The 72089-nt window shown below is 43.8% G+C and overlaps 1 protein-coding gene across 1 annotated transcript; it reads right to left on the bottom strand.

Annotated features, from left to right (window-relative positions):
- Nucleotides 1–341: 341 nt before the first annotated feature.
- LOC115077509 (vomeronasal type-2 receptor 26-like) lies at nt 342–57928 on the bottom strand. Its single transcript, XM_029579800.1, has 5 exons — nt 57647–57928; nt 38474–39277; nt 28656–28883; nt 27213–27339; nt 342–1237 (listed from the first exon to the last, which is right to left on the bottom strand). Exons 1-5 carry the CDS (start codon nt 57926–57928, stop codon nt 342–344), a joined length of 2337 nt encoding a protein of 778 aa, XP_029435660.1.
- Nucleotides 57929–72089: the final 14161 nt, after the last annotated feature.

The raw sequence follows: 72089 nt of genomic DNA on the forward strand, positions 1-72089 counted from the left end.
TCAATTGTTTAACACGGAGTGCCTCAGCTGCTTAGTCTAAAGGTAAGTGCACACCTTGCTAATGAATATATTTTAAGACTTTCACTTTAAGAGAAAGTTTACAAAAATATCCTTTAAAAATAGTATTAGAGGCTGATGGTTATATATTAAAGGGATGCTTTCACTAGTGCTAAGAGTTTCAAATTTATATGGAACAGCGTTTTATCAAACACTGAAGTCTCCATATTATGAAGGTCTTTTTAATTTAAGGGTGCACTTTTGCTGCTTTTCTGCTGGTTTTTTTGTTTTATATTTTTATAACAGAATTCACATTTCCATAATTTGCAGAAGTATTAGTAATTTCAGATGCTTGTCAGGTATTTCCTATGATTCCTATCAGGCCTCACTATAATAATGTAGCACTTGGGTATAAAGATACAGCACAACAGTCCAGCACTGGAAGCCAGGATAGCAAATATCTCCACCACCACCATGTACTTGCCCCTGGTGCTCAGGTAGGTAGGGATGAAGGACACCCAAACACTGCAGAACACCAGCATGCTGAAGGTGATGTACTTGGCCTCATTGAAGCCTTCAGGTAGATTTCTTCCTAGAAAAGCTACTATGAAGCTGATACCAGCCAAAAGTCCCAGATAACCCAAGACACAGTAAAATGCAATTATTGACCCTTCATTGCATTCAATTAGTATTGTTCCAAATTCTGATTGCATATTAAAGTATGGGAATGGGGGAGCAGTGGCCAACCAGACAAGGCACACAACAACTTGAAGAAGGAAACAGGAAAGGACAATAGAGTTTGAGACCCTGGAACCCAACCATTTCTGGAGCTTGCTTCCTGGTCTGGTAGCTTGGAAGGCTATGACCACGATGATTGTTTTTGCCAATATGGAGGACAGACAAATGGAAAAGATAATCCCAAAGGCAGTCTGTCTGAGTATGCAGGTCACCTGATCAGGACGGCCAATGAATAACAAGGAGCAGAGGAAGCAGAACATCAGGGAGAAAAGCAGAATATAACTGAGGTCCCGATTGTTGGCTCTCACTATAGCAGTGTCCCGATAATTAATGAAGGTTGCCAGAATGGCAGTAGTGATAAGGAAGAAGAAAACACTGATGCAAGCCAAAGCTATCCCCAAAGGTTCATCATAGGTCAAATACTGAATTGCTTTTGGGATACAGGAAGTTCTCTTCCTATTGGGCCATTGATCCTCTGGGCATCTGGAACAGCTGTCCATATCTGTTAAGGAAAAATATATGTCCTTAAGTTTGAACACTCAATGCACTTCTCAAAAATGTAAGAATATTACAATGTTTGAATTGCAATACAGATTAAACAATGAAAAAAATGTGGAACCAATATCCAAAAAGATCTATCCACCTAATTCTGAATTTAGATGTCTAAATCCCCAAGATGACAATTTCTCCTCACAGAGTGGATTTATATAAATGTATAATTTGATTGTTATAATCTGTCCCTTTCGCTCTGACTGTGCTACCACATCACACAGGAACTCATATGCCACCACCCATTTAGACTACTGCAACTTAAAATCAACACACATTAAATATTCCATCTCCCATGAGGTAAAAGATCTCAGCATTACACTAGACAGTGAATTAAATTTTAAAAAATTTATAAACACGACTATTAAAGATTGTTATTATAAACACATATTAAAAAAACTAAGACCCCCTCCTCCGCTCATCTGATTTTAGAACCGTTCTCCAAGCCCAAATCTTTTCAAAAATTGACTACTGTAATGCCGTCCCTCAATTATTACAGAATGCTACTGCCAGAGTTCTGACCAACACCTGAATAAGTGATCACATAGCACCCATTTTGAAGGATTGCATTGGCTTCCAATATCACACAGAATTCTCTACAAAAGTCTAACATTAATTCACAAAACATTATACAATGACAATGTAGAATGGCTTAGTGCAGCCCTCTACTTTTATACCCTCCAAAGAATCACACGCTCAGCCAGCAATGGTACCCTGCCAATACCATCTCCAAAGTTAGCTCATCTCACTTCAGTAAGAGAGCGTGCCTTAAAAGTTAGCAGGCCCCCATCTATGGAACTCTTTACCTCAAGAATTAAGACAAGAGCCAAACCCCAGTAGCATAAAAAAAAATTAAAAACGTGGCTGTTCCAGCAAGCCTATTCTTAATTGCCTGCTTCATACTATCATTTGCTATTTATGGTTTCATTCTTTTCAGAAAGCAGAGTTCCTTTTTACACAGTCTATATTTTAATTTTATTTTAATTTTATTTATCTGATTTAACTTTCACTTTTATAATAAGTTTTATTGTATATTACCCTTTTGTAAAGAGTAACTTATCTTCCTCTTCTTTACTCTCTCATTCCTCTACCATTGTGACATGAGTACCCATAAGCCCATTAGAGTAATTTTCAAAATAGATTCTCCGCCATTGACTCCTGCTATATCCATGTACCCCAATCTGACCCAGTCACTCATCAGTATATCTCAGTTTAACCCAGTTATCCCCAGTATGGCCTAGTATCTCCCAGGGACACTCTCTCCCTCTCCATTATGTCCCATGGACACCCCCTCCCATTCCTTCAGTGTTGCGTCCGTCGGTTACAGACGGCTGCGATAGCTCTGCCTCATCTCTCTTTTGCTTTTTTCTCCTCCTTCGGAAGGAGGAGAAAAAATGCCGAACCCCTCGGCATTTCCGAGCTAGCATGGGCGTCCCCATCAGCAATGCTTCTTCCTGAGGCCTTCTAGGGTGCACACTGCCCATGTTCTTAAACACATCATGGCGGGAACCTCGGGGGTGGCCCCACCGCATGAGGTCAGTACCTCTGGATATGTAAACTTCTGCTCCGTTCCAATACAATGAGTTAGCAAGGACTTCGGTTTTGCTACTCTGACCGCTTCTAAGCTACTCACTTGAATTCCTTGTTACCCTCCTGGGTACCTCACTACCACTGAAGCTCTGGGTACCCGCTCCTCGGGGGCCCCTCGCTTCTACTCGCCCTTTGGGGTTATTCTGCCTAACGTTCAGGACACCTGCTCCTCGGGGGTCCTGTATGCTTTATTCCAGGCACCCTCAATGCTCCTAGGTACTTGCTCCTCAAGGGCTTATCCTGCTTTGGGTATTCTGCACTTTGGACCACAGGTCCTTCTCTTCACTCGACTACCAAAGGAAGTTATCATTGCTGCCATCCTGTGAGTACTACTACGCTCCAAAGCTCTTCTCGCTGCACCCATCAGGCTCACGGTCTATTCTGCACTTCAGAATATCACCAGACCTTCACTACATCTGGGTGAGATCATCTACATTCTACTGAAACTATTCTGAGCCTTACTGTGATATCATTGGACTACAGCTCTGTTCATTCCTTGGACAAGTATCATCTTCCTCACAGCTGTATAATACAGCTTCTTTTCCTCTGTGTCCACTTGCTATTAGGGATGTGCATTCGGATTGACCGCATATGGAAAACGCAACTCAAATTTTTTTTTTTACTTAAAAAAAAGATGGGGCGTATACGAGCAGATTTCCGACATAAATGAACATAGATATGTCGGATACGGCGAATCACCATGCGCGCGCTTTCTCGCCGCCATTACCTGCGACTCGAGCTCGGAGCCCCGGATTACCTGAAAATGGCGGCGCCCCTGCGGTAACCATGCCAACCTGTCTGACCCTGTCCTGTGAGTTTCAGTGACTCACAGGAAAGGGTGGGACAGGTCGGCATGGATACCGGAACGCAGCGAATCTGCGTTCACCTTTTCAGAGAAGCACTGAATGCAGCGAATCGCGCTGTCATTCCGTGCTTCTCTGAGGATTTCCTGACGAGCCAGCAGCACTATAAAAGCAGCAGCAGCACGAGGACTGACGGACATTTTCAGCGATTCAGTGGGGAGGTGGGATCGGGATCGTGCAGGGTGGGCTTAGGCAGGCTGAGGCAGAGAAGATAGCAGAACCCGATTTGATAGACAACACAGAACAGAACCAGATTTGATAGACAACACAGAACAGATTCTTTGTTAGGGAAAAAAAAAAAAGAACATTCTTATTGAGTGAGTCTGTACATTTTATCCTGGGCAGTGCCAGGCAGGGCTGGCAGTACTCTGCCTCATATTTGCTATTTTTAAACAGACTTAAAATCATTCTCCTTGAGTGGTTCAGTGCTGGCTGGGCAGCAGTTCCAGGGCTGGGAGTACTCTGCCTCATATCTACTTTAGTTCTATGTGCACTGCAGTGCACACAGACAGACACATTCCGTGCATTGCCAGGCAGACAGTGAGGCAGTGGGCATTGTAAACAGAGTGAACATTGCCCTTCAGCAAGTCTGTTACATTTGCTATTTTTAAACAGACTTAAAAGCATTCTCCTTGAGTGGTTCAGTGCTGGGTGGGCACTGGGCAGCAGTTCCAAGGCTGGGAATACCCTGCCTCATATATACTTTAGTTCTATGTGCACTGCAGTGCACACAGACAGACACATTCCGTGCATTGCCAGGCAGACAGTGAGGCAGTGGGCATTGTAAACAGAGTGAACATTGCCCTTCAGCGAGTCTGTTACATTTGCTATTTTTAAACAGACTTAAAAGCATTCTCCTTGAGTGGTTCAGTGCTGGGTGGGCACTGGGCAGCAGTTCCAGGGCTGGGAATACCCTGCCTCATATATACTTTAGTTCTATGTGCACTGCAGTGCACACAGACAGACACATTCCGTGCATTGCCAGGCAGGCAGTGAGGCAGTGGGCATTGTAAACAGAGTGAACATTGCCCTTCAGCGAGTCTGTTACATTTGCTATTTTTAAACAGACTTAACCGCATTGTCCTTGAGTGGTTCAGTGCTGGGTGGGCAGCAGTTCCAGGGCTGGGAGTACCCTGCCTCATATCTACTGAAAAGGAAGCTTGTTCTCTGTGCACTCACTGCACACACACAGACAGACACATTCCGTGCATTGCCAGGCAGGCAGTGAGGCAGTGGGCATTGTAAACAGAGTGAAGATTGGCCTTCAGCGAGTCTGTTCAATCTGCTATTTTTAAACAGACTTAACCGCATTGTCCTTGAGTGGTTCAGTGCTGGGTGGGCAGCAGTTCCAGGGCTGGGAGTACCCTGCCTCATATCTACTGAAAAGGAAGCTTGTTCTCTGTGCACTCACTGCACACACACAGACAGACACATTCCGTGCATTGCCAGGCAGGCAGTGAGGCAGTGGGCATTGTAAACAGAGTGAACATTGCCCTTCAGCGAGTCTGTTACATTTGCTATTTTTAAACAGACTTAACCGCATTGTCCTTGAGTGGTTCAGTGCTGGGTGGGCAGCAGTTCCAGGGCTGGGAGTACCCTGCCTCATATCTACTGAAAAGGAAGCTTGTTCTCTGTGCACTCACTGCACACACACAGACAGACACATTCCGTGCATTGCCAGGCAGGCAGTGAGGCAGTGGGCATTGTAAACAGAGTGAAGATTGGCCTTCAGCGAGTCTGTTCAATCTGCTATTTTTAAACAGACTTAACCGCATTGTCCTTGACTTGGTCCGTTCATTTTGTTATTTTAAACAGACTGAGCATTCTTCTTGAGTGGGTCTGTTAATTTAGTTATTTTAAACTGACCGAACATTATTATTGTGGGACAGTGCGCAGTGTTACCACTAGTACTCATTGACATTAAATCCATAATGTCAGGGAAAGGGAGATGCAAGCGACTTAGTGGGAATGGCAGCGGAGGCACCGCAAAAGACACCAGCGCAACACCACCAGTACAGGTAAAAAGGCAACTGTCGCAATCAAATGTCTTTGTAGGGGATGGCAGTTCCATGGCAAAAAAAAAGAAATCAGACCATGAAACTTTGCAATCGCCAGCACCTGTTTCTGGCACTGTAGTTTTGGAGGAGAGTGAAGAGGAGGCAGAGTCTAGCCAGACAAAAGTTACACACCCAAGAGCAGCCAGGGGACAGAAGTGTCCTGCAAAACTTTGCGGTGACAAGGTAGCGCTGGCACTGTTAGCTTCTGATTCAGAAGAAGAATCTTCTTGGATGGGATTCTCATCAGAAACGGAAGATGTTATACCTGAGCAATCTTCGGTAGAATTGTCAGTTAGTCCTGTTTTAGCCTCCACCTCCAGAAATCTGCGGCAGGGGAGACATTCCACTGATATCGAGGAGGAGGAAGAGCTGTCAGAAGGGAGACAGAGGGTGACTGTTGCCCCCGCTGGCATTGCTTCGCCGGGTGCAGTGGGTGCACCACCCACACCCAGTAGTACCTCAACTCCAGTGCCACCATCCACCCCCAGGGCGGGAAAGAGAGGAGGATCACAAAAGAAATCTGCGATCTGGGCACATTTTAAAGTGACAGAAGACCCGCGTTATGCTCGGTGTAATTACTGTGCCAGGGATATTAGCAGAGGCAAGCAACTGGGACATCTGTCAAATTTTGGCATGGAGTATCATGTTAAGAGGCAACACCCAACAAGATTACTGCCATCTGGGGATGGTAGCATTTTCCGTCAGGGGACCCCTTCCCCTTCCAACCAGGGTGCAGTGGTAGGAAAGCAGCAGAGTCAGCCCACGCCCTCATACCCTTCTAGCAGTCAGGCGGCAGGCCAGAAACCCACTGACATGTGGGAGAAGCGACAATGCACCATGGAGGAAATGGGGTGGAGTGCGGTAACGCTATCCCGGGGTAGGAGGCAGGCAGCCGCAAAAGTAGTAACCAGGAGCATTGGGGAAATGATTGCCCTTGATGACCAGCCCCTGCAGTTAGTTGAGAATGTGGGTTTCAAACGTTTCTTGAAGGTCGTACTTCCAAATTACAAAGTCCCCTTCAGAACCACATTTAGTAGAAAGGTCATCCCCAGCCTGTACAAGCACTGTGTCAGTCGCGTGCAAGCACTGCTAGGTAAGGCAGACGGAAGAGTGCATTTCACCTGCGATATCTGGACCGCCATGAATGCTGCACACTCTTACCTCTCTCTGACAGCACACTGGTGGGACATGGCAGAGGCAGGGGCAGCCAGCAGCTCTATTACTGAACAAGCATCAGGGTGGAGGTGGGCTTTACTGAACACCCACCTGACGGACCATGCCCATACCGCTGCCAATATTCTAGCATGCATCAGAAAGATGCTGGCGAGCTGGAAAGTAACCAGCGAGACAGTAAAACGCGGGCAGGCTTTTTTGTCACAGACAACGGTGCAAACATGGTTAAGGCAATAAGCGATGGGCGGTTTAAGAACATCCGATGTTTTGCACACACTCTGCATCTGGTAGTGAAGTCAGGTTTGGGCTTGGAGTCCAAGGACAAGGAGACTGAATACCTGCGTAGGTTAATACAGAAGTGCAGGAACATAGCAGCACACTTCCACAGAAGTGTCAGGGCGGGGCAGGTTCTCCGAGAAAATCAGACTGCTTTGGATATGCCCGAGAAGCGTCTCATTCAAGACGTTCCCACCCGGTGGAATTCCACCTTTATGATGCTGGAGAGGTTATTGGAGCTGCAGACACCCCTTCATGAACTTTCTGGTACAATAGACATAGGTGTACAGAATCCCCTAGGGCATCACGATTGGTTAGTCATGAGTCAGCTGGTAAAAATCCTGCAGCCCTTCAAGGACGTCACGGAGGAGCTGAGTTCCAGAAGTTCCACCTTGGCTGACATCATCCCTATAGTGAAATTCCTGGATGACCATTTGGAAGGCATTAAACGGCAAGAGGGAATGACTGCTGAGGTGCTGCAGTGTGTGGACGTTTTGCAGCAGCAGGTGAAAGACAGATTAAGGCCTTTAACAGAGGACAGCACATACATGCTCGCCTCTGTCTGTGATCCCCGTGTGAAAGGTAAAATCGCCCTACAGACCAATTGTCTGTCATTTGTGAAGGAGCTGTTGTTAGCACAGGTCCGTGAACAGGAGCACCATAGGCGGAGACAGATTAGGCTTGAAGCACAGGTGGAAACAGCAGGCACGTCACAGAGTTGTGCTGCTGCTATCCCTGGCAGGAGAAGGACTGTGTCAGTGACAGATACTATTACTAGTGCCTCCACCTCAACGTCAGAACGCCCAAGGCATGTTGGCCATAAAGATACATCAGTAGTGCAACAGGCGAGAGAGAAAGTAACTGGATTGAGTGACTCTCAGCCCTCCCAAGCACAGGAGGAGACAGCAGCAGAGCTGTCAGTGAAACGGTATCTCTCAGAGCCGATAGAGAATACGCAGACAGATCCGCTGGCATATTGGGCACACAAGTCCACTGTCTGGCCACACCTAGCCAAAGTGGCTGAAGGATATCTGTCATGTCCACCAACAAGTGTGCCCAGTGAACGTGTTTTTTCAATGACAGGGGATATCATGAGCCCTCACCGCTCAAGGCTTTCACCGGTCTTGATGGAAATGCTAGTGTTTTTGAAAGTAAACCTGCCAGTGCTTGGCTTTCCCGATTTTTCCTTGTGAATGGCAAGATGAATAAAAGCTATTGAAAGGAGCCTTGCAGCAGTTCCAATTGCCTCCTATGCTCAAGATAATGTAAGCAGTAAGCACTGCAGCACATGTTCTTGACATGAATCGCTGTGTCTGACCGGCATCTACTGTGCAGCCCTAGTGTTCCCACAAGTGTTTTAACTCCGTTGCTGTTCCTGCCTGTACCTCCAGGCCTTGTGTCCCTAGCTGGGCAGTTCCATTTTGTTATTTTAAACAGACTGAGCATTGTCCTTCAGAGTGGGTCTGTTGATATTGCTATTTTAAACAGACTGAGCATTGACCTTCAGAGTGGGTCCGTTAATTTTCTTATTTTAAACAGACTGAGCTTTCTTCTTCAAGGCCGAAGTGGAGAAGGGTTCCATGTGAACAGCAGTTCAACATGGGTCAGCCGGTCCTAACAGATAGGCGAGCGCCGTTCGGAAGGGACGGGCGATGGCCTCCGTCGTCCTCGGCCGATCGAAAGGGAGTCGGGTTCAGATCCACGAACCCGGAGTGGTGGAGAATCGGCGCTGGGCTCTTCCCTCTTCACTCGCCGTTACTGAGGGAATCCTGGTCAGTTTCTTTTCCTATGCGACTTGTGTCCCTAGCTGGGATTGACCTCTGTCCTCCAATGATGTGCCTGTTCCTCCAGGCCTTGTGTTCCCACAAGTGTTTTAACTCCGTTGCTGTTCCTGCCTGTACCTCCAGCCATTGTGTTTCTACTGGTGTTTTAACTCCATTGCTGTGCCTGCCTGTCCCTCCAGGCCTTGTGTCCCTAGCCGGGATTGACCTCTGTCCACCAATGATGTGCCTGTTCCTCCAGGCCTTGTGTCCCTAGCTGGGCAGTTCCATTTTGTTATTTTAAACAGACTGAGCATTGACCTTCAGAGTGGGTCCGTTAATTGTGTTCTTTTAAACAGACTGAGCATAGTCCTTGAGTGGGTCCGTTAATTTTGTTCTTTTAAACAGACTGAGCATTGACCTTCAGAGTGGGTCCGTTAATTTTCTTATTTTAAACAGACTGAGCATATTCCTTGAGTGGGTCCGTTAATTTTGTTCTTTTAAACAGACTGAGCATTCTTCTTCAAGGCCGAAGTGGAGAAGGGTTCCATGTGAACAGCAGTTCAACATGGGTCAGCCGGTCCTAACAGATAGGCGAGCGCCGTTCGGAAGGGACGGGCGATGGCCTCCGTCGTCCTCGGCCGATCGAAAGGGAGTCGGGTTCAGATCCCCGAACCCGGAGTGGCGGAGATTCGGCGCTGGGCTCTTCCCTCTTCACTCGCCGTTACTGAGGGAATCCTGGTTAGTTTCTTTTCCTACGCTGCTTGTGTCCCTAGCTGGGATTGACATCTGTCCTCAAATGATGTGCCTGTTCATCCAGACCTTGTGTTCCCACGCGTATTCTTATTTCTGAGAGATTTTCCGATTCCTTTGTCATCAGCTAAAGTGCATAAGATGCGTTGATGAATAGTTTTGAAGATGACACATATGGCTTTATAGATGATACGGAAGTGGACGGGTAGCCAATGTAACTCTTTCAGAATGGGAGATATGTGGTCTCTCTTTCTTGCGCCTGTTAGTAATCGGGCTGCTGAATTTTGAACCATCTGTAGTGGTTTGGAATAGGATGAGGGCAGACCTAGCAATAGGGAACTGCAGTAGTCTAATTTCGCAAAAATGACTGCTTGGATGATCGTTCTGAAGTCTTGAGCATGGAAAAGAGGTCTTATCCTCTTCCGAACCTGGAGTTTATAGAAGCAGTCTTTGGTTGTTTTGTTGATATGTGCCTTGAAGTTTAGCCGGTTGTCTATTATCACTCCTAAGTCTGTAACTTGTGTGGTAGGTAGGTTGGTGGGAAGAGTAGTGTTGGAGATATTGTTTTCAGGAGAGATGAGTAGGATTTCTGTCTTGGATGAGTTTAAGATGAGGTGTAGGTTGTTTACTACTTGTTTGATTTTCTGGTGGCATGTTTCCCAGTAGTCAAGAGTTTTAGAGTATGTGTCTTTGATATGGATGATGATTTCAATATCATCTGCGTAAAGGAAGTACTTTAGATTGAGGTCGGTAAGAAGTTGGCAGAGAGGAAGAAGATAGATATTAAATAGGGTCGGAGATAATCAAGAACCTTGAGGGACTCCTATGACAGAGTCAAATCTTGAGGATTCCTTGTTTTGGAGTTTAACTTTGTAACCTCTGTTATCGAGAAACGTTTTGAACCAGGATCGGACGGTGCCGCTGATTCCTATGGACGAAAGCTGGTTTAGGAGGATGGCGTGGTTGACCGTGTCGAACGCTGCGGAAAGGTCTAACAAGATCAATAGGAAAGAGTTTCCTTTGTCGAGGCCCATTAAGATATAATATTATATCTTACAGTTGTGGTTTGGATCATATTCTTTAGGTCAAGACGGTTGTCTATAATTACTCCCAGGTCTCTCACATGGTTGTGGGTGAGAAGGTGTTTGTGATGGATCTGAGATGGGAGGTTTTCTTGCTTGTAGGAAATGAAGAGGAGTTTAGTTTTAGAGGCATTGAGGACCAGGTTTAGACTGTTGAGGAGATTAGTGGTGGCTTCGGCTTGTAAGCTGTTGTTCCAAAGTGCGATGGCTTTCTTAATAGATTCTGTTATGGGAATAAGAATCTGAACATCGTCTGCATAGATGTAGTGAATGAGGTTAAGACTACTTAACAGTTGGCAAAGGGGAAGGAGGAAACGGCGGGGGGTAACGGCAAAGCTGCTGCCAGGGGGGGCTATAACACGCGCCGCCGGAGCGGCGGGCCACCTGCCCCCCCTGGGCCTTCCCAGCCGACACGGAGCCGGTTGCGGCGCTCCGCCGCGGAGGAAATGCGCCCTGCGGCCGTCCGGGAGGCGTTCCCCGCCCCCCCCCGCGAAAGGGGTGGGGGATGCGCCGAAAGCCCCCCCGGTCCCACCGAACCCGCCGCCGGGTTGAATCCTCCAGGCGGACTGCACGCACCCCACCCGTTTACCTCTTAACGGTTTCCCGCCCTTTTGAACTCGCTCTTGAAAGTTGTTTTCAACTTTCCCTTACGTACTTATTGATTTTATATATTTACTTTATTTTTTTATTCCTGGACGGGGCCGGGGCCGCGGACTGCACGCACCTCACCCGTTTAACTCTTAACGGTTTCCCGCCCTTTTGAACTCGCTCTTGAAAGTTGTTTTCAACTTTCCCTTACGTACTTATTGATTTTACTGCTTTACTTTATTTTTTTTATTCCTGGACGGGGCCGGGGCCGTCTGGGAGGCGTTCCCCGCCCCCCCGCGAAGGGGTGGGGGATGCGCCGAAACCACCCCCGGTCCCACCGAACCCGCCGCCGGGTTCAATCCTCCAGGCGGACTGCACGCACCTCACCCGTTTAACTCTTAACGGTTTCCCGCCCTTTTGAACTCGCTCTTGAAAGTTGTTTTCAACTTTCCCTTACGTACTTATTGATTTTATATATTTACTTTATTTTTTTATTCCTGGACGGGGCCGGGGCCGTCCGGGAGGCGTTCCCCGCCCCCCCCGCGAAAGGGGTGGGGGATGCGCCTAAACCACCCCCGGTCCCACCGAACCCGCCGGGTTCAATCCTCCAGGTGGACTGCACGCACCTCACCCGTTTAACTCTTAACGGTTTCCCGCCCTTTTGAACTCGCTCTTGAAAGTTGTTTTCAACTTTCCCTTACGTACTTATTGATTTTATTGATTTACTTTATTTATTTATACCGGCATTGCATCCGCTGTAGGCTTCCCTGGTCGGTCTTGTGCATTTGAATAAACGGAGAGGAATTTGTAGGTCGATAATGGTGTGTTGGTGAATGATTTTTTATATCAAGGTGATGGATTTGTAAATGACTCTGAACTGAATTGGTAACCAGTGGAGGTCTTTTAGGACTGGGGAAATGTGGCCTCCTTTCCTAGTGTTTGTTAGTAGACGGGCTGCTGCGTTTTCAACCATTTGGAGTGGTTTCGTGTATGAGGAAGGGAGTCCAAGTAATGTAGAGTTGCAGTAGTAGAAAATGAGGGCTTGGAGGATGGTTCTGAAGTGTTTGGCGTGGAAGAGTGGTCTTATCCTTTTTTAAACTTGCAGTTTATAGAAGCAGTCTTTGGTGGTTTTATTGGGGGGCCACTACCGGCCTAACACCGTCCGCCGGCTGATCCTCCATCAGAAGGACTTGGGCCCCCGAGCGGCGCTGGGGAGCCGGTCTTCCGTATGCCACATTTCCCGCGCCCGCCGGACAGGCGGGGATTTGGCGCTGGGCTCTTCCCTCTTCACTCGCCGTTACTGAGGGAATCCTGGTTAGTTTCTTTTCCTCCACAGCTTGTGTCCCTAGGTGGACCCTGCGGGTCGGTACGGCAAGAGCGGTATTCAAACAGCAAGCAATGGGGTATGAAAATACAGACCCCTGTGTACTTACTTGGTATAGGTTTTGCTAGGAGTAAGAATTTGTTGAGGATAATGTCAGTTTCTTAATAAGATCTCATGCTTTGACTGTTGAGGAGATTAGTGATGGCTTGTAAGCTGTTGTTCCAAAGTGCGATGGCTTTGTTAATAGATTCTGTTATGGGAATAAGAATCTGAACATCGTCTGCATAGATGTAGTGAATGAGGTTGACTACTAAACAGTTGGCAAAGGGGAAGGAGGAGGAAACGGCGGGGGGGAAACGGCGAAGCTGCTGCCGGGGGGGGGGGTGGGGGGGGCAATAACACGCGCCGGAAATGGTATTTAACCTTAGATGGAGTTTACCACCCACTTTGGCCTGCATTCCCAAACAAACAGACTACGAGAAAACCCGGTCCCGGAGCGCCGGGGGCCGCTACCGGCCCTAACACCGTCCGCGGGCTGAGGCTTGATGAGAAGGACTTGGGGCCCCGAGCGGCGCCAGAGAGGCGATCTTCCGTACGCCACATTTCCCGCGCCCGCCGGACGAGCAAGGATTCGGCGCTGGGCTCTTCCCTCTTCACTCGCCGTTACGGAGGGAATCCTGGTTAGTTTCTTTTCCTCCGCGGCTTGTGTCCATAGGTGGGATTGACCTCTGTCCTAGAATGATGTGCCTCTTCATCCAGGCCTAGTGTTCCTACTGGTGTTTTAAGTCCATTGCTGTGCCTGCCTGTTCATCCAGACCTTGTGTTCCCACACGTATTATTATTTCTGAGAGATCTTCCAATTCCTTTGTCATTTTCTGAAGTGCATAAGTAGGGTAGCTAAATGAGGAGAATATTGGAGGGGCGAAGTTCCATATTGAAAGCTGAGTAGCTTTACTTATCTAGTGAAAGTTTGAAGGATCAGGGAAGGCTTGTAAGAATAGCCAAGTTTGTTAATAGATTCTGTTATGGGAATAAGAATCTGAACATCGTCTGCATAGATGTAGTGAATGAGGTTAAGACAAGTTAACAGTTGCCAAAGGGGAAGGAGGAAACGCCGGGAGGGGGGGCTATAACACGCGCCGCTGGAGCAGCGGGCCACCTGCCCCCCCTGGGCCTTCCCAGCCGAACCGTAGCCGGTCGCGGCACACCGCCGCAGAGGAAATGCGCCCCGCGGGGGCCGGGGCCGTCCGGGAGGCGTTCCCCGCCCCTCCCCCACCCCCCGCGAAAGGGGTGGGGGTGGGGGATCCGCCGAAACCCCGGTCCGACCGAACCCGCCGGGTTGAATCCTGCGGGCGTGCTGCACGGACCCCACCCATTTACCTCTTTACAATTTCACGCCCTCTTGAACTCCCTCTTCAAAGTTGTTTTCAACTTTCCCTTGCGGTACTTACTTATTTATTTTATTTATTTAAGGTTTTTTTATACCGGCATTCATGAAATCGTTCACATGATGTCGCTTTACAGAAAACAGGGGTGCAAAGAAAACAACCTATAACATAAATACACGTGGTGAAGAGATGCAGTTACAATTAACTGGGGCTATGAACTGGGAGTGTAAGAAATAAAGAGGGATAGAGGAGGTTAATTATATACATGTGTAGAATATAAAAATATACAAGAGTACATTACAAATATGGCGTCCAATATATACAGCTTCTGAGCTGAGAATTTATTGATGGTGTGTGTTAGGTGCAGTTCGGGAAGGCTTGCCTGAAAAGCCATGTCTTGAGTCTTTTCCGAAAGGTTAGGAGGCAAGGTTCATTTCTGAGATCTGGGGGGATGGAGTTCCATAACGGTGGACCTGCTGTGGAAAGGGCTCAATCTCTAAAGGTGCTGTGATAAGTGGTTTTGGAGGGTGGAACAAGGAGGCATCCTCTGTAGGCTTCCCTGGTCGGTCTTGTGCATTTGTATAAACGGAGAGGAATTTGTAGGTCGATTATGGTGTGTTGGTGAAAGATTTTGTATATCAAGGTGATGGATTTGTAAATGACTCTGAACTGAATTGGTAACCAGTGGAGGTCTTTTAGGACTGGGGAAATGTGGTCTCTTTTCCTAGTGTTTGTTAGTAGGCGGGCTGCTGCGTTTTGAACCATTTGGAGTGGTTTTGTGTATGAGGAAGGGAGTCCAAGAAATGTAGAGTTGCAGTAGTCTAATTTGGAGAAAATGAGGGCTTGGAGGATCCTGGTTAGTGTCTTTTCCTCCGCGGCTTGTGTCCCTAGCTGTGATTGAACTCTGTCCTCGAATGATGTGCCTCTTCATCCAGGCCTTGTGTCCCTAGCTGGGATCGACCTCTGTGCTCGACTGCTGCGCCTCTTCATCCCGGCCTTGTGTTCCCACAGGTGTTTTAACTCAGTTACTGTACCCATTCTTCCGGGCCTTGTGTTCCCACAGGTGTTTTAACTCAGTGGCGGTGCCTGTTCATCCAGGCCTTGTGTTCCCACAGGTGTTTTAACTCAGTGGCTGTGCCTGTTCATCCAGGCCTTGTGTTCCCACAAGTGTTTTAACCTGGTTGCTGTGCCTGTTCATGCAGGCCTTGTGTCCCTAGCTGGAATTGACCTCTGTCCTCGAATGATGTACCTGTTCATCCAGGCCTTGTGTTCCCACACGTATTCTTATTTGTGAGAGATCCTAGGCTCCAATTCGTTTGTCATCAGCTGAAGTGCGTAAGTACAGTCTGAATTCACTAGACGCCAATGGAATTCACTAGACGCCAACGATATTCACTGGACGCCAATGTAAACACCGGGTACACACAACTCTAGGGGTGGACCCGTTCCAGGGAGTCCTTCCCTGAACAAGCATGAGGGTGGAGGTGGGCTTTACTGCACACCCACCTGACGGACCATGCCCATACCGCTGCCAATATTCTAGCATGCATCAGAAAGATGCTGGCGAGCTACCAGTGTTTTAACCTAGTTCCTGTGCCTGTTCATGCAGGCCTTGTGTCCCTAGCTGGGATTGACCTCTGTCCTCGAATGAAGTGCCTGTTCATCCAGGCCTTGTGTTCCTACTGCTGTTTTAACTCCATTGCTGTGCCTGCCTGTTCATCCAGACCTTGTATTCCCACACGTATTCTTATTTCTGAGAGATCCTCCAATTCCTTTGTCATCTGCTGAAGTGCGTAAGTACCGTCTGAATTCACTAGACGCCAACGGAATTCACTAGACGCCAACGATATTCACTGGACGCCAATGTAAACACCGGGTACACACAACTCTAGGGGTGGACCCTTTCCAGGGAGTACTTCCCTGCACAAAGGAAAGGGAACTCTCTCCTGGGCCAATTGATAAGAAAACCACAATTCTGCAGCCAAAAATAGGCTGGAAATCCTTCCCCCATTGACTTTAATGGGCGACATATGTACATATACCCAACTCATTAGATTTTTTTTATGTCCATATTGGCCGCAAGTGGGACCCACTTTCGGACATAAGAAATATGAACATAAAATTTTGCTCTGCACATCCCTACTTGCTATTGAGTCTAGCCTATCGTGGTTCCCCACGGGACCCCTCCCTGTGGGATGAGTCATCGCCACTTCGACCAAGGGTCCACATCATGCAACAAACCCAATAGATTGCTAACTCCATGGACTCGGCTCAGCTTGCAGACTTGCAGTCCATTCCTGGCCTAGCCCAGCAGATCACCGAGCAACAAAAGTCTCTGGAGAGTCTGGCTGCCGCTTTCAATCAGTTACATGCACAACTGAACACTTTGGCAACTCCAGTGAAGGAATTACTGTCTCCGGTGGTGACTGTCAAAACTATCGTACCATTATCTACGCCTACCTGCTTCATGGGAGAAGCACGGATATGTAGAGGGTTTGTCAACCAATAAAGAATGCATTTTTCACTGCAGCCTACCCTCTTTCCCACAGAAGAATCCAAGACCACCTATATCCTATCTCTACTTGAAGGGAGAGCCTTGGCTTGGACTTCATCGTTACGGGAACCTGAAGATCCTATCCTGAGTGACCTATCAGGATTTCTGAAACTTTTCAAGTTTGTCTTCGATGACCCGGCTCGCCACACCATCGCTGGATCCACTCTGCTTCATCTCCAGCAAGGTAATAAGCTGCTAACAGACTATGTGATTGAATTCAAGACTTTAGCATCCAAACTACACTGGGACCTTGGATGTTTGGATGATATCTTTATGGAAGGTCTCGACTCTCGTTTAAAGGACAAACTGGTGGCTCGCGATCTGCCTGACACCTTTGAGTCTCTCATGGAACTGGCTGGGAGAATTGACCACCATCTTCGAGACCAGACTCAAGAGGTTAAGAGTCCTCAAAAGCCCGTCCCAGGAGCTAACCATTCTAAACCTGTGCCAATTGCCTCGGGACTACCATCTGCTCCCATAGAAGAAGACGAGCCTATGCAATTAGGACGAAGTCATTTAACTTCTAAAGAGAGAAGATTCCGCAAACGCATGGGGATATGCATGTACTGTGCATGCTGTCCAAACTTGTCCCATCTGTCCAGGAAACTTTCAGGACTAGGATTCACAGGAGGACTCCTCCTAGCCCTCACTGGTCCAACTCCTCCATTGTCTCTACCAGTCTCACTTATCTGCGAAAGCCTTGAGTTTCAGACTCTAGCACTCATAGTCTCTGGGGCCAGAGGAAATTTCATCTTAAAATGCTTTGTGATTCCTACCACACCAATAGCTAAGCCATTGCTATGATCTTCATTCCATGGAGAGCCACTTTCTGGAGAGGTTTCACTGATTACTCAGGCCATTGGTCTACACACCGGAGCTTTGCACTCTCAAACCATCTCCTTCCTAGTATTGGAAAAGGCCATACATCTGGTGGTGCTCGGACTACCCTCGCTACAGGATCATGTGCCACAGTTTAACTGGGCAACGCTGGAATTATCCCAGTGGGGACCTGGCCGTCAGGGCCGGTGTCTTGCGGAAGTTTCTCTATTGATATGCATGCCCACTACACCATCATTACCAGGCCTACCTCCACAATACACCTCCTTCCAAGGTATTCTCTAAACAAGCAGCAAATGTACTTCCATCCCACAGGGTTTTTGACTGTGCTATAAACCTGAAACCCAATTCAGAGCCTCCAAAAGGAAGAGTCTACTTTCTTTCCACAGCAGAGAATAAGGCCATGTCTGCCTATATACAAGAGAACCTTCAAAAAGGATGTATCAGACCCTCCAAATCCCCGGCAGGTGCAGGATTCTTTCCTGTGGGAAAAAAAGATGGCACTTTACGTCCCTACATCGACTTTAGGAGTCCGAATGAGAATACTGTCAAGGACCTGTATTCTTTCCCTTAATTTCTGAGCTATTCGACAGGCTCCAGGGAGCCAATATATTTTCTAAACTGGATCTCAAAGGGGCTTACAACTTGGTGTGCATTTGTGAGGGCGACAAATGGAAAACAGCCTTTAACATCTGTGATGGACATTTCGAATACTTCGTCATGCCCTTTGGACTAAGTAACACACCGTCCGTTTTCCAAAAAATGATGAATGACATCTTATGGGACTTACTATATCAATGTATAGTAGTGTACCTTGATGACATTCTGATCTTATCCCAAGATCTACAAACACATCAAAAGGACGTCAAGAAGGTTTTAAGACGCCTGCAGGAGTACCACTTATACGCGAAATTAAGGAAGAGTGAATTCCACAAAGAGTCTGTACCCTTCCTGGGATTCATTGTTTCAAAGAACGGATTCCAGATGGACCCCAAGAAATTAGAAAGCATCCAAGATTGGCCCCAACCTACAGGCCTGAGGGCACTGCGTCACTTCTTGAGCTTCACGGACTACTACCGTTCCTTTATCAAGAACTATTCATCATTGATGGTCACTCTCACTGCAATGACCAGAAAGGGGGCCAATCCTTCTAAATGGTCTCCTGAAGCAATTTCAGCCTTCCTGACCCTCAAAGAGAATTTTCAAAAGAAGCCATGCCTTTGCCACCCAGATCCGCATCGCCCATTCATCGTCAAGATCGATGCATCAGACGTCGATGTGGGAGTGGTTTTGAGCCAGTACAGAGAATCCAATGTGCTCCATCCCTGCTCCTTCTTCTCAAGGCGGTTCTCGCCTGCTGAAAGAAATTACGGAATCGGAGACAAAGAGTTACTCACAATTAAGCTGGCCTTTGAGGAGTGGCATCTTGGCTGGAAGGTACACAACATCAGATAGTAGTGTACATCGATCACAAGAAAATGGAGTACATCAGACATGCACAATGGCTCAATCACCGTCAAGCAAGATGGCACTGTTCTTTAACAGTTTTGATTTCCTTTTGAAATACCGTCCTGGAGAAAAGAACACCTGGGCTGATGCCCTGTCACTATCCTTCTCTCCTGAGGATGTGACTGATGAACCCCGTCACATTATTGATCCAGAGAAGGTGGTTCTTGCAGCCACTCATGTGGTACCCACTGGGAAGATGGTTGTGGCTAGAAGTCAAAGGAAGAAACTGAAGTAGGCACATGATTCCTGCTTGGCCGGCCATCCTGGACTGAGTCGTACATTGGCCATGTTGTAATGGTATTACTGTTGGCCAACCATGAAGAAGGATGTACAAGCTTATGTGGGTTCCTGCGCTGTTTATGCCAAGCAAAAGCCAACAGTCGGATGTCCTTGGGGTCTGTTACAACCCCTGCCAGCGCCAGATGAACCCTGGACACATATAGCAACCAATTTCATGGTTGATTTACCTCTCTGCAATGGGAACAATACCATCTGAGTCACCGTCGATCGCTTCTCCAGTATGGCACATTTAGTAGCCTTACCAGGATTACCCTCTTCTGTGGAGTTAGTGAGACTCTTCATCAAACACATCTTCTATATTCATGGAATGCCTAAGCATATACTTTCTGACAGAGGAGTACAATTCGCTGCTATGTTCTGGAGAGGCCTATGTCAAAAGTTTGTTTATTTATCTATTTATTTATTTATTTATTTATTTGCAGTTTTTATATACCGACTTTTGTTTAGTAACTTCACATCGGTTTACATAGAACATAAACTTGCAACTGAGCTACAAAACTAGAAGTAGGCAATGGAGCTTTACAGATAAAAATTAACTTAGGGGAGATAAATTAACTATAGTGAGGCTGGAAGGGGGTAAATAGGATATGAAATTAACTGTGCATATACATAGGATAAATAGGATCAAATATTTACAATTATATACAAAGATACAAGTTAGATTGAGATATTAATGAGCTTATAAGAATAATGCAATATAGTGGAAAGATATGTAATAATTGTCAGGTATTTGAGAGAACAAGTGGAAAATAAACATTCAAAAAAAATGTGAGGCAGGGAGGGGAATAAAATGTTATAAGGGAATTGTTGTGGTAAGAAGGGAGTAATTGTGTAGAAGTGAGAGTGCGTGAGTGACAGGTGTGCAAATGAAGTATATGCTTGCAGGAATAGCCATGTTTTGAGTTTTTGTTTGAATTTTACTGGGCAGATTTCCTGACATAGTTCTGGTGTCTTGCTGTTGCTCCGGCTGCGGGAATGGCACGTTTCTTAGTTGCCTCAAGAGTGAAAGTTTTATGAGAGGGGGTATGTAGGGTGGCAGCATGTTGTGTTCTGGCGGGTCTGGAGGGTTCGTGGAAGTATAAGTCATTATTGAGCCATGCCATATTGTCAGTATGAAGGGTTTTGTGAATTAAGGATAAAGTTTTAAACATGATTCTCTGTGCAATGGGGAAGCCAATGTAGGTCTCTGAGTATGGGAGTAATGTGTTCCGATCTTCTTGTGCTGGTGAGTATGCGTGCTGCTGAATTTTGAAGCATTTGCAGCGGCAGTATGGTAGCTTTAGGTAGGCCCAGGAGGAGGGCATTACAGTAATCTATTTTTGAAAATATGAGTGATTGAAGTATGGTGCGGAAATCATGTTGATATAGTAAGGGTCTGAGTTGTTTTAGGGTGTGTAGTTTGAAATAGCCATCTTTAATAGTATTGTTGATATGCTGCTTAAAGTTAAGGTGGTTGACTAAAGTGACATCAAGGTTTCTAACATTATTTGTAATGGTACGAGGTATGAGTAGTGGTTGAATGGTAGTGAGCATGGTTTTGCAGTTTTGGGGGGTAATGATCATGAGCTCTGTTTTGTCAGGGTTAATGGCTAGTTTGATATTAGTAAGGAGTTTACTAATAGCAGTAAGGGCATTGTCCCATGTTTTGAGTGCGTCATTGATGGAATCTTTGAAGGGGATGATGATTTGTACATCATCAGCATATATGAAGTACAGGAGGCCGAGTTCAGTTAGAAGGTGGAAGAGTGGGATAATGTAAATGTTAAAGAGGGTAGAGGAGAGGGCAGATCCTTGCGGGACTCCATGATTTATGTCATATGGCAGAGATTCGTGGTTTTCAAAGTTAACTTTATATTGTCGCCTATGTAGGGAGGCTTTAAACCATTGGAGGGGGGTATCAGTAATGCCAGTTTCCTGGAGCCATGTGATGAGAATGTTGTGGTTAATAGTGTCAAAGGCTGCAGAGATGTCAAGCATGGCTAGAAGGTGGGACTGCCCTTTGTCAAATCCAGTTAATATGGTGTTGGTGAGAGAGATAAGTAGTGTTTCAGTGCTCATAAATTTATGAAATCCGAATTGTGAGAGTGAAAGAAGTTTATATTTTTCAAGGTGATCCGTGAGTTGTGTATTAATTCTTTTCAAGAATTTTAGCTAGGAAGGGAAGGTTGGAAATGGGTCGGTAGTTGGTTAGTTCGGAGGCATCAGCTTTAGGTCTTTTTAGTATAGGTTTAATGATAGCTTGTTTAAGTGTAGTAGGGATTTCTCCAGAGGTTAATGAGCAGTTGATGATTTTCGCAATTCGAGGAGCTATAATTTCTAGGATAGAAAGCAGGTGCTTGGTGGGAATGGTGTCACTAGGGTGTGTGGCAGGTTTCAATTTTTTAGTGGTATTTTGAATCTCAAAAGAGGAGGTAGGTTCAAAGGAATTGAAGGTTGCTAGTGGGCCTAGAGGGTTGGTTCCGGTGGGGGGATTGTTGCTAGGAAATCAAGCCATGATTTTAGCTATCTTCTCATGGAAGAATGTGGCCAATTTCTCACTATTGATATGGACATCTTATGTTGGTTTTAGTCATTTGTGCTACGTATGTGAAGAGAGCATTTGCATTAAATTGTAGGTCGTGTATTTTTTTTGCATGATAGTTTTTTTTTGCATTGAGGGTTTGGTCACGATAAATGCGTAGGGTGGCTCTATAAGAATTTTGTTTTATGGGGGAGGGGTTGTTCCGCCAGTCCTTCTCTAATTTTCTGATGATACGTTTTAAAAGTTTGACATCTTCTTGGACTTGACCTACACTTACCACCCTCAGTCTAATGGACAGACTGAAAGAATGAACAGAACATTTAAACAGTGTCTACGGTCCTACGTTAACTCAAGACAGAGTGACTGGTCGTAACTAATACCTTGGGCAGAATTCGCTATCAACTTGCATCCTGCTACATCTATGGGATCATTTCAACTCATCTATGGATGACAACCACTTCCTCCTCTGCCAATTCCTTTATCGGTGGCTTCTCCTGCAGCAGAGTTATCTCAGCTTTGGAAGCAAACAAAGGATCTGCTCCTTAAAGCATGACAGAAAGCATAAAGGATCTATGATGCTCACCATCGAGAAGCATCTCAGTTTCAGCCTGGAGACAAGGTCTGGCTGACTACCAAGTTCCTCCATCTTAAACTGCCATCAGCACGTTTTGCACCTCACTATGTAGTGTTGCGTCCATCTCCTTCTCCTTCGGAAGGATGGCTGCCTCTGCTGCTGTTTGCCAAACCCCTCGGCATCTCCGAGCCAGCATGTGTGTCCCTGTCAACCATGCTTCTTCCTGAGATCTCCTAGGGAATACGCTGCCCACGTTCTTAAACACATCATGGCAGGAACCTTGTGGGCGGCCCCACCACATGACATCAGTACCTCCGAATATTTAAACCTCCGCTCTGCTCCAATACAACGAGTTAGCAAGGACTTCGGTTTTGCTACTGTGACCGCTTCTAAGCTGCTTGCTTGGATTCCTTGTTACCCTCCTGGGTATCTCTCTACCACTGAAGCTCTGGGTACCCGCTCCACGGGGGCCCCTCGCTTCTACTCGCCCTTTGGGGTTATTCTGCCTAACCTTCAGGACACCTGCTCCTCAGGGTTCCTGTCTGCTTTATTCCAGGACCCTCGATGCTCCTAGGTACTCGCTCCTCGAGGGCCTATCCTGCTTTGGATATTCTGCACCTTAGACCATGGATCCTTCTCTTCACTCGACTACCAAAGGAAGTTATCATTGCTGCTACCCTGTGAGTACTACTACGCTCCAAGGCTCTTCTCGCTGCACCCTTCAGGTTCACGGCCTATTCTGCTCTGCAGAATATCACCAGACCTTCACTATATCTGGGTGAGATCATCTACATTCTAATGAGACTATTGTGGAGCCTTACTGTGATATCGGATTACAGTGCTGTCCGTTCCTCAGACAAGTATCATCTTCCTCACAGCAGTATAATAAAGCTTCCTTTCCTCTGTGTCTGCTTGCTATTGAGTCTAGCCTATCATTGTGGTTCCCCATGGGGCCCCTCCCCATGGGAGGAGTCATCACCACTTCGACCAAGGGTCGACATCATGCCACGAACCCAACAGGTTTCTAATTTCATGGACTCAACTCAGCTTGCAGACTTGCAGGATGTTCCTGGCCTAGCCCAGCGGATCACTGAGCAACAAAAGTCTCTGGAGAGTCTGGCTGCCACTTTCAGTCAGTTACATGGACAACTGAACACTTTGGCAACTCCAGTGAAGGAATTACTGTCTCCAGTGGTGACTGTCAAAACTCTCCTTACCGTTATCTCACCTACTCGCTTCATGGGAGAAGCACAGATATGTAGAGGGTTTGTCAACCAATGCAGTATGCATTTTTCACTGCAGCCTACCCTCTTTCCCACAGAAGCATCCAAGACCACATATATCCTATCTCTACTTGAAGGGAGAGCCTTGGCTTGGGCTTCACTGTTATAGGAACATGAAGATCCTATCCTGAATGACCTATCAGGATTTCTGAAACCTTTCAAATCTGTCTTCGACGCCTCGGCTCACCACACCATCACTGGATTTGCTCTGCTTCATCTCCAGCAAGGTAATAAGCCGCTAACAGACTATGTGAATGAATTCAAGACTTTAGCATCCGAACTACACTGGGACCTTGGATGTTTGCATGCTATCTTTATGGAAGGTCTCGACTCTCGTTTAAAGGATGAACTGGTGGCTCACAATCTGCCTGACACCCTTGAGTCTCTCATGGAACTGGCTGGGAGAATTGACTGCCATCTTTGAGACCGGACTCAAGAAGCTAAGAGTCCTCGAAAGCCTGTCCCGGGAGCTAACCATTCTAAACCTGTGCCAATTGCCTCGAGTCTATCATCTGCTCCCATAGAAGAAGACGAGCCTAAGCAATTAGGATGAAGTCATTTAACTTCTAATGAGAGAAGATTCCGCAAACGCATGGGGTTATGCAAGTGCTGTGCATGCCGTCTAAACTTGTCCCATCTGTCCAGGAAACCTTTAGGCCTAGGATCTGCAGGAAGACTCCTCCTAGACCTCATCACTCCAACTCCTCCATTGTCTCTACCAGTCTCACTTATCTGCGGAAAGCCTTGAGTTTCACACTCTAGCCCTCATAGATTCTGGGGCCGGAGGAAATTTCAAATCTTAAAAAGCTTAGTGGAACATCTACAGATTCCTACCACACCAATAGCTAAGCCATTGCTATTATCTTCAATCCATGTAGAGCCACTTCCTGGAGAGGCCACGCCTTAAAGGGCCAGTGATAGAGTGGTTCTCCTTTGATGTCATCGTGGGAGTCTCCTCTTCTTTCCTATAAAGATGGCCTGTCTTTACTTCTTCTTTGCCTTTGCAAGGAGCTAGTCCTCCCTAGTACTCCTCAAACCCCAGCTTCTCCTAGGCATTCTGTTCTCCATGGGATCCCGTGTCTTTGTCCTCGTCTCTGCTGACATTTATTCTGTTCCTGATGTGTCTTGATTTACAGTAATCCACTGTCTCCAGATGTCTCTGAGGCTCTGTTGTCCCATCCCTGCGTGGTCCGCGATCAGCCCGACATTGTTGTGTATGGCCCGCAGTGGTCCAAGTGGTCCGTGACCACCCTGGCTGGAGAGTGTAGGGCACTTGGTGGGATAGTTCCATCCGTCGTCGCCGAGGATTCTTCACGCCCTTCCTTAGACCATGACCATGTTCCTAATGTTCCGATGTCCTCAGTGTCCTGACTTCCACCGTGTCTGCTGTCCAGATGTTTGCCGGTCCAGTTGTCCGCCTGTCCAGATGCCTCTTCTCATCAGCAGCACAAGCTTCCGGGACCTTCATTTTATATTCAAGCCTCAGGTTCCAGCTCCGAGTTCCTCCTTGCTCTGAGTTCCCACTCTGAGCTTCCTTTCTCAGAGCAGTCTGCTCCAAGTTCCTTTCTCTAAGTCTTGAATCCTGAGGTTCAGACCTGAATCCATATCCTGAACCGGGTCTCTGGAGTCCCTGCATCTGCTTCAGTCTTCGTCTGAAATCTCTTCTGAATCTTCACTTGAAGTCTGCTTCATCATTCAGCACGGTCTGCTACCAGCCAGGAGTGGCTGTGTAGGGTGCGCGGTGAGGCGGTACACCTTCAGTACTCACCACAGTCGATGTCAGTTTGGAGTACACCTTCAGTACTCACCACAGTCGATGTCAGTTTGGAGTCTGCTTCACCTCCAATGTGGCCCATGACCTGCCTTGATTGGCCATGTAGGGCATGTGGCATGGCAGCATTCCTTCAGTCTTCTTCATCCTGAAACCCATCTGAAACATCATCTGAGTCTTCGTCTGAGTCTTCATCTGAATCCATGTTTGAGTCTTTGTCTAAGTCCATGTGTTCTGCCCTCAGCCTCTGTCTGTCCTGTCACATCTTCTGTTCCCTATGGCAGGTTCAAAAGTACTGTTGAGTGGCCAGAGGGCTACTCCAGAGACCAACATTGTGTTGTTGAGTCTCTCTGATGCATCAGAGGCCAGGGACACTGTCTCCAGCCTGTCTGCCCATGCTTGGGTACTCCTCGCCTGCCTCGGCACTTCCCAGAGCCCTTATAACATAATAGTAACATACTACATGATGCTACATAAAGTACCAACTGGTCAATCCAGTATGCACAGCAAATTTCTCTGCTCAGTTTACCCCATGCCAAAATGTTATACAAAAGTTACTACAGGTTACCAGATTTCTTGATTTCCATCATTTAGCTACAAGGGTTCCTCTGTGTCTATTCAATGTCCTTTTGATGTCCATCACCATTCTTTTATATCCCACCTCTTCAAGCAGGGAAATCCATGGGTCCAGCACTGTTTACATTAAGAAATATTTCCTGGCATTGCTCCCGAGTCTCCCCCCCTCACCCCCCGCATGAAGGTTCATATCAAAATCACTAGTTCTTCAGCTTCATTACCATTGGAGAAGCTGAAATTCATGTGCAGCTTTAATACTTTTCAAGTATTTAATAGCCTCTCTCATATCTTCCCTGCTTCTGCTCTCCTCCAGGGTAAATCTATTTAGGTCATTCAGTCTCATCTCATATATCATTCTGTACAGATGCCATACCATTTTAGTTGATTTTATCTGGATGACTTTCATCCTGTTTCTATCACTTTTGAGATACAGTCTTCAGAAATCAGCATGATACTCCATTTGAGGCCTTACCAATGAACCACATATGGGCTGTTCACCTCCTTTTTCTTGCTACTTAAGCCTCTCTCTATGCAGCCCAGCATCCCTCTGTCCTCAGTCACTGCCTTGTCACATTGTTTCACCACATTCAGGTCATAGGAGCCTATCAACCCAAGGTCTTATTCTATGTTCATGGTCATGAGTCCTTCAGCTGCCATCAATCACAGCTCATTTGATTGTTACAGCCCAAATGCTGACTCTGCATTTCATGGCATTTAGTCTTTTTTCTGTCAAAATTTAAAACATTCTTTGTGGTTTCTCAGATCACTTCTCATCCTCTCCTTTCTCAGGAGATCTTAGTTGCAGATCTTAGTTGACAGTGTCTTATATATTAATTTATAATATCATTGTATAGTACACTATGCATTCAGTTTAATCATAACTATAATTTATTTATTTATTTTATTTATTTTATTTTATATAAATAAATAAATAAATAAGTACACTATGCATTCAGTTTAATCATAACTATAATAACTGTTTTCATTTTTATATTAAAAAAATGAAAGCCTAACAGGGGAATAATTGAGAACACTATATGGGAATTTGATCTTCTTCATAAGCTTTGAAGACCTTTGAGTTTTCTAACAGTGGTCAAAATTAATAATTTGCAGCCATGAACCCTCCACATTTTATATCAAATCACCTACCAGTTTGGTTGGAGGCCTCTCCATCTGGACAGGGAATACAATCATAGCAGCAGATGGGTTTTTCTTTACTGGTTAATTTCCTGAATCCTGGAGGGCAACTCTGACTGCATTTGGACTGTGGAGGTGTCTAAGTTTTGAGAAAAGCATCTGTTAGGTTGGGCTGTAATTGTTTCTAGTTTCTCTTCACATATGTGAAAATTCAAACCATTTATTTTGATGAATTCCTTTCCAGTGTACTCAGCAGATTATGACTGTGAGGTATGAGCCCTGTCTGATAAAATATAAAATGTGAAACTCCTTTCCATCTGGCGTCGGAGGTTTTAGTTTAGCTGGGAATTAATCCTTTCCTGTATACAAAAACTTCATAGATGAACTTTGAAATCAAGAATTGTAATCAAAAGCATATAGCATTATTTCTGCTCCCTCCATTAGCTGGTAAGAGAATACAGTTATTTGTGATCATTTCTATTAGAATAACAGAAAAAATATGGGACTTTATGGATAGTGTGGAAGTTATTGGCATCCTTGAGAGTCTCTTTATGTGAAAGCCCATCTGTCTAATGTAATTTCTCCTTGTTCCTCCCTAAATTCTCTAGGTATAAATTGTCATTCTCTTATAGATTAAAATGAGATTTACAAAGTCTGTCCCTCTTTATCTTAGGATAAGTCAGTATTTTTGGCACCTAATCACATAGCAGCCCTTCTGAGCATTCATAATATTATGAATTAGTAATTAGCATTTGGGAGAAACAAAATAGGAAATGAGACACATTTTCCTATTTCAGTTTGGATCTTTTTCAAAATGGAACAAGAGAAATTCCAACAAAATTTCCTCAGAATCTCATTTTGTTTTGAAAACGTATTTAAAAAAAACTGTTGATGATTGGGCCTAGGCTTTAAGGTGGGGCCTCGCATAAGGCCTAGGCCAAGGTTGTGGCATTCTACTGTGGGCAAAGCCTATTCAAGGTCACACCATTGGGACTAGCTGGCCCCCAGTGCATAGGCCCAGGCTGAAGCCTCAGCCTTGCAGATGCTTAGGTCATGGCAGGTAGCCATGACCTCAGCCTGGGCTCCATGCAAGGCCACAGCTTGGGCCAGGGCTAGGCTTCATCTGCAGGTCCTTCTCGGATGGGTCAGTGAGGGCCATGGAAATTCCTGGCCCTGGTATTTTTCCAGTTAAAAGGGATGAGTTGGGTGCTCCAGAGGCCCTGGGAGGTCCCTTTTCATACTTCTTTTTCCAGTTTTTTTTTAGAGGTTTCAATGTTTATTTCTTTTATTTTTTTTTAAATAGATCAATGAAGTAAACATTACATGAAACAAAATTTGTGAGGAAATCCCTCCAAAAAAATGAAACAAAACTTTCCCATCTTTCCATACTTGTTATAAATGATATTTCCATGATTCAGTGCCTTCTTTCATGCTATAATGTGCCTTAACTCTAACCTGGGTAAATGCGCTTTCCCATACGATCGCCTTCTCATTGATGATGAAATCCTGTCCCGAGGGAGCATTTGGGTTATAACCTCCAACAACTTCAATATTCTGTATCTTATTGGCTAGAAAGACTGGATTTATAATATAATATCCCCCGGAGAAGTCACCATTCTCATCAAAAGATAGATCTTCACCTAAAACATTCTTAAAGTGGAGGTTCCTCAGATAGTGATTGAGCTAAGGAACAAAGGGTAACTTTTCAGGGGTGTCCCAAAATGCAATGTGGCTCAAATATTTTCAGGCATACACAATATATAAAAACAAACACATTTTCCCTTATTTGAGCTAAATTAGATAAAGTTGTATATAATATATTATATCAATCATTTACAAACTGAAATCAAATGCATATCCTTGACTGAATATCCACACATGTATTTATTTTAGGACTCCATTCTAATTTATTTCTCTATTACTGATAGGGATGTGAATTGTTTTTTGACGATTTAAAATATCGTCCGATATATTTTAAATCGTCAAAAATCGTTACAGCTGCGATACAATAACAATTCCCCCGATTTATCGTCAACAAATCGTAAATCGGGGGAAGGGGGAGGGGAAGGGGGAGGAGGGGAAAACCGGCACACTAAAACAACCCTAAAACCCACCCCGACCCTTTAAAATAAATCCCCCACCCTCCCGAACCCCCCCAAAATGCCTTAAATTACCTGGGGTCCAGAGGGAGGGTCCTGGTGTGATCTTTTACTCTCAGGCCTCCAGTGCGTTGTAGAAATGGCACTGGCGCTACCTTTGCCTTGTCATATGACAGGTCAAAGGTAGCGCTGGCGCCATTTTGTTTTTTGTCCCCCGACGTCAGGAGCGTAGGAGATCGCTCCCGGACCCCCGCTGGACCCCCAGGGACTTTTGGCCAGCTTGGGGGGGCCTCCTGACCCCCACAAGACTTGCCAAAAGTCCAGCGGGGGTCCGGGAACGACTTCCTGCACGCGAATCGTTTTTCTGTACAAAATGGCGCTCCTGATGTCGGGGGACAAAAAAACAAAATGGCGCCGGCGCCATTTCTACAACGCACCGGAGGTCCGAGAGTAAAAGATCACACCGGGACCCTTCCTCTGGACCCCAGGTAATATAAGGCATTTTGGGGGGGTTCGGGAGGGTGGGGGATTTATTTTAAAGGGTCGGGTGGGTTTTAGGGATGTTTTAGTGTGCCGGTTTTCGATTTACACGATTTACACGATATTTAAAAAAACCAAACTGCGACGATCCGATTCCCTCCCCTTCCCAGCCGAAATCGATCGTTAAGAGGATCGATCACACGATTCACATCTCTAATTACTGATGTACGCAGTAAAACAAATAAGTGAACCTCTGTTTCATTTTTTTTTCTTTTTTAAAAAATGTTAGAACATATGAACCTAAGTTTTCCATATTGGGTCAGACCAAAGGTCCATCAAGCCCAGTATCCTGTTTCAAAGTGGCCAATCTAGGTTACAAATACCTGGCAGGATCCCCAAAAGTCAATAGATGCCATGTCACTTATCCCACGGATAAGCAGTGGATTCCTCCCAATTTCACCTTAATAATGCTTTATGGACATTTTATCCAGGAACTTGCCTAAATCTTTTTTAAAGCAAACTACAATAACAGCTTTCACCACTTCCTCCGGCAACAAATTCTAGAGTTTAATTATGTGATGAATAAGAAATATTTTCTCCTATTTGTCTTAAGTATTTCACCTAGTAACTTCATTGAGTGTCCCCTAGTTTTGCACTTTTTGAAAGAGTAAACAAACAATTTGCATTACCCGTTGCACTCCACTCATTATATTATAGACCTCTATCATATCTCCCCTCAGCCTTCTCTTCTCCAGTCTGAAGCATCCTAACCTCTTTAGCCTTTCCTAATAGAAGAACCCTTTATTATTTTGGTTAACTTCTTCCCTACCTTTCTTAGTTCTGCCATGTGTTTTTTAAGATGCGGTAACTATTTTTTGCCCAAATTGTCATTGACTGTAGGATAATCAAACTAATTTCAGAAATACTGCTCACTGTTTCCATGGCTATTTGAAAATTGAGATTGCATGAATAAATCTTTAAAATGCCACTGAAATAAAACCATTGCTCCTTGTCCCCTGGTTTTTGTAAGCAAATTTTGCCATAAAAGGGGCAACTTTAAAATATCTGCAAGGTCGGGGGGGGGGGGGTACTTTTTATCCTCAGACATTGTACCAATTGTCAAAGAAGGAAACTACATGGACACTTTCTCTTAGAAAATAGCATCTGACCTAACAATAGTCAGCACAGAGTCCCAAGCCCCACTATAACTCTTTCCATTGCTGCCCATGGACTTTAAGCCACATGTATTGTGGACAATTTACAAAAGACGCCTTCCAGTCAAGAAAGCACTCTTTAGCCTGTAAAAATGGATTTGAACATAGTAACATACAGCCCGATACTGTAAAACCGCGGGAGAGCGGACGAACGCCCGCTCTCCCGGTGCACGCACCGGCCCTTCGCCGGTGCGAGCTATCCAGTATGCTCCAGCATGCAAATTAGGCGACGCGGTGCAAACGAGGGAAAGGAGGCGCTAGGGACACTAACGCGTCCCTAGCGCCTCCTTTTGGCCTGGAGCGGCGGCTGTCAGCGGGTTTGACAGCCGACGCTCAATTTTGCCGGCGTCGGTTCTCGAGCCCGCTGACAGCCACGGGCTCGGAAACCGGACGCCGGCAAAATTGAGCATCCGGTTTACGGCCCGACAGCCGCGGGCCGAATTCAAATTTTTTTTTTTTTTTTTTTTTACTTTTGGGGACCTCCGACTTAATATCGCCATGATATTAAGTCGGAGGGTGCACAGAAAAGCAGTTTTTACTGCTTTTCTGTGCACTCTCCTGGCGCCGGAAGAAATTAGCGCCGACCTTTGGGTCGGCGCTAATTTCTTAGAGTAAAATGTGCGGCTTGGCTGCACATTTTACTTACTGGATCCCGCGCGCATACCTAATAGGGCCATCAACATGCATTTGCATGTTGAGGGCGCTATTAGGTGCCGCGGGTGGGCTGCGTGTTTTCCTCCCCTTACTGAATAAGGGGTAAGGGAAAACACGCGTCCAGAGCAGGCTGACAGTGCGCTCCGACGGAGCACACTTTACTGTATCGACCTGATAGTAAATAACAAAATAGACCAAAAAGGCCCATCCAGTCTGCCATCAATGATTTTCTGTGCAGCTACCAAAAGCGATCATCGCACAGATCTGCCGCAGCAGCAGCAGCACAGGTTCTGCCCCCTCGCCCCCCCCCCCCCCCCCCACACACACACACACAAGGGACGGAGAGACCGTGGAAGGCATGGGAGCCAGGTCTCTCTGCGGCGCTGGATGGTGCTTCCTTCTCTCTCTGCTGCGGCTATCAGACGAGTGATCGATCAGTCATTCTGGGCCCTCCCCCCTTCTGAGGCAATGTTGGACTTCGGGAGGCAAAGGGAAGGCCTCCACAAAACTACTGCAACTGATCTATATGCTGCAGCAGAGACAGACTGCATCACAGCATGGCTCACTCTGCTTCTCCTGTCCCTGCCTGTGGGCACTGCCAGGGGTTTTCCCAGCAGTCTTGGTCCTTCTCCCCTTGCATTCCCCGCATTCTTGCTCCCTCTAATATTCCACTCCCCAGCAGTCTTGCTCATGAGCCTCCTCTCCCCTCTCAGACCTCCCAGCCAGACTCATACGCAGTGCAATAATGCAAAAACAGAATCATTATCATTCCTCATAAAACAAAATAAAGAAATATAAATCAATCATAATACTAAACCATATGAATAAAAACAGTATTTCAAAACAGATTACAGAGCATCTAATAAATAAAAATAGAATTTAAAAAATTAAAATATTTACAAAAAATGAATATAAAAAGATAAAGAAATTCCCTTCTCTATACCTGGGAACTTTTGATTTTCAGTCACCCTGAGATTGTCATGGAATAATGACAAGAAGAAGGGGGAGAGGGGAGAAGGGAGAAGGAAATACACAAACTTTTTCCTTTCTCTATCATACACACACACAAAAATAGAACTCTTCTACCTTCTCTTCTTCCTCCCCTCTTCCACTTCCTCACTCTTCCTCTCCTTCAGTCTCACTCACCTGTCCCTTTTCCCTTCCCTCAGTCACTCAGCCCTGTCTCCATCACTGGTCCCCTTTCCCTTTCAGTCACTCACTACCCCACCCCTTCCCTCTTAGTCACTCACCTCATGCATTCCTCTAATCCCTTGTCTTCCCTTTCAGTCACTTACCCTCCTCCACCTCTGCCGCTGGGCAGGGTGAGGTCCCCCGGCAGCCATGGCAGGACTGCTGCTATCAGTTATGCAGCCCTGAGTGATCAATAACTGTGCTGCCCCTTCCTTATTTCTTTAAAAAAAAAAAACCCCCACACAGAATGTTGTTTTCCCAGGAACCAAAACACAGCAGAAACTGTCATTCTCACACTCTATGGCTTGCTCCCTCTGACAATCTAAACTTTTAAAATTGACTCCACCTCCTGAACATCTATGACAAAACTGGGCAGGAGTCAGCCACTAACTGGTATGTAAAAACGGTGCCGGCTGGCCTGCACTGCTCTTGTAAAGCACCTAGTAAAGCAATAGGGTATTAGGCCTATTGCGACATGCTGGGTCTGGGTTTGGTTCTCAGAAAGTCTTGAGTAAACTAAATGACAATAATGATATAGTAAACTTCCCATACTAAAACAGTACTAACTGCCAGCACTCAATCCTATCTATGAAAAGGAAACACTGCAAATATTACACCAGGCCTTAAAACAAAAATAAATGTCCTGTGGGAAAAGTAATGAAACCAGGCTGCTAAAAATCCTTCCATAGAAAATACATGCTAGCAGAATACCCCACCTCAGCTAAACATGCAGAGCACAGATTCAGCCTCCCTGAATACAGAATAAGGAGATCATGAAGTATAAATAGAATCACAGGGACAGAAACTGGACTGGAAAGTGTAACAAGTCAGATTCTGTATGCAATGCAGCAACGGGGAAACAAACATCACCAGTCCTCATAAATCATCAAACAATAAAATCATGGAATATTAATCAAGCCTATTAGTAGAACCACACTAATAAAAATAACATTTCCAACAAGCTAAGGAACAGAATAGCATTCAATAATTAAGCTATCATACAAAATTTAAAACAATTTCCAAACAGCAATAAAATACTTCAAAATGGCAGACACAATAATTAAAACGACAAGGAAGAAAAATTCACCATTCTTCATGCTTGAAAATGTCATTTCTAGTCATCCAGAGCATCTAGTGGATTAGAGGGCACACAAACTTTCTTTACACACAAAGGCAGGCTCACGTTCACACATACACACACTTCAGACAGGTTCCCATTGACACACACACCCATACCAGACAGGTTCCTATTCACACGCACACACACACACTGAAGCAGATTCCCATTCATACACACACACAGAGCCCAGAAAGGTTCCTATTCACACACAAACCCCGCAGGCACATCTGCTTTTTGCTGGAGGAAGTCAGCAGCAAATGATAGGGCCTAGACTGTTCCTTAATGCCGTTGTAGTAAGCCTCTCTCAGCGGCACGTTTCTGGCGAGGGGGGCCAAAAAATATTTCTGAAATTCTTGGAGAAGCATATCCCATGCCAGCGTATAAAAGAGGTGGCCAATTTCAGAGCCTTTCCCATAAGTAGTATTACCCAACAGAATTTATTTACAATGACAGAAAAGAATGCTGGGTAATGGTGAAAATGTAAGTCTCATTGGCTCATAAGCCGGCAGTGGTGCCCCATATTCCCCTCAAATCATTTCTTTGTATCAGATTTTCTAAATGTTGGTAGTTTTAGTTATGCAATGTTTCCAAATGCTGGCTGATTGGCAGCAATTCTTGGTATTGCATGTGAAAGTCTGTTGATTATGTAGCTGATTTATCTACTGCAATTTTTGATATTATGTTTGGAGGGTTTGATATTTATGGTTATACTCTGAATATCTATTCACCACAAACCATATATCAAACTAGACTGGAGACAATATCATAGGCTAGTGCTTACAATGGAATTTCGATCCGCTGTCTCTTGCCCTCAATGGGCCGCAGGCAGTAATCAGCCTGTGAGCTCAAACGATTTTTAATCATCTATTGTCTCCTGTCTACCCACCCCTCACTCCAAAAAACATATTTTATTTAATCAAATAGTATATCAACCATTAAAGTGCAAAATTATCAAAGCAGCTGAACATATATATTTCTCAGAATCTATTACTTTTTACCGGCTTAGTAACCCATAGATATTTAACAAAAATATTGCGGCACAAAAGTGGTCACTCAAATATCAAAAAATATACTTCCATTGTTCACCCCGACATGGTCCATGTTTCGACTCACAAGGAGTCTTTTTCAAGGGGAATGAAGATGACAGATCACTATGTCACCGGTGTATTATTTTCATTCAGTTCCGGAACGCCAGAATCATAAAGCTCAAGTTCACAACATGGCGATTCACGCCTTTGTATATTTTTTGATATTTGAGTGACCACTTTTGTGCCTCAATATTTTTGTTAAATATCTATGGGTTACTAAGCCGGTAAAAAGTAATAGATTCTGAGAAATATATATGTTCAGCTGCTTTGATAATTTCCACTTTAATGGTTGATATACTATTTGATTAAATAAAATATGTTTTTTGGAGTGAGGGGTGGGTAGACAGGAGACAATAGATGATTAAAAATCATTTGAGCTCACAGGCTGATTACTGCCTGCGGCCCATTGAGGGCGAGAGACAGCGGATCGAAATTCCATTGTGAGCACTAGCCTATGATATTGTCTCTAGGGATGTGAATCGTGTCCTCGATCGTCTTAACGATCGATTTCGGCTGGGAGGGGGAGGGAATCGTATTGTTGCCGTTTGGGGGGGTAAAATATCGTGAAAAATCGTGAAAAATCGAAAAATCGAAAAATCGCAAACCCGGCACATTAAAACCTCCTAAAACCCCACCCCCGACCCTTTAAATTAAATCCCCCACCCTCCCGAACCCCCCCCAAATGACTTAAATAACCTGCGGGTCCAGCGGCGGTCCGGAACGGCAGCGGTCCGGAACGGGCTCCTGCTCCTCAATCTTGTTGTCTTCAGCCGGCGCCATTTTCCAAAATGGCGCCGAAAAATGGCGGCGGCCATAGACGAACACGATTGGACGGCAGGAGGTCCTTCCGGACCCCCGCTGGACTTTTGGCAAGTCTCGTGGGGGTCAGGAGGCCCCCCACAAGCTGGCCAAAAGTTCCTGGAGGTCCAGCGGGGGTCAGGGAGCGATTTCCCGCCGCGAATCGTTTTCGTACGGAAAATGGCGCCGGCAGGAGATCGACTGCAGGAGGTCGTTCAGCGAGGGTTTCTGGCGCCTCGCTGAACAACCTCCTGCAGTCGATCTCCTGCCGGCGCCATTTTCCGTACGAAAACGATTCGCGGCGGGAAATCGCTCCCTGACCCCCGCTGGACCTCCAGGAACTTTTGGCCAGCTTGTGGGGGGCCTCCTGACCCCCACGAGACTTGCCAAAAGTCCAGCGGGGGTCCGGAAGGACTTCCTGCCGTCCAATCGTGTTCGTCTATGGCCGCCGCCATTTTTCGCCGCCATTTTGGAAAATGGCGCCGGCTGAAGACAACAAGATTGAGGAGCAGGAGCCCGTTCCAGACCGCTGCCGTTCCGGACCGCCGCTGGACCCGCAGGTTATTTAAGTCATTTGGGGGGGGGTTCGGGAGGGTGGGGGATTTAATTTAAAGGGTCGGGGGTGGGTTTTAGGGGGTTTTAGTGTGCCGGCTCACGATTCTAACGATTTATAACGATAAATCGTTAGAATCTCTATTGTATTGTGTTCCATAACGGTTTAAGACGATATTAAAATTAACGGACGATAATTTTAATCGTCCTAAAACGATTCACATCCCTAATTGTCTCCAGTCTAGTTTGATATATGGTTTGTGGTGAATAGGTATAATACTATTTCCCTCTATTAGTGTTTACACTTAGCTTGTGTGAGATAACTATCGAGAGGTGTTGCTTCTGTTGAGTGATTATACTCTGAATATTGCATTTGGAGGATAAACACTTTTCCTAGATATTGAATCTGCTCTGTTGAAATCATGGTTGGGAAGAAAGAGAGAAAAAAAACAAGATTTCCAATACTTCAGCAATATTCTAGCAGAGTTAAAGTCCTTTTTCCTTGCACACTACAAAAGCTGGGTAACCAGACCAGTTAATTAAGGGTGTGATCCTCTCTCTAAGAATGGGCTGGGTTCACAAAAACAAGAAAAGGATCTCCTAGCTCAACTGAGCTCTGACTGAAACTTTCTCCTTCTCTATGGATGTCTAACAGAAAAAGAATTTACAGTTCCTACAAGAAAAAAGGAAAAATAATATTAAGCTGCTGAATCTCTTCAACTGGGCTGGAACAATCTGCCAGAGCCTTAGCAAAGCAACACAATAGTTGTTCAGACCCGGTAATAAACTGCTGGCCAGCACTTAAGAATAGGTTGATGAATAAGGTGGGTTTAATAGGAATCAGTGGGATCCTGGCTGGACACAGCCCAGAAAGCAATTTCTGGGAAGTTAACAACACTACAGCTTCCCCACTTCTTCACAGGTAAGATAGCTCTCTCCACAAAGCTGCACTCCACCACCTCCAGAGCAACACACATCAGAAAGCTTTTTCTCATTCTAGAAATCATATTATCACTTTCTTCTGTGCAAAGAAAGATATCTAGATCAGATAAAGGATTTGATATCTATTTTATTGAAAAATAAAAGATATCTGATCAATCTAAGATTAAAATAAATAATGTATATGGCTTCAAGGAGAGATTTCTTTTTAAGAACATAAGAAAATGCCATACTGGGTCAGACCAAGGGTCCATCAAGCCCAGCATCCTGTTTCCAACAGTGGCCAATCCAGGCCATAAGAACCTGGCAAGTACCCAAAAACTAAGTCTATTCCATGTTACCGTTGCTAGTAATAGCAGTGGCTATTTTCTAAGTCAACTTAATTAATAGCAGGTAATGGACTTCTCCTCCAAGAACTTATCCAATCCTTTTTTAAACACAGCTATACTAACTGCACTAACCACATCCCCTGGCAACAAATTCCAGAGTTTAATTGTGCGTTGAGTAAAAAAGAACTTTCTCCGTTTAGTTTTAAATGTGCCCCATGCTAACTTCATGGAGTGCCCCCTAGTCTTTCTACTATCCGAAAGAGTAAATAACCGATTCACATCTACCCGTTCTAGACCTCTCATGATTTTAAACACCTCTTTCATATCCCCCCTCAGTCGTCTCTTCTCCAAGCTGAAAAGTCCTAACCTCTTTAGTCTTTCCTCATAGGGGAGTTGTTCCATTCCCCTTATCATTTTGGTAGCCCTTCTCTGTACCTTCTCCATCGCAATTATTTGATTTAGATGGTGGAGCTCCAGGGTGTGTTCTCCTCCTCAAAACCCTCAGTCCTTCATTTTCCTACCGTACTGAGTGATTTCAATCATTTACCTCCTTTTTCTCCATTAAGGGGCATATTTACTTGTTAAATACAGCCAGGTTAAAGACCTTTCAAATACTCACTCCCAACAACATCAGCTTCACTTCTACTAAATTATCCCAGTCTGAGCAGCATTTTGTGACTCCGGGCTCTGAGCATCAGTAAGAGAATAAAGATTTCTTGCTACCTTCTCCCTTTAAGGATTCCCTTTCACCTTGTGTCATTATACATCCCTTCTTTTCTTCTAAACTAAACTTTAACAATCAACATTACCTTCCATGGAAAATAATCCACAAAATGTTTACTTTCTCCACTCCGCATGGAGTTTCCAGAGCCAGATGTGACCATGTCATGCAGTGCATGTGCCAGGGCATAGACAGCATTGTATATACTGTAGCTGCTCCCAAGGAATTTGGCAGTACACTGTCTCATGAAGACACTTGGTTCATCTCTGCTACATGTTCGTATGATGCTCTTATGGCAACTGCTGTTACACAGGCTCCACCAAAAGAAATTAAATTTATGATATTCCGGAAGTAGGGTAGGATTCACCTCCTGCACAAATTTTGAAAAGCTTGGAATGTTCTTCTCTACTGTTGTGAATGCCAAGGTGTTGTTCTTATTCTTAGTATTGAAACTTATATCGTATATATCTGAAACAAAGTCTGATTTATGTGTTGTGATCCAGACCTTGCCAGGCACCTGCAATATGTCTATTTTATCTAATAGATTATATGCAATTTCTCCATGACAATAGTATATGATCACATTAGTCGATGATGTATATATAGTCTCATTAATTTTATGTATTTTCTCTGCTGACAGGTCATTGGTGCGACTGAATATTTCTGTGAATTCAATACAGCCACTGTTCTGCTCAATCCCTTCTTTCAGGAAATTGAGAGCCCTCATGCTGCTTTCATCATCAGATGCAATGATGCCAACCCAGGTCCAGTCAAAATGCTTCAGTATCTTTAATATTCCCTTGCAGAGGTGCAGCTCATTAGGTATTGTCCGGTAGAAATAAGGAAACTTAACAGCATCACTCATTAAAAGGTTCTCCGAGGCATAGCTGATCTGTTGAGAAAAAAAAAATCATCATTAGCTTTGTCATGGTGAGACTACAATTTAAATCCCATGATACATATTTTAAAATAATTATCCCTCTCCCTTCATTCTGACTATAGCTTTAGTACTTTTTGTCTTTTATGATATTAGAAACATGCTTTTATCATTAAGTGATACAATAGGAAGCGGGGCAAGCAGGTATTGCCCTGTGACTATTAACCTGGGAACAAGTGGCAGTTAGCTTAGGGAGAGAGGGGGTTGAGGGAAGAGGCGAGAGAGTGGAAGCAGGCAATGGCAGTAGCAACAATTTCAAATTGCTGCATTGCTATTGGCTGTGTGAGCGCTGAAAGCGGGTTAGAGGCACATTGGTCAGTTGGGCAGAAACAGCAGGCAAGAGGCAGAAACCTGTTTTCTGTGTCTCGCTAGTTGTGGAGGCTCAACTGCGCTTTTTCGTGGGTTTTTTTAGAGCAGTGTCAGTGAAGGAGGTTTTCGCGGTTTTTGAGATGAGGAAAGACAGGAACAGGCAAGCTGCGAGAGCAGACGCGACGCCGTCGAGCCGCCAGCCCGCTCCGGCAACCAGCCACATGGATCTCCAGGTGCCGGTTCGCTTGATCCCCAGGGACGGGGTAAGTCGCCCCCCCCGGCGGCTCGATTGCCTCCACTGCGCCCGCGGCGGGCCTGGCCCCAGCTTCCTCGGTTCCCCCCCTCACCCAGCCTGGTTCCTAGGTACGGGATAAGCCGCACTCCCCTCAGCGGCTCGACTGCCTCCGCTGTGCCCTCAGCGTGCCTGGCCCCAGCTACCTCAGTTCCCCCCTCCCCCAGCCCCCCCACTCTCACCCTCTCCGATTTGGGGGAGAGTGGGGTCCAGCCGGATGATCAGCTTGCTTCCCTGACGCCTCCTGTTTTGCTTACTGGCGCTCCTCGGCTTGTCAAGCACGATTTGTCGTGCACTTTCCGAAGGGGCCTGCCCTCGACTGAAGAGTGGGGTCATAAGGGCCTGGTCCGCCCCCCAACGCGTCCGCTCGTCGAAGGATTCCCTCGAGCTGCAGAGGAGAGCGAAGGGGAGGAGGCCCCTCCCAGGAGCTCTCCAAAGTGCAGGCTCGGCCGGGCTCTGCCCCTGCCCCGACTCCCTTCCAGGGTTCTTGCCGGGGCAGGGGAGGTTCCTTCCCAGGCTCCGCCTATTAGAGGGCGGAGTAAGGATGGAAGGGGGCGAGCTAAGGGTTTTGTGGGAGGGTCAGTAGGAGAGAAAGAGTTCGGGCCTGCTGGTGAGGCCAGTGTGAGAAAAGGGAGCAGAGGTAAAAAGCATGGGAGTTAAGCAGCCCGGTGGGCCATAAGAGAGTAGGACAGGGCCGTAAAAGGCCAATTACAGGTGCTCAAGGGGAGAAGGATAAGAGCAGCCGGCGACCAGTACCCTCCGTCGGGAAGGCGCAAGGGGAGGTGGAGATGAGGGAGCGCAGCATCCCTGTGGAGGTGTTAGCGAATATTCTCAAGCACTATTTCAATAAAGAGCAGGAGGAAAGGAAAGGGGGCTGGAGAGATCAGGGGAAGGAACACAGGGCTTCGGAGGGTGGCTACCTTGGGACAGCAGGGAACAAAAGAGACGGTATCTTGCAAGGGGAGGCGGCGGGATTTAGCATATGGGCATGGTCAGCCTGGGGCATATAGTGCATATGCGGGAGGGGAGTGGTATGCTTTCGGAACGGAAGGGTTTTGACGGGGGGCAGAGGGATTTTGAGTCTGTTGCAGGTCTGGATGGGGAAGAAGTTCCAGGTCCGTCAAGGCAGGAGGCATGGAGGAGAGAGAGCCCGAGGCACAGAGAGAGATAAGCAGAAGGCGATCATCGCAGACCAAGCTGCCTGGCCGAAAGGGCGTGAGCGAAGGAACTGAAGGGGGTGCAGGACGGCGGTGCAACACGAAGGAGCAGGTACGCAAGGTCATATAAAACAAGGCAGAAGGGTACAGAAAAAGAAAAGGAAAAGGTCTCTTAGGAGCTCTTCTTCGAGCTCCTCGTCTTCGTCTAGCAGTTCGACTAGCGCGGGTCAGGGTAGGATTTCTGCATTATGCGAAGGTCCGAGACAGGATGCGGGGCATCCGGCGCTGGCTTCCTTAACAGAATTGTGGGAGGAAGTTCCTACATGATTAGTTAAGAGAATCCGTAAGCGTAAGTTCGTTGACATATTTAAATTACTGGAAGGGCGGAGAGGGAGAAAAAGAGAGAAGAAGAGAGCTAAAAAAAGGGAAAAGGGGAAAGTTCAGGACCAAAAATTTCAAAGAATATTGTGAATTGGGTTAGGGGTTTTCTTCGTTTGGCTAGTGTAGTCAGCCATTTCGATGCTTCTCAATATGGGGCGTTGAAGTCCTATGCGGACAGCATATTAGGCGCTTTCAGGGATTATGACGGTTGGGCTTGGCTCAACTACGACGAAATTCCAGATCAGAAACCAAAGGAAAAGGCTCACTGTGATGGATATCTCTGCCATCAGAGGCACTAATCCTTTCCCTTGCACAAAGCAAGGAAAAAGTGGATAACAAAACTCAACTAACGAGGTCACAAAAGGGAGTCCAGAAACAGCAGTAACCTGAACGAAGAAAGCTGGAAAGCTATGAGCACAAATGCTCGTAGTTTGGGCAATAAAATCCCAGATCTGCAAGCCCTAATGGTGGAGGCGGACTTGGACGTTGTTGCTGTCACGGAAACGTGGTTTACGGAATCTCATGACTGGGATACGGCAATACCGGGCTATAACTTGTTAAGGAAAGACAGAGAGGACAGGAAAGGGGGAGGAGTGGCTCTTTACGTCAGAAACAATATCCAAGCATCGGAGCTGCAAGGAAGATGGGGCAATGAAGAAGCACTGCCATTAGCAATGGTTACAATGGTTACATGGAATAGACTTAGTTTTTGGGTACTTGCCAGGTTCTTATGGCCTGGATTGGCCACTGTTGGAAACAGGATGCTGGGCTTGATGGACCCTTGGTCTGACCCAGTATGGCATTTTCTTATGTTTCTTATGTTCACTATGGGCCAACCTAAAAAAAGATGGGACAATCCATTTTTATTGGAGTGGTTTACAGGCCTCCAAACCAAAAAGATGAGCTGGACAGAGATCTGGTTAATGACATCCACAGGATAGGGAAGAAGGGAGAAGTGGTGATCATTGGAGACTTTAATATGCCAGATGTAAACTGGAGAATCCCATCTGCAAAATCTAATAATAGTAGAGAAAGAAATAGTGGATGCCCTGCAAGTATCTTTGTTCAAACAAATGGTTATGGAACCCCACAAGAGAAGGAGCAATACTTGACTTAGTACTCACTAATGGAGATAACATCTCTGATGTCCAGGTGGGCGCCCACCTCAGCACCAGTGATCATCAAACGGTATGGTTTAATATCACAAAAAAGATACGGAAAGAAGCACAAAAACCCGCGTTATGCAGTTCAAAACACAAAACTTTGATGAAATAGGGAAGTACCTGGAGGAAGAACTAAAAGGCCGGGAGATATGAGAGATGTGGATCAACAGTGGACCAATCTAAAGAAGCAATTGCCAAGTCAACTAATCTATATGTTAGAAAGTAAAGAAAAGTAAAGAAAAGCAAAAGAAAAATGAAACCTATCTGGTTCTCAAAGGAGGTGGCTGACAAAATAAAGGCTAAAAGAACAGCTTTCAAGAAATACCAAAGAGAGGAGCACAAGAAGAATATCTGGTAGAACTGAGGGAGATGAAGAAATAATCAAGAGAGCAAAAAGTCAAGCAGAAGAGAGGATTGCCAAGGAAGTAAAGAGGTGACAAAAACATTTTTCAGATACATCAGTGAAAAGAGAAAAGTTCAAAGTAGTATAGTGAAATGAAATGTGGAAAGGATCAATGTGTGGGAGAGACGAGGACGAAGAAATGGGCAGAAATATTAAAACGAATACTTCTGTTCTGTGTTCACGAAGGAGGACCCTGGAGAAGGACCGTCCCCTAGTTAACAAAATACTGGAGGGGAGTGGAGTAGATGTAACTCCCATTTACATTAGAAAATGTATGGGAGAGCTGGGTGAAACTGAAAGTAGACAAAGCCATGAACTATCTACAGTCGGAGAGAATGCTGGACCAGAGCAGCATGGATTCACCAGGGGAAGATCCTGCCAGACAAATCTTGACTTTTTTGCCTGGGTAACCAAGGAATTGGATCAAGGAAGAGAACTCGATGTCATCTACTTGGATTTTCAGCAAAGCTTTTGATACGGTCCCACACAGGAGACTGGTGAATAAAATGAGAAGCTTAGGAGTGAGTGCCAAGGTGGTGACCTGGATTGCAAACTTGTTGACGGACAGAAGACAATGTGTGATGGTAATGGAGCTCTCTCTGAAGAGAGGGAGGTAGGTTTTAAGTGGGTGTACCACAAGGATCGGTGTTGGGACCGGTCCTCTTCAATATATTTGTGAGCGACATTGCGGACGGAATAGAAGGTAAGGTTTGTCTTTTTGCGGATGACACTAAGATCTGCAACAGAGTGGACACGCCGGAAGGAGTGGAGAGAATGAGACGGGATTTAAGGAAGCTGGAAGAGTGGTCGAAGATGTTGGCAGCTGAGATTCAATGCCAAGAAGTGCAGAGTCATGCATATGGGGAGTGGAAATCCGAATGAACTGTATTCGATGAGGGGAGAGGGAGAAGGGCTGTTGTGCACGGAGCAGGAGAGAGGACCTTGGGGTGATAGTGTCTAACAATATGAAGTCTGCGAAACAATGCGACAAGGCGATAGCAAAAGCCAGAAGAATGCTGGGCTGCATAGAGAGAGGAATATCGAGTAAGAAAAAGGGAAGTGATTATCCCCTTGTACAGGTCCTTGGTGAGGCCTCACCTGGAGTACTGTGTTCAGTTCTGGAGACCATATCTACAAAGAGACAAGGACAAGATGGAGGCGGTACAGAGAAGGGCGACCAGGAAGGTGGAGGGTTCTTCATTGGATGACATACGAGGAGAGATTGAACAATCTAAATATGTACTCCCTGGAGGGAAAGGAGGAGCAGGGGGTGATATGATTCAGACTTTCAGATACTTGAAAAACTTTAATGATCCCAAAGACAACGACAAACCTTTTCCATCAGAAAAAAATCAGGAGAACCAGAGGTCACGAGCTGAGGGCTCCAGGGAGGGAAGACTAATCACCAATGTCAGGAAGTATTCTTCACGGAAAGGGTGGTGGATCCCTGGAATGCCCTTCTGGAGGAAGTGGTGAAGTCTAAAACTGTGAACGACTTCAAAGGGGCGTGGGATAAAACCCTGTGGATCCATCAAGTCTAGAGGGCAGAATAAAGAGTAGGCATTCAAACACTGCACGGAGCAGAGCAGCAGTAGCCACAGAGGCATTCACGGAGCGGGATGCCAGTGGCCAGCAGATGGTTGTTCTTATGTATGCACTGGAACATGACGATAAGAGCGAGGCATGTGCCGGGGAATTTGAATCTGATTGCTGATGCTCTTTCTCGTTTCAAGTGGGACACATTCCGGTCCGAAGCACCCCAAGCGAGTCTGCGAGCAGAGGCCTTTCCCGAACAGTTGTGGCAGATCGGCAGGATGACACCTGGGGATTGATTCGGCAATTGGTGGCGCCAATGAGTGGAAATCTTATGTGTCTGGACGTGAGTGGTAGCTCGGTTTTCTGAGGGCTTGGGGTGGGTAGGCGGGGGCGGTATGGAGGAGGAGGTAGTACAGTTCATTATGTGGGCAAAAGGGGCTGGATACTTGTTAGGATCTGTAAGGTGTCAGTTGGCGGGTTTTCGCCTTCTTTCAGAAGTTAAGTGGCGAAAGAGATCCGGAAAATAGTTTTTTTAGTAAGGCATATATTGAGGGGATGGCGGCGAGGGTTATGAGCATAGAGGGGATCGGAGGAAGCCTATTCGTTATCAGGAATTAGTTCATCTGGTCGGCCAACTGGATGCAGTTTGCCGGTTCGCGTTATGACGGTTTTGCTTTTTCAAGTGGCTTTCGTGTTCGCGTTCTTTGGGGCTCTGCGCTGTTAGCGAACTGGTAGCTAAGTCCAAGACGCAGAATGGAGGGTATGGATGAAGGTACAGGATGTGTGAGTATATGATAGCGAGTGTGAAGTTGCATATACGGAAGTCCAAACAGATCAATTAGGTAATGGCTGTTGGATTTCATTGGTAAAGGCAAGGGATGCGGAAACATGTCCAGTAGGGTGTACACAGAACTTCGTGCAGGTCAGGGCTAGGGTAGGGGGTTTCTTTTGGTTCACGAGGATGGGTCCGCCGTTAACAGTATTTCAATTTGCTCGAGTACTGCAGTGGGGTGGGATTCGAGTGTATATTTGACACATTCGTTTTGAATAGGGGCGGCCACTACGGCTGCAGAGTTGGGTTGGTCGGCAAACAGGATCCAAAGAATAGGTCGATGGAAGTCAGCAGTTTTTCAATCCTACGTGCGTAAATAAAGAGGTTGGGGTTCGGGATAGGCAAATCAGTACCCTACCCGAATATTTTGTTTTTGCAGACATTGAAAGGGTAGACAGTGGGCGAGAATGTGTCTGGGTCATGGGCCATTCCTATGTTCATTTGCGCTCAAAGAAGGGCCGGCAAGAGGCCATATGGCGAAATTTGAACATGAATGCAGACAGATGGAGAGTGCGATGGTTTGGGAAAGGGGGTATGTGGTGGGGGGAGCTGCTTTCTGTCCTCCAGGGTAAAGTCCGTAGGTTGGGTTGCCCCAAGAATCCTGATTATACATTTGGGGGGGAACGACATTGGAAAACTGACGTGTCATAATTTGGTGACCATTATGAGGAAGGACCTTGCACAAATACTGAATGGTTTGCCGGGGACAAAAATCGGATGATCAGACATCATAATTCGCCTTAAGCATCATGAGGAGCCTTTATGGCGCAGTGGGGTGAAAAAGGTAACAGGCAAATTGGGAAATGGTTGGTGCAGCAAGGGGATTTTTGGATTAGGCATGAGTTGTCCTGGGAGGTGGTGGTGGGGGGTTTTCCTGGGAGATGGTGTACATCTTTCGGATGTAGGCATGGATCTCTTTAACAATGCCCTGGAGGAGGGATTGGAGCGACAAGCTAATTAAGAGGGCCGCAGTTGGGAGAACACAGGCAAGGGTTGCCTTTGTTGTGGTGGAAACCCGAGCCATGAATTGGAAGTTATTGTATTTCTGGGGAAGGATGGTGGAGGGGGGGAAATGCCCGTGTAGTTTTGGGGCTGCTAACACGGGAAGGCCTAACGAGCAAGGGGGGGCTGATGCTAGGCTGCACACTTACCCTCGCTGGTGCCATGGTGGGTGAGTTTAGGGAGGGAGAGGAGCTGACTTACCATTGAACACGATGGTAAGTGAAGAGGAGCTCAACGGAGCAAGAAGGGGGGGGGGGGGAAAGGGGGAAGGATATTTTGGTTTATTGTATTAATGTGTTGCTGGCTAGGGTTAATTGTTAATAAACTGCGGCCTTTTTTTGTGTGTTAAGCCAAAAGTTGTCAGCGTTATTATTGTCAAAGGGGAAGGAGAGGAAATCAGTGGCAAGCCATCTTGTTTCACATGTTATGACATTGTTTCTCTATCTGTCCAGTAACTTTTCAGGGTATTGTACACTTTTCTGTAAGAGATATATGCAGATAAGTTAACAAAATTACTCCTACAATTTTTATACTCATGGACTGATGCAAGTGAAGTATGACTTTTCTATAGGCTGCCGTTTTAGAGTGAGAGGGACTAGATTAACTGGATTAAGTCCTAGTCTAGGAAACCTGGAGATGTAGGTATACTGGTGGAGGGTATCAGCAAACTAGTGATTAAAAGTACAAATGCAAGTATTTTCAAAATGGCATGAATATATGCATTATAAATTATCTGCCTCCAGTATAAATCATGGTTTTGAATATACTGTATAGGATTTTATGCACCTAGAATATAGGAATGAATGGCATAGAGGCCAAAGGATAAAGATCCTGCATGAGGACAAATGCACAATCAAATGTTTATGGGTAGCTAACCCCTTGTGTGTTGGGGAAAAAGTATAGTGATAGGAGTATACTACGTCCACCTGGTCAAGATGGTGAGATGGACAGTTGAAATGCTAAGAGAAATTAGGTAAGCTTAGCCAAATTGGTAATGCGGTAATAATGGGAGATTTCCACTAACCCTAATCTCGACTGGGTAAATGTAACATCAGGACATACAAGAGAGATAAAGTTCCCTGGATGGAATAAATGACAGTTTTATGAAGTAATTGATTCAGGAAACCAATGAGAGAGGGAGCATTTTTAGATCTAATTCTCAGTGGAGCAATAGTGATCACAATATGATCGAATTTGAATTAATAGCAGGAAGGGGGGGGGGGGCAATAAGTAAATCTACAGCTTTAGCACTAAACTTTCAAAAGAGAAGCTTTGATAAACTGAGAAAAAATAGAAAAAAACTGAAAGGACCAGTTACAAAGGTAAAAGTGTGCAAGAGGCATGGATGTTGTTAAAAATACCATCCTAGAAAGCACAGTCCAGATGTATTCCACCATTCAGAAAGGTGGAAGGAAGGCAAAATTGATTACTGGCATGGTTAAAATATGAGGTGAAAGAGGAATATTTTATCCAAAAGATCTTCATTGAAACATTGGGAAGAAGGACCAACAGTAATAAAATAGGATAAAGCATAAGTGCTGGCAAGTTAAATATAAGACATTGATAAGACAGGCTAAGAGAGAATTTTGAAAAGAAGTTGGTCATAGAGGCAAAAGCTCATTGTAAAAACTTTTTTAAAAATATATCTGAAGCAGAAAGCCTGCGAGGCGAGTCGGTTGGACCATTAGATGATAACATCGACGCACATACAATTCTCCCACCAAGTCCGCGACATAGGGTCATTATTGACGACCCAAATGACCCTCAAAAATTTATCAGCACAATCCTAAAGAGTGTTTTTTCAAATTACATACACTCAAAAAATTGTGAACCCTTTACTTCACACATCTGATTTCCGGACAGTTTTACAAGCATGCTGTTTTCAAAAACAGATTATTGCAATTCACTCCTCCTAGGCCTACCTAAAATGCCATCCGCCCCTTACAAATCCTGCAAAATACTGCAGCCCACATCCTTACTAATACAAACGCAAAGGAACACATTACGCCAGTTTTGAAGGATTTACACTGGCTCCCCATCCAATCTCGCATTACACTATAAGACACTAACACTTATCCATAAAGCCCTCCACAATCCTGAAATGAAATGGTTTAATAATTACACTACAATTTCAAAACTCTATTAAACCCACCAGAAATCAATACCTTGCCAAATTACCGACCCCCTCGCCCAAACTATATAACTATGCTTCTACCAAAGCGCGAGCGCTTTCTTTTGCTGGCCCTTTGTTATGGAATACCATGCCCACCGAACTGCGCCTTGAGCCATCTCCCAAAAACTTTCAAGCAAAAACTCAAGACATGGTTATTCACACATGCCTATACTTGAAATAAATATGTCCTCCCCTCCTTTACCTGCCCTGCTTTTCTACCCGACACCCTCTGTCTATATACCATCTCTAACTTCCCCTATTTCTGCTCCTACTCTAATGATCCTTCCATATAATTGCTCCTAATCTAAGATTAGCACAATCGCTCCCCTCTTACCACATATAATTTAGAACTCCATCACCCTCTAACCCTCTCCCTTAGCTTTTACCTATTCTCCTTGAACCCTCTTTACTCTATAGTGTTGTTTTAATTCAGCTCAGTTAAGTTACAACTAAATGATAGTTCTGTTTTTATTTTTTAAAAGATTCTACTTATTTATGTTCAAATATTTATATACTTGCCTTTTTAATTGTTTAATTGTATAACGCTTATATAACTCTGTTAAATGTTAAAACGCTCCGGCGTAAGTTCCTGTTCACTGTACACCGACGTGATATCTTTGATGAGCGGCAGGTATATAAAAATTTATAAATAAATAAATAAATAAATGGGGTTAAAGGGGGCACTTAGAGAAGCTAAGGCCATCACAGAAAGATTAAATTAATTTCTTTGCTTCAGTGTTTACTGACGAGGATTTGGGGGAAATACCCATTCTGGAGAAGGTTTTCTTGGGTCATGATTCAGATGAACTGAATCAAATCATGGTGAACCTAGAAGATGTAGTAGGCCTGACTGACAAACTGAAGAGTAGTAAATCCCCCTGGACCGGATGGTATAAACCCCAGGGTTCTGAAGGAAGTAATAATGAAATTTCAGACCTATTAGTTAAAAGTTGTAACCTATCATTAAAATCATCCATTGTAACCTGAAGACTGGAGGGTGGCTATTGTAACCTCAATATTTAAAAAGGACTCCAGGCTAGAACGGATAAATAAATAAATCCACCACTAACTTGATGCCCTCAAATTGGTTATTGTCTTCCTCTTACCTGGCACATGGAAAGTTCAGAATAGTATCTGCACACACTGGGATGTTCAGAGATTACACACGTTGCTCCAAGAATTGCTTACATTCACTCTAACTAGGACTAAGATTTGAGATAAAGTTGTTTTGTGCATTTAAACCTTTTACAGATGGGATAATCTGTGGACTCCACACTGCCCACATTTTCCATGTGGACAGTGTGGAGTCCATCCAGATCGTTAAGAGGAGTGACACAATGTTTCTGGTGAGCGGACACTGAAATTATGGTCTCATACTTCTTGTGAATCCACAGGTGTCATTTATTAGGGGTGTGCATTCGTTTTGAACTTAAATGTAAAACGCAACTTTTTTTTTTTAACTTAAAAAAGTGATGAGGCGGAAAACGATCGGATTTTCCAACTTATTCAACATAGCTATGTTGAATAAGTTGGAATGCGATTGTTGATCCTAAATAAAATTTAAACCCCTCACCCTCCTTAATCCCCCCCCAAGACTTACAAAACTCCCTGGTTGTACAGCAGGGAGTCAGGACGCCATTCTGAATTCCTTTGCGAGGAGCACGTGACGTCGGCGTCACGTCGGAGTGACGCGGCGTCACGTGATTCCCCGCGTGATCGCTCTGGGGGACCCTCGTTTCACCCAAAAGGAACTTTGGCCAGCTTGGGGGGGCCCTCCTGACCCCCCCCCAGCTGGCCAAAGTTCCTTTTGGGTTGCAACGAGGATCCCGGAGCCGATCGCGCGGGGAATCACGTGACGCCGCGTCACTCCGACGTGACGCTGACGTCACGTGCTCCTCGCAAAGGAGTTCAGAAAATGGCGTCCTGACTCTCTGCTGTACCACCAGGGAGTTTTTGGTAAGTCTTGGGGGGGGGATTAAGGAGGTGTGAGGGGTTTAAATTTTTATTTGCACGAATGGGACATCGACTCAACTTATGGAATTCTCCATATGTCCATATTGACCGCAAATGGGACCCCCTTTCGACTTATGGACTTATGAACATAAACTTTTGCTCTGCACATCCCTATCATTTATGTAATCTGGTGCCATGTGGGTTGCTTTACATAGGGAAAACAATTTGAAAATTAAAGATTTTGTACCTAGAAACATTTAAGCTGCTTCAAAAGAAAAAAAGCAGCAGGTTCTGCTTGTGACCCATTGGATAGAAAAGGGCCCATTAAATAAAGGATTTAAATTCCTCATCTTTAACACAATTAGTCCAGCCAAGACGTGGAGGGGAATTGTTCTAAGATGGTTTTTCACAAAGTGCAAGAATACATTTTTAAATAGAACACACTCATACCCAATGGCCTCCATAAAGAGGTAGAATGGTCTGTATTTTTATTAATGCTGCTGTGCCTTGTAACAATAAGTTGTGATTGGTCTATTTGATCTTTAATTGGGGAGACACATAAAGATGACTTAGATCAGCCATTTTCCTTGAAGAGGGCTATACACGCTAGTTTGCAGTAAGACTGGGCTTCTTATTAATGGTTAATATTGGGATAAGTTAGTAGTCGGGATTTATATGTTATTTTTCAGAGATATACAAACAATTTCTTCCTCAATACATGTATGTTTAATGATGAAACACTGCCAAGCAGGGAAAACATAAAAGGGAGACATTTTATACAGTGTGATTTTTTTTTTTGGTCTAGCGTTATGAGACTTCTCACACACAACAACCCTTGGTGGATAAAAAAAAAGCAACTAAAATTTGGAGATATATCTATTGGCAATAAGAGAACTACAGCAAAGTTTTTCAGCAAAGAGATACATGTTGGATGCCATAAATCACAGTAATGAGCGTAGCTTTGGTGAAAGAACCTGTCTGAAATCACAACAGGTTCGGTAACAACATTTGAAGAAAAGGAATGAGCTGGGTCTTGGTAATGACCCTGTACTGCTTTAAATATTTTTATGAATGATTTTATAAATGGAACAATAAGTGTTTTTGTAGATGGCACAAAATTATTCTGAGTTGTTAAATCACAAGCAGATTGTAGGAAATTGCAGGAGGACCTTATGCGACTGAGAGACTGAGAATCCACAGGGCAGAAGAAATACGATGAGGACACGTGCAGAATGATGCACATACAGAAAAGTAACCCAGACTATTCTGACCCCGCTGAGAGGGACTCGCATCAGGAGAAATCGCTGTGGACATATTTGGAATTACATTAACCTACCCAATGAGTTAAGAAAACAAATCATTAGAGCCAGACAAATATCCAGATACACTCTGCTGCAGGATCACCAAAAAAATGTTAATAATAGAAAACCTCTGGTTGTTACCTATAGCTAAAAACAAAATGTGTGAGTCAATATTATAAACTGTTCAGTCTTTAAATGTTTCAGAGAAACAAATAAATATTTTCAAAACCACAGGCTGTTTATTTAGTAGTAATTCACATCAGTGCAGTCCCTCAACACGGCTGTGTTTTGCCGTTGGGGCTGCTTTGGGAGAGCCAAAGATGAACTCTGAAGAATGGAGCAGGACTAAAGGCGGCCAGAGTTAATCGGAAACACACTCATATGAGTTATAAGATATGCCGTACTGGGTCAGACCAAGGGTTAATCAAGCCCAGTATCCTGTTTCCAGCAGTGGCCAATCCAAGTCACAAGTATCTGGCGAGAACCCCAAACACTAGATACAAAAAACAAGCCACTGTTGCTTATTACTTACCGTCATAGCAGTTTATGGATTTAGCCTCTTTGAACTTATCCAACCTTTTTTTTACACCCAGTTACATTTAACTGCTGAAGCTATATCCTCTGGCCAATGAATTCCAGAGCTCAACTATGAGCTGAATGAAAAGAATTTTCTTCAATTTGCTTTAAATGAGCTACTTGTTAACTTCATGGAGTGCCCCCTGGTCCTTCTGAGAGAGTAAATAACCAATTTACATTAACTTGTTCAAGAACTTTCATGATTTTGTAGAGATCATCAATTACAAATGTTTGTTACCTGCCTTTCTGACTACCTATTTAAAACAAAACACATGAACACACTAAATAATACACCCCCCGATAGTTTACTTCTCCCTAATACTTTTACGTTTTAAAACATGTCTCCAAGCAGTACTACTGATTCCTTCCAGCCACCAGCAAGGTGATCCTCTCCTCTCAGCAGCTCAAGGCAGCGGAAATAACATTGTGTCATTAAGTGAAAATGTAACAACGATTTCAATTCATTGAGCTACTATGACTTAGGGATGTTCAATCGTTAGGATGAATTAGGACATTTCAACAGATCCCCTAAATTACAAAGGCCCGAACTACGGGAAAATACAAAATTTCCGCGGCAGGGCCAAAATCGAAGCCCACCTCTACTATGACTGTGTTTGCGATTAACTCTGGCTGCCTTTAGTCCTGCTCCCTTCCTGAGAGTTCTCCCCTGGGTCCCTCCAAATGCAGCCCCAACCGGCAAAACACGGCCATGTTGGGGGACTGCTCTGATGTGAATTGCTTATTAATAAACAGCCAGTGTTTTTGAAAATGTGTTTCTCTGAAACATTTAAAGATAGACTCACACATTCTGTTTTTTGAATATTATTTGATGTGTGATCTATTATAGGGATGTGAATCATTTTTGAACGATTAAAATTATCATCAGATAATTTTAAAATCGTCCAAATGTTAGAGTGCACGATACAATACAATGCCCCGATTTATCGTCAGGGGCATTTGTATTGCACCCCCCCGCCACTGGGGGTCCAGTGGGGGGGGGGGGTCCTGACGCAATCTCCCTCTCTCTGGCCCTGACTGCGTTGAGAGAAATGGCGCCGGTGGCCCTTTGCCCTTATCATGTAACAGGGCAAAGGTAGCGCCGGCGGCCATTTTGAAGATTGGCAATATGGCCCGCGTGCAGGAGGTCGCTCCCGGACACCCGCTGGACTTTTGGTAAGTCTTGTGGGGGTCAGGAGGCCCCCCCAAGCTGGCCAAAATTCCCTGGGGGGTCCCAGCGGGGGTCCGGGGGAGATCTCCTGGACGCGTGACGTCGGGAACCAGGAACCAAAATGCGCCGGCGCTACCTTTGCCCTGTCACATGATAAGGGCAAAGGGCCACCGGCACCATTTCTCTCAACGCAGTCATGGCCAGGGAGAGGGAGATCGCGTCGGGACCCCCCCCCCTCCACTGGACCCCAGGTAATTTAAAACATTTTGGGGGGGTTTGGGAGGGTGGGGGATTTGTTTTAAAGGTTCGGGGTGGGTTTTCGGGTTTTTTGGTGTGTCGGTTTTCCCGCCCTCCCCCGATTTACGATTTTAAACAAAAAAAAAAAAACATGACGATAAGATTTCCCTCTCCCCCAGCCAAAATCGATCGTTAAGATGATCGATCACACAATTCACACCCCTAATCTCTTACTCTACCTATGCTTTGTGTTACCTATAGCTCCCAGTTGAAACACTGAAACATATCATTAAGGATGTACAACCTATCCTGGACAATGATACCACCGTCTCACAGGCCATTGGTGGCAAACCTGTCCTCGCTTACTGGCAGTTAGAGATGTGAATCGGAATCGGTTCTGATTCTGGTTCCGATTCACATTGTGGGGGGTTTTTTCGTCCGGCCTGATCGTGGTTTTGTTTATCGGCTGTGCCTGAGCCGATAAACAAAAAACCCACCCCGACCCTTTTAAAACGAATCCCTTAGCTTCCCCCACCTCCTGACCCCCCCCAAAAAAAAATGTTTTACAGGTACCTGGTGGTCAGTGGGGGTCCCGGGAGCGATCTGTCTGTGTGTAGGACAGGAAGTTGTGGGGTAGATTTTAAAATTTGTGCAATCGCGTACTTTTGTTCACGCACCAGGCGTGAACAAAAGTACGCTGGATTTTATAAGATACGCGCGTAGCCGCACGTATCTTATAAAATCCGGGATCGGCTCACGCAAGGCTGCCGATTTTGGGCAGTCTGTGTGTGCCGAGCTGCGCAGCCTGCCATCCGTTCCCTCCGTTCTTTTGCCCTCCCCTCACCTTCCCCTCCCTTCCCCTACCTAACCCCCCCCCCCCCCCCCCCGGCCCTATCTAACCCCCCCTTACCTTTGTTTCATGATTTACGCCTGCTAAAAGCAGATGTAAATCTGCGCGCGCCAGCGGGCTGCTGGCGCGCCATCACCCGACCTGGGGGCTGGTCCAGAGGCCTCGACCATGCCCCCGGCCAGCGCCATGCCCCCTGGGGCCCGTCCCCGCAACGCCGCGTCACACCCCCGAAACGCCGCGTCATTTTTGGACGCGCCCCTGATACACCCCTTTTAGAAAGCCCCGGGACTTACGCGCGTCCCGGGCTCTGCGCGTGCCGGCGCCTATGCAAAATAGGCGCGCCGGCACACGAGGGCCCTGCGCGCGTAAATCCGGCCGGATTTACGCGCCCAGGGCATTTAAAATCTGCCCATGTGTGTTTGGGAGTGTGTGTGTATATGAGAGAGGAGGCTGTGCATTTGGGAGTGTGTCTGTGTGTATAAGATCGGAGGCTGTGTGCTTATGAGGAAATATGGAGGTGAGTGTGTATTAGAAGGCTTTAGTTGTAATAGAGAGCAAATTGCATGAGAGCGGCTGTGGTCGATGTGTTTATGAGGATAGTTGAAAAAACATTTTCTAAAACAAGATATATTGAGGGGGTTGCTTGAAAGCCAAGTAATGATGGATTAGGGATGTGAATCGTGTCCTCGATCGTCTTAACGATCGATTCGGCTGGGAGGGGGAGGGAATCGTATTGTTGCCGTTTTGGGGGGGTAAAATATCGTGAAAATCGTTAAAAATCGTAAATCGAAAAATCGAAAAAACCGGCACATTAAAACCCCCTAAAACCCACCCCCGACCCTTTAAATTAAATCCCCCACCCTCCCGAACCCCCCCCCCAAATAACTTAAATAACCTGCGGGTCGTTAAAAATCGAACAATCGAAAAACCGGCACATTAAAACCCCCTAACACCCACCCCCGACCCTTTAAATTAAATCCCCCACCCTCCCGAACCCCCCCCCAAATAACTTAAATAACCTGCGGGTCCAGCGGCGGTCCGGAACGGCAGCGGTCCGGAACGGGCTCCTGCTCCTGAATCTTGTCGTCTTCAGCCGGCGCCATTTTCCAAATGGCGCCGAAAAATGGCGGCGGCCATAGACGAAAAAGATTGGACGGCAGGAGGTCCTTCCGGACCCCCGCTGGACTTTTGGCAAGTCTCGTGGGGGTCAGGAGGCCCCCCACAAGCTGGCAAAAGTTCCTGGAGGTCCAGCGGGGGTCAGGGAGCGATTTCCCGCCGCGAATCGTTTTTCGTATGGAAAATGGCGCCGGCAGGAGATCGACTGCAGGAGGTCGTTCAGCGAGGTGCCGGAACCCTCGCTGAATGACCTCCTGCAGTCGATCTCCTGCCGGCGCCATTTTCCGTACGAAAACGATTCGCGGCGGGAAATCGCTCCCTGACCCCCGCTGGACCTCCAGGAACTTTTGGCCAGCTTGTGGGGGCCTCCTGACCCCCACGAGACTTGCCAAAAGTCCAGCGGGGGTCCGGAAGGACCTCCTGCCGTCCAATCTTTTTCGTCTATGGCCGCCGCCATTTTTCGGCGCCATTTTGGAAAATGGCGCCGCTGAAGACGACAAGATTCAGGAGCAGGAGCCCGTTCCGGACCGCTGCCGTTCCGGACCGCCGCTGGACCCGCAGGTTATTTAAGTTATTGGGGGGGTTCGGGAGGGTGGGGGATTTAATTTAAAGGGTCGGGGGTGGGTTTTAGGGGGTTTTAGTGTGCCGGCTCACGATTCTAACGATTTATAACGATAAATCGTTAGAATCTGTATTGTATTGTGTTCCATAACGGTTTTAAGACGATATTAAAATTATCGGACGATAATTTTAATCGTCCTAAAACGATTCACATCCCTAGAATGGATCGATAAATGACAGTAGTCTGTAACTTTCCCAACTCCCCTCTAAAAGCATGAGGTTTAGTGGGATGTCCAGATAAGGTCCATGGAAAAGTTGACCACACTAATTATCCCAGAGAACACCATTACAGGACCCCACAACATCAATTACAACATCCGGGGGTTTATTTATCTGCTCTTCTTCTAATGTAATATACACCATTAATTAACAGCAATGACCCTCTGCTGTCTACATAGGACAAACAGGTCAATACCTATGAGCATATTTTAAAATTTGCCAATTTATTTGTATAAATTGAACTTGCTTCAATAAGTCCCACTTTATTTCTGAATGTAACATGCATAGTCATGTTTTTTAAAATATGTAGGAAATATTTGCACATTCAAAGCAATGATAATAGCTATTTCATTACATACAATGTAATTTACACTTAAGTCTACATAGGTGCAAATGTGCTTGGGTAAAGATATGAGTATTTTATAATGCGTGTGTATCTGATATGCATGCATTATAAAATACTAGCATAGATTTGCATGCAGCCACATATGAATGTATATGCTGCAGTGCAAAGTTATGTGAAAGTTATTCTCTATGGGGCGAGATTTTAATACCTACATGCTGGCGCATGGCCCCCACCCCCAGACCGCCCTGCCCCGTCCACTCCCCACCAATTCCCCACCCCGTTTTTTCAAGCCCTGGGAATTACACGTGTCCCGGGGCTTTATGCGCGCCGCCGGGCCTTTTGAAAATAGGCCCGGCGCGCATAGGGCTTTGAAAATCTGCACCCTTAGCATCTACATTTTCCCATAAAACCTATGGTTTAGTAGGTGTAGATCTTTGTGGGTAGTTTTCCCAGTATAAATTTCAAAGTGAAAGTACAAGTGAAAGAAATGAGAATAAAGTCTACAGGTAAAATCTACCCACAGACATTTCCAGCTTTTAAGGTTAAACTCTATATAGGTCAAGTCAATGAGATATTCCTGTGAAGGATGTCTTTATGTTTTAAATGTGCTGTATTCATCCTTAAGAAGAACAATGTTCTGTATGGGTGACATTACAGTTGGGTATAAAACTGAAAGCTGAGAATCTTACCTGTGGGTAGTGATAGATCCTGAACACTTTGGACAGCTGCATCGATACCTCGGATGGAAGGCCATCAATGACAGCAGTGAGCAGGCCTTTTGTTCTACATTGGTAATTAGGGAGGCCATAGAACCTCTCTGAAAACAGATCCATTAAAACTTGAGTTAATTTAAATGGGTTGTTGCAAATCCTGTACAGCTGAAGCCCAAGAGTGATGTTGGGTAAGAGATCAGGGTTATCGTTAATATCCTTCACAGCAGAAATAAAGGCCAGGAAATTATAATAATACATGCTGTGTTGGCTGCAATGTTTTAAAATATAAAGTCAAGTTAGTATCTAAGAAGGAAGCTGTAGACATATAATCAATGAAGAATATATATATGAGAGAGAGAGAGAGAATTCTGGTAGCACTAGTTGGCCAGCATATTTTTAAAGGGAAACAGAAAAGACCTCAAAATTAACCCCGGATTTACATTCAGACAATAACAAGGACTGAACTTCACAATCTGGGTAAACAAATAAGCATGGGGGGTAGCTTGCTTATTACAGTGGTTACAACCCTAAACCACTTAATAGGGATGTGAATCATTTTTGAACGATTAAAATTATCATCAGATAATTTTAAAATCATTCAAAATCGTTAGAGTGCACGATACAATACAAATGCCCACGATTATCGTCAGGGGCATTTGTATTGTATCGTTAAATAGGGGGCGGGAAAACTGGCACACCCTAAAACCCACCCCGAACCGATAAAAAAAATACCCACCCTCCCGAACCCTCCCAAAATGTTTTAAATTACCTGGGGTCCAGTGTGTGTGTGTGGGGGGGGGGGGGGGTCCCGGCGCGATCCCGGCATGATGTCCCGCTCTCTGGCCACAGCTGCTGTTAAGAGAAATGGCGCCGGTGGCCCTTTGCCCTTATCATGTGACAGGGCAAAGGTAGCGCCGGCGCCATTTTGTTCCTGGCTCCTGACATCACGCGTTCAGATCGCTCCTGGCCCCCTGCTGGACCCCCAGGGATATTTGGCCAGCTTGGGGGGGGGCTCCTGACCCCCACAAGACTTGCCAAAAGTCCAGCGGGGGTCCGGGAGCAACCTCCTGCACGCGGGGCCATATTGCCAATCTTCAAAATGGCGCCGGCGCTAACTTTGCCCTCACTATGTCATACGGGCGACGGTCACCCATATGACATAGGGAGGGCAAAGTTAGCACCGGCGCCATTTTGAAGATTGGCAATACGGCAAAGGTGGCGCCGGCGCTACCTTTGCCCTCACTATGTCATACGGGGTCGCCCGTATGACATAGTGAGGGCAAAAGTAGAGCAGGCGCCATTTGAAGATATAAGTTGGGTAATTTTTGCTAGGTTATCCTATATACTACGCTATCCGTGTAAATGTATAATACAAAAACAAGAGAATACATATATATTTTTTGTTCCTGACCAATTAAAATGTTTTTGGACCAAGCTAGAGTGCCGACCTCAATCCCACTTTCTAGTTAATATAAAGAAAAAAAAAGGTATAGGATATGCAAATTATCTTTAAAAATGTGTTTCTTGATAATGCTCCTATGTGTTCGAATAATAACCCTCCATTATGATTGATAAAATAATGTGGTGGTTAAATGTGTTTCAATTTATTAGTAAGTGTTAAATATATTGCATTAACCATACATTGTCATTTCAGTAACTATGTAATGGGAAATGTGTATTATATAGTGAAAAGTGATAAATAAAGAATTAAAAAAAAAAAAAAAAGAATCACAAAACACCTATCTAGACAATAAATACTATCTAACCATTCATACAGTCACACCATACACTCTTTTAAACTCAAACTATAGTGCAACAATCAAATACAATATTTATTGTCTAGATAGGTGTTTTGTGATTCTTAAATAAACTTCTTGCATGTAATTTTTGTCTTGTGATAAGATATATATGGTTCTCTTACAGTTTAGTTTAGACTATTGTATTTAGAGGACCCATTTGAATACTAGCCCTCTGTGTTTGCATTTACTGGAGGTAAAGCAGGTGAGATATGGCACAAATCAGTCCTCAGCAGCACAGGAGCTCTTTTAGTTACAGTCTGTTTCCTCTCTTCCTGTGCATGGGTCTCTCACTCTCCAGGTCCTGGCTCAGTGAGACTCCTAAGTGGGCAGGTATCCTTAGTTGGGTGAGGAAAACCCCCCTCCCAAAACTAGAAAAAAAAGTATAAAGCAAAAGCAGCCTAAAGGACAGAGTCCAAAATCCTCTCTCTCTCCAGGGTGAAGACTCTAGAAGGATGTCCTCAAAAGTGGTTCTTACTTCTTAGTCACAGTTAGCTGATGTTTCTTCCTTGTTCTCACTCATTCACTCTCACATCGTTGAAGGAGGGAAAATCTCTGGAACATGCAGTTCTGGATGTCCCGTAAGAAGATAGGAAGTAAAATTATTCCATCCTTGATCTCCAAATAAAAAGCTTTCTCCCAAAGTACAGTTAACACCAGTGTTTGTCCCTTGCATCAGGCCATCTCCAGACATCCTTTCTCACTGAGCTTCCACATGTCCAGGTTTTCCTTAGCCTGGGCACTCCAGACAGAGGATTCCCCATGCCCTGGATCCAGAAGATAGCCTGCAATTGGTTAAACTCCTAAGTTTGAAGGTCTTCCCAGTGGTTGGAATAGATAACGTCTGCACTTTAAGGTTCACCGAACAGACGCTGCAGTTCCCACAAGGGCCATGTCCAAATAGACTGTTATTTGTATATTTAATAGGTGGTAGAGCTGATGGTGACACATATTCTTTCAAATTTTATCACGTTTATTTGCAACCATTATATCTTTATCTTTAAAGTATGGAAGAGACTGCATTATATGCCAGTGTTTTCTGATGGTTTTCATTATATCATGAGAAAGACCAGTAAATGTCAGTGGACAAATTATCTTTCATTCTTAATCAATTTCTTACTAGGTTTTAACAAGAGGGAACGTTCTTGTCCTTGGCCCTTGTGGGAACTGCAGTGTCTGTTCGGTGAACCTTAAAGTGCAGACGTTATCTATTCCAACCACTGGGAAGACCTTCAAACTTAGGAGTTTAACCAATTGTAGGAGTACAGACGTTATTTATATAGCCATCTGTCCCTTGCAATAAAATCTATGTAGGCAAGACTATTAGACAATTTAATACAAGGATAATTGAGCACAAAAGTGCTATCAATAGAAAATGTGAAGGAAAACCCTTAGTCGCACACTCTGTACAGATGGGTCACACTTTCAAAGATTATAGGTTCTGCGTTATTAAACAGCCATCTAAGAATTGGAGGGGAGGTGATTTTGACAACCTTTTGCTGAGGCTTGAACAACAGTTCATTTTTTATTTTATGACTATTTCCCCGATGGGTCTCAATGGAGAGACTGATCTCAGTGTGTATTTATAGACTACTTTTATAATGGGTAGCATTTCAATATACACTTAATTCAATGTTCTCTGTAATCTATTTTATGTTTTTCATGTTCTATTTTTTATATTTTATTCTTTGCTTTTTATTAACAATATTTGTCACTTCTCCTGTTTTTAATTATTTATTTTTTCATTTGTTTTGAGCGGCGAGTAGGTAAGTGCCGTTTTTACTAATGTTAATATATGCAGATAAAGCGTAACCTTCCAAGGCTTTTACCTTAACTTTGAAATACACTTGCTTTAAATCGCTGGTCACAATTGGTTTTTTACTTGCATGCAGATTTTATCGTTGTTATAACTGTGGTGCCTACTTCCCAAATTCATAGTGAGATCAAATGTATTACTTTAGATTTGCCCTCTTCCGTTTTTAATGCGCGGTTCAACTCAGTCCGTAATGGTGCATTTGGATTCAGTTTTCATTGTTCCATAAAATGCTATTCAGAAGCTATTTTAGTAGCACTAGTCTTTGAGTACTTTTTACATTATTTATTAATTTAAGCAGTTTGTTTTTAGACACGTTTGGAGTGCACTGCTATTACATAATATTCATAACTTCGGCACTGGCGATATAGTGAATTATGGGTGTAAGGATATATTAGTTTTATTCAGTTTTGATTCAAGCATTTTATAATTAGATACAGGGCAATGACTGTGTGTTTAAATTTTCCATTGATCTAATTTTCTTTCTTTTCTTTGAAAGAATTGTGATATCACTGCCCTCACAGTGGTCTGCTGTTGAAAATATCTGTTTCAAAACAGGTCCGATAGGTAAAAATGCTTGAATAAATTGAATGTACTTAAGGTAGTTTGCTCTATTGTTGTGACCATTACAGTCATAAATTTTTCTTTTTTCAGTCAGTTCGCCTGATTAATGCTTCTTCAGTTATGATATATGTGAAGTCCGTGCTAATCTGAGCCAACTCAAGTGGCTCTAAAGGTACTTAAGATATATAAAAGACATTTTTTTTTTAAAATGAATTTTTTTCATTATATGACAGTTCATACAGAGTTTCAAAAGAGAATCCTGAAAACCACCCACATACACATTTTTCATTTAGTTTTCACTTATTTTTCATTTATTTTTCTTTTATTATTTAAAGATATTTTTTCTTCTTTTCTTCTTCTTTCTTTTTTTGCCCCCTTTTTTTGTTACCTTTTCTTTGTTACCTTATTTTAAGGTTAATTTTTACATATAATATATTATCATTCTTTCAATGACTTATGCTCCTTTTACAAGGTTGATTTATTAAGTTGTCAATATGTACACACGCACTCCCTTTATATTTTATAATTGATTTTACTTGTTCTTTCATTGGTTTTTGTTGCATTGATATTTGTACACTTAAATGCACACTTGTCTTATAAAATGATTGTATATGGATTTGTATACACATACAAACAATTTAGGCACATGTTTGTAATTTCATTTTATAGTGCAATATGTCTATTTTTTACATCTATTTTTATATTTATTTTATATTATTCAATATGATTTATACAACTTTTTTTATATTGCATTTTACTTGTTTCAAATATATATGTTTCTGTGTCCTTTTATTTGTTTGCAATAGCCCCTGAGGCAGCTCGTTGAGCGAAACTTGGCCAGAGTCTGGCAAGATTCAATAAAGTCATTTTACACCGATTCCACCTTGTTGTTTGTTTGCTGCTAGCCATCTTGGATCGGTTACTGGTTTGTTTTCTTGGACCATACAATGACAGCTTCCATTTGCGCGAGCTGGCATATGCACATACATGTGGGTCCGTGGGCTGGTTTTAAAATTGACCTGTATGTGTACATTGTGAATGCAGACTTTATCAACATCTGGGCTTCTTGAAAATTCTGTTCACCCAATGTTCACCGAATGCAAAAAACTTTGGAAATTGAAGTACTATCAAAGACCATTTTTGCTTTACAAGGAATTGATTTCTTTACACAGTTTATAAATACATAACAGGAAATTAATGAAACCTCACTATATTCAATTTATAGGGAAATATAAATGTGTAGTTGTAGTAAGAGCAGAGAGATGTATATCTAAAGGGCTTTAATATATACACAATCTGAAACTCCCCTGAACAAACATTACAATTTATGGGTAAATTTTAAGAGAAGCGCACGCCACATGCTTGTGCACACAGTCCCCGACTCACGCACATGGACATGCTGATTTTATAACATGCACTCCTCGACGAACGTGTTATAAATTCTGATACCCGCGCACACAATGCTCACCCTATTTTATATCGGCGTGCACATGGGCGCACGGGTGGCATGTAAGGGAGGGATTTTCTTAAAAGCATGCGGCGATGCAATCAGGACATCCCAGTTCTCTCCGACCAAGGAGTGGACTGGGAGGGAACTTCCCTAACCCCCTACCTACTCTTTCTCCCTTTCCCTCTCTCCTCCCCGTTGTTTTACCAAATTACTTCATCTTCTGAGGTGAAGTAAGTTGCACACCGGCCTGGCTGCCGGCGCGAGAGTCAATGGGACAGGGCAAAATGGCACTTTCTCGGCCAGCCCCTTCCCTGTCCCCCAGCTCGCCCCTCTTTACTCTGCAGGCACTTCTGCGCATACCGGCAGATATGTGTGTGGCTGGGCCATTTTGAAAATGCAATCGGCGTGTGCTCGGCCCGACCACGCACGTATCTGCCAGCATTTCAGTGTGCCCGCATTTTAAAACTAACGTTTTAGTGTCTGGCACAATATTTAGAAGTGAGTGTAGAAATCAGACATTGGTCATAAATTGAGCAAAGACATGATATACATTTTCTGTTCCTTGACTAATCCATCAGCTCCAATCATTTAATTTTTTTAAATTTGTGATTGCAGGTCACTTTTTGCAAAAAAAATTACAAAGAATTTAAAAGATTTAGAAAATTGATGATTTGCATAAATTTTGAATGCTGAAGCAGGACCTTGGTTTTAATACCAATGCTACAAGAAAAGAGATTTTATATAATTTTATTAACAGGAAAACTGCTCCAAATGAGGCAATCCTTTAGAGATCAGAAGGTAATTCTGACTGACAACAATGTGCCCTGATTTTTTGGTGGCTCGGTGTTTTCAAATAGCTTTTTTCAAATAGCTTTTTCAAATTATTTTTATTAATCTATTTTTTTTCTTTACAAATTTCCTGGTTTAATAACATAGCCTGTACATTTCTATCCTAGAAGCATTACTTTTATTTTTGGGTTTTTCTCTAATTTGCAGAGTCATCTGTTTAGCTTTTATATGAATGCCGTTTTTAATTTTGCAAACGTATGCCAGTCCTGCTCAGAGTCACACCGATGCCATTTTCTTTGAAACACAGAAGTTTTCTCCTGACTGTGGCAGGTACATTTGTTCTAATCTTTTTTCATGGGAATTATTTCTCAAGAGCTAATTTATTGTGTCGGGTTATTTCGTGACAGGGAGATTTTTTCTTCTCTCTTCTTTTATTTCTTTTATTTTGCAGTTGTTTTATGCTTTCCTTCTTTATCTTTCTATTTTTTTTTTTTATCTTGATAGCGGTCGTCTCTTTGGCACAACCTCTAGGAAGCTGAGCCATGTACTCTTTCAGGTCAACATTTCTTTCAAGCAAGCATTTGTGAATTCTAATTCTCTGTGGCAAATTTTTCTCAACTATTTAATTATTGCATCAGGGGTATCTTGTAGGTGTTTTCCTTTTCCTTTCTCTTCTTTTTTAGTTTCGTTTTGGTAGCGCTCGGCCCTTTAGTAAAGCTTCCATGAAGGTTGTCACAGTTCCCTTTCAGGTCCTCCAAATTTTAGGCAGGCGTTTGTACTATGTATTAATTCCTGTGCGCTCCCATATATTTTCAATTCATCATATTAGGCACCTACAATGGGTCCTCTAAAGTTGAGTATTATCACTCTCTTGACATGTTTTTCTTTTTCAGCTAAAGTCTGCTTTGGACAAATCAAAGGGTCCTAGTAAAGTGCTTAGCACTCCTCTTAACCAACTCGCAGGGAGTTTGGCAGTCGCTTGCTCAGTATTCCTCCTGTTAACTCTTTCATTAACTTTATTCTTCTTTGAAGACAATTTTATGATGAACTACTGATACAAAGTTTATTTTGATTCATTCAATATTGACATTCTTTTTGAATAGATTTATTATTTAAGCTCCCTCATATTAGCTTTTGATCTTTAATCCTGGGGTAAGTTCCAGCTTTCAGCTGTGGCTAGCAGTTTTATCTTATATTAAACTTTATGTAGAGTGGTTTTTCTATTTCATTCATTTGACTCATGCAATTGGGTTCTGGTCATTTTTTCCAATAATGTTGGGAATAGCCTCACCACAACAGGTTAGTAACATATATTTTTCCTTTTTGGTCAGTTTTTCAATCCTAATGATGAGTTTTACATTTCTTTAGAACTCACTGATATTTTAATAGTCTTTATTTGTAGTTTCTAATTTTTCATTTTTGATATTATAATTTTTACTACAGATTCTGCCATTATTTATACCAAGGGTCTTCCCTCAGGAAGCCTTTCCAATCAAACAAGGTCCTTATTGGGATTTTTCGATCTGACCCGGGATCTGGAATATTAAAAACTGGTGGATTTGCCCATGTGAATCATTCTGGCAGATTCAAGGATGTAGCTTTTTTCAAAGCTGTTCCATGATTTGATATATTACTGTTTGGTGCAGCTTGCACCTTTTGTGTGTGATAGTTGTAGCATGTGTGTTTATGTGCATGTTAGTGAGTGAATGGTTTAGTACACTGGAATATATGTGCAAGAAATGCTTATGTCTATCTAAGTACTGCTCCATTGTATATTTACATAGTATTCACTAGCACTGTTTTTGCAAGGATACATTGTTGTCAGCTAGAATTACCCATATTACTTTATTACCAGCAACATTGTTAAGTTTAGCTGTGTTTATCTTAGCCATTCTTAATACCAATACATTGTAACCATTTCACAGTTACAGCTATCATTGATATAATTATAAAGTGAGTAATAGTAATTAGGAAACTACATTTTGTTTATACAGTGGTTTCTATGTATAAGTTGTGTTGAGTATATACATGTACTTAAAATTATTGTTTTCTACTATTCATTCTTGTTTTTAACTAATAAGGTTATGAATAAAAAACATGTTAACAATTTTCACACATATCATTAGTGCTCATTCCCTTTAGTAGGTTTTCCTTTGATTATATATATATACATATATATATATAAGACTTGTGCCAGTCAGTCTCTCTGTCATGTCTGTCTGAAGCAGAAAACATTCATAGAAACAAATGTGAAAAATTAATGTGAAAGACACAAATTATCTCATTTGCCTAGTACTGATTATTGTAGCAAAACTCAAATATGCTGTAACCTCACCAGATATAAGTAATGATAAAAGTTAATGAAATGAAGCTATTTTTTTTTTACTTTTGTTTAATTTTAACATTTAAATAGGTTATGAACCAGACTATTCAAGGAACACCTGGTAGATTTTGCTATCTTTTAAAAATAAAGATATTTGCCAAAAGAAATTAACTTCTTATAATCTAATAGAGTTTCATGCATTTACAGGCATATACACTTATATCCAAACTCTTTCAACAGGCTTGAAATTTTAATAATTGGTTTTGAATAGAAAGTACTTTATTTATATTTTTCAATATCTTTCTAAAAAAATATTCATTATTCTATGTTATTCTGTTCCTGAAATCAAAGCTGAGCTCAATTGCAAACAGAGACATCATTAAACCAAACATTGGGAGATCCAATATGGCGGCTGAGGGAGAGGTCGGCGTCTTTTGAGATCCCCGATGAGATCGGTATTGCTTCGGGAAAAATGCCGAATACTAAACGGAAGGGCAAGGTGAGAGCAGATGCCTCCTTGCCCTCTGCATCGCCCCCTTCCCAGCTTCGTATCGAGGGGTTCTTTGCTCCGGCTGTTGTTTCTAGTGCAGGGATAGAGTCCGCTGAGGGTCTGGTTGAAGGACATGACCTGTCCCTCTTGGACGACCAAATCTTGTTGAGCCTGAGACAACTAGAGAGTCCCTCCCCTCTGAACCTAGGCGTAAGTCCGGATAGTTACATGCTTCCACGAGGTCTTCAAACCGAAGTGGGTGCGGTACTGGAGGACTACCTGGGAAATTTTGCTGAGGTTTTGTTACCTGCAACTGTGAAGGCCAGATCGGAGAAGGACAGAGAAACCCCTCCGAGTATGGCGGAGAACATCGAGCCGGGGCTGAGCAGTGTTTCCATCCAGCAGGGGAGCGGAGAGACACTGACAGATGAATCCGCAAGGATTGCAGAGGTCTGCCGAAAAGGAGTGGTGAGTCAGATCGTAGAAGCTAGTCCGGCCAAAAGTTACCACTCTTGATTCTATCTGGAGTGCAATAGTAATGCTGGAGAAGACCATATCTAAACTTGTGATCACAGTGAATTCTTCACAAAATATTATAGTGGATTTGGAATCCTCAAAGAAAGACCATGAGAAAAAGATACAGGAAATATCTGAAAATGTTTCATCTGTTAAAGATGTTCAAGTAAAATTTATACAAAGTGAAGAATTGATGACAAGCAAAATTGAAAACTTAGAAAGTAAATCGAGATATCTTAATTTGAGGGTTCTAAATTTTCTGAGTATTAAAATGATATCCCCAAAAGACCAGTTCAAGAAATATATGACTGAAATTTTACAAATTCCAAATGATGTTTTACCTCCTATTTCAAATATATATTTTGCTACAACACCAAGAAAAAAGAATGAACAACTTCAAACAGGATCTGATCAAGCAGCTGGAGTTGATTTATCATTGTTTCTGGAAATATCAATGGAGGAACAAATTGAGTTCTATGGAACTTTGTTGGTAACCTTTATATTTTCTTCGGACAGGGACAATGTTTTAAGAATGTGCCTACGTAACCGTGAAAAGTTGTATTTAGGTCAGAAAGTTTGGATTTATCCAGACCTTACTAAAGAAACTTAAAAATGTAGAAAAGAATTTCTGAATATGAGTCTGGCAGTAAGAAATCTGGGGGAGGGGGGGGGTGTCAAATGATTGTAAGATACCCATGTAAATGTACCTTGAGATTAGGTGAAAGTAAATATGTTTTCTTTGACCCTATCCATTTGAAACAACTGTTGGACAGCCGTGCAGTAACCAACTGAGGAACCTATCTCTAGTGTGAAAAGATAGAAGCATATTTCCTCCCTCTTTTCTTTCTGGTTAAATACTTGAATATGCCCTGTTTATAAAATATTGGATCTCCCAATTTCTTTGTTTTAATTGCAAGGGGAATATGATGTTTCCTATAAATATTTTGGTTTTCCTACATATTCTGGATAAAAGAAATGCAAGATGTATTACCTTAAGGGAATTAGAATATGTTGTTAATATGGCTTAAATATTCCTTTACTTGTAATAATTTACGAAAATGATAAATAAAGAATTAAAAAAAAAACCCAAACATCATATCTTGCACACTTTGTATCTTTCCCAAAAACTCAGCTTCTGAGCTGACAATTCACAGGGAAACTTCCACATCAGGGGCTGTAAACCACTGAACTCTGCAAGCACAAGGTGAACAGAATGGAGGAGTTTCCAGCCCCTGATGCCGAAGTTTTTCTTCCAATTCTATCCTAATAGGAAGCTATTGGAAGAACTTGAATACAAGTATCTGTGCTAGGTTATAAGAAAGTCCTTTAGATTGCCAGAAATGAAATGTGTTTGGCAGATATCTTGCCAGATGTTTGGGCCTTATTAGTTGCAGTGGTATTAGTTGGTATCATGTAATATCACAAGCTTAAACATGATGATATATGTTTTATAAATGGAAAGTTAGCACTTTCTGCTTTCCTGAAATGAAATTACTTCTTTAACTAATTAATGATTTCTGAAATGTTATGGCACAGAAACGACCTTATGAATATAAAATGAGAAAGTGTGTAAGGCTGAAAAATTGAAACCCTACAATGTGACTGCTATTTGGATTTGCTCTCGCTAGGCAGTTGGCTTTATGATCATTATTATTATTAATATTACCTTTTTTAGGCACAACATTTTCTCATTCAGCTTTTTGTACTTCCAGTTCAATTGGATTCAGGGATGGAGTCTGGCACATTGAGCCTACAATTTCGGTCATCCAAGGATTTTCCTCTGTTTTATATCTTATCACCTCCACCCCCTGCAATGTGTCCCCTGAACACATGCACATCACACATCCTATCATTGCAGTGATGGTTTTGGGTGGGGGGGGAGGGTAAGCATGGTGCCTATTTCTGTTACTTCCATAACCAGCAATCATAGACCCTGAATGTGACCGAATGGTGTCACTCTCAATTAATTACCAGAATTCCCTTCACATAGGGCGCTGCTAACATTGCTTCTGCTGCATCCCCATCCCCATCCCCAGAACTGGGTTTTCCAAAATAGCCACAGACTATTCTGGATTGGGGCTATTATCGTTTCAATCGATAATTCATTTAATCAATAGGAGTTTCAAATGTCAGATTATGAGTGACAGAGAAGAGTGAAAGTTAGGTCTGTATTGTGAGGTTGCATAACCTTGTGCACACAGCTCGGTTGGACAATTGGTCAATCAGAATACAAGTCAGTGAATGGACTCCATTTCCCTGGGATAAAAGAGGACCAGCAGGCAGGAGCTCCACTCATGTTCTTGCAGAAACATGTAATGATCAGAATTAAAGAACAAAGTCTGATGCTTAAGACTATGTGAGCCAGTATGATGTTTCCCAATATGCAACTCATTTTTTTTAATTGAATGCAAAATGAGTTCATTATTATGTGGAAATAAAAACATTTTGGTTGGAAATGATAAGGTGATAATGCTCGACTAGGGATAAAAAAATTACTATATTTAACTGTGTTTGCTTATAGACAGCAGACAGACATTTGGTGATTTTCCTGGAAGGGAAAATTTAGAATCTGTATCAGAAAGCATATTTTTTTAATTCTGCTTTTAATTTTGGACCAAAAGTACAAATATCTGATGCCACCTCACAAAGGCAGTCAAAACATACAATCCAGTAAAGAAATTATCTGCTATACAGGATTTGAGACCTGGGCATCAAATCCAGGAAATTAGGTTTAGTGTGGTCTATAAATGAGTCTCAGAAAAACAGACATTGTGAAATGTTTCCTGCCTACAGAAAGTGAATGCATGACTAATAGTCTGTTCAGAGTATTTCTGATCAGTGCTACCTAATATCACCCTCAATATCTGAGATATATATTTTTTTCATTATTCAGCAGTCAATGGAGGCAAATTAATGAGATATTTATTGGCAGAACTTGTGGTGGATCATAACACAAAATGATAATTTTCACTAAAGTGTTAAATTACAACACTCAATTATATCTTGCAATCATCATTGTAACTTAGATCTATTGATTCCCTCTTGCAGATCAAAATTGCATTCATGATCATGTCAGTGACCTCACAAAATGAAATTCACTATTGGATTTTAGCTGCTAAATATTTTATGATACTGCTTACCTATTAATTATTGAGAATTCTGGTGAAGTCTTGAAGGATGAAAGTTGGATAATATAACAGTTTCCAGAATTTGCAATTCCTCCAATTATGAAGTCTCCTTCTATGTAGAATCCCTGCTGTAGTCTTCTAAACCTTTTCTTTACACACTGGAGGATAGTGGTCTTCCACATGACTTCACTGAATAAAAGCAAAATCAGAAACTTGTAGGCTACCATCTTTCAGGTTGCAGGATATCACTTTCACAGAAAGTGTTGCTCTCTGAGACAACAGGAATTAATAAACATGGCAGGAGCTGTTTTCTTTCATGTGGCTCAGTCACATCTTTCCATTCTGATTTGAAAATATGCTGTATTTTTCTGGCCCACACTTGCAAACATTTGAAAAAGCTGAAGTAATGAACAGAAAAGGCTAAGGCTATAGCCGATGAAATGAGCGTTCTATTTCTTGCTGAGATCCCTCAACTGTGATCTTTATAGAGCCCTGCACCTGAAAGGAATGTCCTCAAGGGTTATTGGTTCATCAACAATATTAATGATAGGTTGGGTTTCTATTAATGTAACCTTTCATAATTTCTGCTTTTCTTTTTGTTTGATTTTACCAAAGGCACAAATACTAATCTGAGCAGAGCACCTGCAGGATCTAATAACAATAATTCTTCTCTGTGCTTTTTAGTTTTATTTCAGAGAAAACAAGCCAATATGGAAAACACTTTTATGGACTGGGCTGCAAAAGAATTTAGTTGCATAATGCTTTCCTCTTTGCCTCTCTGACAAGTACATTCACTTCTGGGCAAAGCCGTGCAGGTCTCTATTATACTGAGAAGGGCTTGGTCCATGGTTGTTTGTTTCAAAATTATGATCTGACAATACAGTAAGGAATAAAACAATGAGAAGAAATATAAGAAAATACTTCTTAACTGAGAACAGGAAAGATGACGTCAATAGGTTTTTGTTAGAAGTGGTATCAACAAAAACCTTGCCAGAATTCAAACATATCTAGGAAATAAACAGAGCTGCAGAATCAAGGATCTTAGATAGGCATATGGCAACCAACCCTCCCTTCACTGCCTAAGGAACAGGGGCAAGGAGAGAGAGAGGAAATGGAGGAAACCAAGGGCAAATAAGGGAAGCATGGCCCAGTGTTACCTCAGGTTATGAAGTAGCTGGGTGGTTTTCTGCAGGCCACACCTCTAAGGAAGCTAAGTGGGGCAATGCTGACAGGATCATAGAGGTCAGATACCATCCTGAAAGGCCAGAAGGACATAGAGGGGCATAATTTAAACTATTGGGAGAAATCAATGCCTGAGAGGAGTGAAGTTGCTGACCTGCTCTCTGGAGAGAATTTTCCAATTCGCACTTTTTCACGTTAAAAGATCTCTTGTCTTTTCAAACAGAGAGAGTGCTCCTGTTTCCCATAATGTTTCTCATTTTTTAGGGGGAAGCTGCCCTTTCCTTTTTTCTAGCAAGCTTGGATAGCTCAGCTTTCAGCAAAAGCTTTCTGTAAAAGAGCTGCGTTCTTTTTTGTGCAAAAGAAGTTCG

The sequence above is a fragment of the Rhinatrema bivittatum genome, chromosome 16, assembly GCF_901001135.1.
Source record: "Rhinatrema bivittatum chromosome 16, aRhiBiv1.1, whole genome shotgun sequence".
Classification (NCBI taxonomy): domain Eukaryota; kingdom Metazoa; phylum Chordata; class Amphibia; order Gymnophiona; family Rhinatrematidae; genus Rhinatrema; species Rhinatrema bivittatum.

Excerpts from the sequence above, each read along its gene's own strand:
- LOC115077509 (XM_029579800.1), bottom strand. The coding sequence starts at position 57,928 with ATGTATTATTATAATTTCCTGGCCTTTATTTCTGCTGTGAAGGATATT. Across the intron at positions 27,340-28,655 it reads GGGAAAGCGCATTTACCCAG|ACACCTCCACAGTCCAAATG; the intron begins GTTAGAGTTAAG and ends CTCAAAACTTAG. Across the intron at positions 1,238-27,212 it reads AGAGGCCTCCAACCAAACTG|ATATGGACAGCTGTTCCAGA; the intron begins GTAGGTGATTTG and ends TTTCCTTAACAG.